The 72089-nt window shown below is 39.2% G+C and overlaps 2 protein-coding genes and 2 pseudogenes across 2 annotated transcripts; 2 read left to right on the top strand and 2 right to left on the bottom strand.

Moving 5' to 3' along the window:
- Positions 1–2438: 2438 nt before the first annotated feature.
- On the top strand, positions 2439–3090 carry LOC149176321 (ethylene-responsive transcription factor ERF017 pseudogene; annotated as a pseudogene).
- A 9112-nt stretch (positions 3091–12202) lies between these two features.
- LOC149176322 (uncharacterized) lies at positions 12203–12895 on the bottom strand. The gene has a single exon (XM_089421435.1). The coding sequence runs from the start codon at positions 12893–12895 to the stop codon at positions 12203–12205; it is 693 nt and encodes a 230-aa protein (XP_089277561.1).
- A 720-nt stretch (positions 12896–13615) lies between these two features.
- Positions 13616–14296, bottom strand: LOC149176323 (uncharacterized). The gene has a single exon (XM_089421436.1). The coding sequence runs from the start codon at positions 14294–14296 to the stop codon at positions 13616–13618; it is 681 nt and encodes a 226-aa protein (XP_089277562.1).
- Positions 14297–47478: 33182 nt separating this feature from the next.
- Positions 47479–48259, top strand: LOC149176324 (NDR1/HIN1-like protein 6; annotated as a pseudogene).
- The last annotated feature ends 23830 nt before the right edge of the window (positions 48260–72089 follow it).

Genomic DNA, 72089 nt, shown 5'->3' on the forward strand with positions numbered 1-72089 from the left:
TAATTTATTTATTTTAAACTGAAGATGATCAAATTTCTCAGTGCCATTGAAATGTTTTTCTATCACAAATTTCTGTGTTGCCCTGTGGTCCATACATTGGTGTGAGTTTAGCCGCTCATGATGGTGAAACTCCCACCAATGGGGCATATTTCAATCAAAGAAAAAAAAATTCAAACAAAAAAAAGACAACAGCCTTTTATTTACAGGGGAAATGGGGTTACATACATAATCCTGATTCTAAAGCACTTTCAGCTATCGGCAGACGTGAGTAAATGTGTCCGATTACATTGCTTTGCCCAGCTATTGGGTAAAAAAAAACACACAACAAAATCCTGCCAGTAGGCAAATATCGAAACGATGTTGCATCAGTCATGATATGCATTACAAGTCAGAAGTATTTCATACAAATATTTCATAGGTTGCATTAGAAGGCAGAGGAATGCTAACAGAACGATTATCAATCAATGGGTCCTGAGAGGTTGTAAATGTTAATAAAAGACACCCAACGTGCCACTTATTACAACACTTTATGCACAGTCTGGTGTTACAAAACATTATATAGAAGACCTGAGCGATAGGAATGAAATATATGATAGGTACCAAAGGTGATAAAATATTAACAGAGAAGTATATGGTATTTAATTTTCACTATCCTCATTATGCCAGAACAACCAATGTCAACTTTTGCCATCCAAAATAGAATAAATGCTTTCGTCTTGACTTGCGTCATTCCACAAAACGTGATCACTCTAAGTTCTAAATAAGTATTGGAATTGTCTTTTTGTTCTCTCAAATACGTTAGATAGGCAAATATCAAAATTCTGCCAGTAGGCAAATATCGAAACGATTTTGTATGTGTGGTCTCCTGGCAAGGCTATGGGCATTGAAATTGAAGTTGACTGTCGATCGTTAGACTTCAACATGGTGTATATTGCTGGCAGAGAAGCAAGAAATTGACCAGATTGATTTACTTTGGTAAAAAGAATAACAGTTAATTAACTGTTATTAATTAATGGTGATTCAAACTACATTGCAAAGTCCAAATGTGTAAAACTGTAGAGATTTCTTTTCCAGTCCTTTATAGCGCATAACCTCCAAACATCTCCTGGAATGATAGCATTAAGTATTTCTTTCTTGTAGTATCAGCTTGAAGTTTTCTATGTGATTGATCAAATCTTTAGAAGAGAAGTATAACCTGACACTTTCCTTACATTTATATTTTATAAAGTCGAGTATGGATTGAAATGGTATCGCTGTAAATGGTGACTAAATTTAACTTCCTTTTTAATGAAATTTGGAGGGAAATAGATGTTAAAATTCACCAAGAATTCGCAGGCTTCAGGAGCACTAACCTTGCCAACCGCAAATCTCGATAACCAATGGCCAGCTCCTCCAGGTATTGAACGTCTCCTCTGTTTTGTTCACCGCGGAGTGCTCAGGAATGGTTTTGCAGATAATGTTCTGTTCGCCGCGGAGTGCTCAGGAATGGTTTTGCAGATAATGTTCTGTTCGCCGCGGAGTGCTCAGGAATGGTTTTGCAGATAATGTTCTGTTCGCCGCGGAGTGCTCAGGAGTGGTTTTGCAGATGAGCTGGCCGGGACTTTGAAGGCCGGAGGAGGTTGGTCCCGTTCGTGCGTGAGGTAAATGAGCTCTCCCGTCGGGCATTAATACGATCTGAGTGGAGGCCACGCTCTCCCGTCCGGCATCAATACGATCTCCGTCCGTCATCAATACGATCTGAGGGGAGGCTGCGGGTGGCTGCGGGCAGGGTCGCCGGGGGTTTCGATGGGCAGCCGGAGAGGGATGCCGGAGACAGATAAAGTTTACGATGCATGGTCCGATGATGTATGGTCGATGATGCTCTGTGAGGCTGTCAGAGGGGTACCTCCATAGCATTAACTTTGCTATGGGGTAAGAAATAGGAGTTGCCAACAACAAACAGCCTCAACGTCATCCATTCACAGATATTCACTTGCACTACTTACTTTTTTTTGTCAGAGAGAAAATCATGATGGATTTATATTAAGAGAATATAAAGATCTGGGTATATAGGAAGATCGTCCTCGACAAGGAGCAAATACAACAGATTATACAAAAAGCTTCCACCAATAATCCGACAGCATAATTAGACAGTATATTGACCAGAGAACAACACATAATACACCTACTGAGTAGGCAGGATAAAACCATCTATCAAGATAGATCTAAAAAAAAAGGTATCAACAGAAAAGTATCAACAAAAGCCGAGAAGATAAAGACCCATGCGTCCAAATAAACAGGCCATATAAACAGAGCATAGATCTGAGATTAACCCGGAGGAAGCATGTAGGCCGATATTAAAACTAGGATAGAGGCAAGGGGCATCTTGGAATCCTAAAAAATGCGATCATTCCTCCAATTCCATAAAAACCAACAAGTGAGAATGAATAATGAGTCGCACCTGCATACGTTCCGAGTTCAAATCCTATTACCATCACAATCCCTTGTTTTAAACACATAAACTTCACAACCACGCTCTCAATTCGATTCCTGATATCTCCACAACAACCCGACATGGTAAAACCTTCTTCAAATCAGACCAGCCGCAACAGGCCCGGAAACTGCTCACTGAAGTCGCAGCTGTTCAAGGGAATTCGAATAAGAAAATGGGGGAAATGGGTGTCGGAAATTCGAGTGCCCAATTCCAAGGGAAGAATTTGGCTGGGCTCCTACGATGCCCCGGAAAAGGCTGCCTGCGCCTACGATTTTGCCGTCTACTGCCTGAGAGGACCCGAGGCCAAGTTCAATTTTCCTGACTCCTTGCCGGAAATTTCTGACGCCTCTTCTCTATCACCGTCGCAAATTCAAGCCGCCGCAGCGAAGTTCGCCGCAGAAAAATTCCATCTGCCTTCGGAAGATAAGGCGACGTTCTCTTGGTCCTGTTCGAAAGGCGAGTCGAGCATTGAAAGCGAAGAGATTTCGGTGGAGCAGGATCCGGCATTTTGGGATTCAGTTCTTGAAGATATCGACAGTTGGGACCCTATAACTTTGGAGGATTTTGCTCTTATAGATGGGTGTCTAGAGGATTATGGGTTTCTTCCAGCTGAATGATGAGTGCGGATCGAGGGGTTCTGAATTTTCTTTTAATGACCACTGGAGATTCCGCTATGAAAGTTGAGCTAACAAATAAACAACTAGCTTTTCACAAGCCAAAACCATAGCCGCCGCTTGAACATGGGTCCATCTCTCCTTTTTTCAAATTTGTATATAAGTAGCACAACCGCATTACCCTTATTCTTCGCAGAGACATCTGCCTGCTTATCTGGTCAGATATGTTGCGTAGGGTCAGATCTGTTGTAAAAATGCCCATGGGCTGACCGTTGATACGGATTTAAAGAAGTAAATTAAATTTATTTATTTATTTTCATAAAATAATTACGCGGAAGTATGCCGTTAATGTTTTGGACCTACCTATGCTTAGAACTCAATTCTCTAATCGAGGCTGTACTTATTAATATCTTATTATTAATGCTTTGCAAATATTTATCATATCAATATTATTAATTTCACACAAATACACTAAAAAATTTAAATTGAATAGAAAAATTATTATTTCAAATCAAAGTATAATTTTTCCAATTTAACAATTTCAATATAACAATTTTATGGGCTTCTCTTTGCACCTCTTGAGGCAATTGCTAGTTATTTTGATAGGTATATTTTAAATAAAAGATTCTAGAATTTTAATTTAATTATTAAGTTGGTATAGATTTAATCTCCATAAAATATTATAAATTTTTAAATTTTTAATAGTATTCACAAATTATGTCAAAAGTAATGGTATGGCTTTAATTAAATTGATTAAGTAAAAAAAATACCATATGAATTTAAGTTACTAAGATGTAGTAATAGTAAATGATAATATTAGTTCATAATATTGTAATAAAGCTACTTCCAACATAAGATTTTTCCTGATAAAATAAAGTTGAAAATCCATAATTAAAAACTTTTTTACATGTTTCTTTATAAAGTTTATAAATATTTAACTCATGTTAATTTTTTTAATTAATAATAATAATAATTTAAAATAAAATTATAATTTAATTTAGTTTTTTAATATTAACAATGAGAAAAGTATTATAAAATAAGTGTTGTGATGTGATCTATTCTAATCATTTTAATTTGAAATTGGATAATAATAAAGGTGGAAATACAATAAAAGCTTCATTTAAAAGAAATATTTTTTAAATTATCATAATTTTAATTACATAAATGTTTACAATGTTAAGAAAGTAAATATTGTAACATATTTTTTGGATTGTGATTAAATATAAATTTGTTCAAAAAAGTAGTTTAATTTAATTTAATTTTAGTATTGGAAAGGTGGTAAATTCTTTCCATCTATTATTAATAGTAAAGATTACAAATTCTTTTCACCTATTATATTTTAGAATTTGTCCAACAAACTATATAATAATTTGATATTGTTTTAAAACTTGGTATCTCTATGTAACCTTCATGTGCAATTTTAAGAGGCCTCTTGTCTTTCATTTTTTTTTTTTATCTCAATTTTGTACATTATGTACCTAATCATAGTCATGGTCTCGCTGGGAAAAGACTAGCTCCTATGAAGGGGGATATAATAGTGTGTATTACTTTTAAATTTGACATTACAAGTTCAATTTTTTTTTTGGATTTACTTTATCTTTCTCCATAATTCTCAAGAGATGTTCTAGCCCCCAACTTCACAATCATATAAGATAACAAGAGAGATGATCGTTTCAAAGATGAGTTTTTTCTTATCCCATAACAAAAGATCTTCATTTATCCTTTTTTCAATGCTATAATCTCAATTAAGCTTGTGATAAAAATCAATTCCTAAGTATTCATATAAAGTCTCTTCTTAAGAGTTATTGTTCTAGTACAAAAAAAATTAATATAGACTATCTTTTTAGATTTAATTATCGTAACCTTAGTTTTATCAATATTAATAATAAATTTCCACTAGATCTTGGATGGATGGTGATTGGGTGTTGTGTGAAAGAACTCCTTGATGTGAAGTCACTCGTTCAATTCCTTGCCCCGATCGGAATGATATATTGGACATGATGAAGATGTAGTCTTGCCAAACTTACTTTTATGTTAATCTCATAGCCCATTTCGCTGCCTTATAAACTCTTTTATGCATTGGCTTTTGATAAAGGGAATTCATATTTTTATGTTAATCTCATAGCCCGTTTTGCTGCCTTATAAACTCTATTATGCATTGGATTTTCATAAAGGGCATTCTTTGGTCGATCAAAATTGTCCTAAATTTAGTAGGAATTATGTTAAAAGGTCATAGTTCCACTTCATTGTTGGAATTTTGTTTTCACGGGTTTTCTCCCTTACACCCGCTTAAGAGTGTTTTTATAAGCTAATATAAAATAATGGAGTGAAAGTTTGACTTCTTTTTCCTTTTCAAAATATTTGTTACAATACCACCTTTCCTAACCTCCTAAACCATAAAAACTATAATAATCTTGGAAGATTTTTTATATTTTTTAACATAAAAATAATATTTCAAAATAATCTAAATAATTTCTATTTTATTTATAATTTGGTAGATCAATCATAAATATCATTATCATTTTCATCATTTTAAATTTAAAAAATATATAATAAAATAATACATTAAATTAAAATCATGATAAGTTATTATAACCTAGTTATATAATAACTTCCTCTTAGAGTGCCGCGTGTACAACCACATTAGATCTCAGTTTCAAAATTTTTGTTGCAATACTAACCTTCCTAGTCTTTTACGTTGTCAAAATTACAGTGAGCTCGGAAGGCTTCTCTCCAAGCTTTTTGAGTATAGGAATAAAATCTTAAATCAAACTAAATAATTCGTTTCTTTAGGTCCGATAGATCAAAATTTGGTCTCAAGTGGACGTTAACCACCACCACCATCATCATCATAAAATTTTTATAAATAATCATTTCTAATATTACACAATAAATTTGAGAAAATATTTATATTAATTAATATTGTATTTTCTACATTATTTTTAATTAACACTTATGTCATTTAAAGCATAGCAACCTTTTCATTTTTAATCTTTCATTATTTTCACTCTTTCAATTTGATTGGCTTAAATAATCAAATTATTAAAATATAACTCTAAATGTATTGTAAAATAAATTTTTATTTCCTAACATGGTGTCATGCTTAATTTAGTGAACATATATGCTACAATACTAATAATGAGATATGGTAAAGGCTTTTGTTTAAGAAATTTGATCATCCTATATACTAGGTTTTAGTGTTTACAAAGTGTTATTTTATAATATCGTGTAATGCTAATTTTTTATTGATACATTCTCTATTTTTTTTTTTTTTTTTTTTAAGTTTTATTAATATATTTTATATTAAAAAAATTTAAAATTTAAAATATAGAATGTATATTGAGTATTAATGTTAATGTAATTTGTAACAATGTCGTGATTTTTTCTCTTTTTTTTTGTAAGTGTAGGTAGTGTCTTTTTTTTCTATTTATAGTACCCAAAGAGACTAGATACATCGTGTTGGTGGCCTCAATCTGCCCTGAAGGGAAACTAGGTCTGTTAGCCACCTTAGTTTGCTGTATGCATTCCAAAAACAAAATTTTACAAGTCTTTCCATCCTAGCTATGTGTACTATACAACTGAAACTACTTAGTAAGCTGCTAAAATGCATGAAACAGTAAAAGAAAAAGGGTTCACTGAAACACCTAAGAAACCTGAAAGGATCATTCCTTTGTGATACCATTATTCAGGTCCATATCCATGGGAATATCCACTGGTTCAACCTACCTTGGAGTTGTATGATCCATCCGAGACAGCTGCTGATGCATTTCCTCCAGCTTGTTATTCTACTTGATCATGATAACTCGAAAATTTTTCATTTCTTTTTGCAGGTTTGGCACACAATTTCGGCCATTTCCTTCACCACCTGCACTAGGGCCTTTTCCAGAAGGCGTTTTAACACCCAGTAGATATGAAGAGTCTTCCTATACAGCATCAACCTTCCTCACGTATTTCCCGGATCACTAATCACTTCAGCCCACCCTTCTGTCTCGGATTCAGACTATTCCTCCATCACACTGGTCTCCATATCTTGAATAATTCGACGAATTTCTTCACTTGTGCCTTCCCTATAAGCTCTGGCAGCCTCCTGGACTGCTATCAAAGTAGATCTTCTCCCTCTACCCTGGTTACTTGGAGCATTTGCTAGCCGTTCCTCTTGATTCCCCTATCTCAGGCGCCCTCTACTTCCACGCCCTCTGCCATGACTCGGGTGCGCCATCCTGCTGTTTACCTTATCCTATTGACAATTTTCATTCACAAAGATCAGATTTTGAAGTTTAGCATCACTGTCTTCCTCATTTTCTTTGTGGTTATTCCTCTTCTCCTGCTACAGTTTCCACCATTTGTTTGGGTGTTACACTGCTTGTCATTTTCGCGATGCAAGAATTTAAGAAGGCATTCAGTCATTTGAATCAATTGTTGGGCTAGGGACGAAATTTTTGTATTCCTTTCCTCAGTCTCCCCCTGTACCTTTGTAGTGGGTTGGTTGATACAACCCCCCACTTTTCTTCCTGAACTATTCTCATGGCTACAATTCCCCCGTCCATCAAGAAACCTTCCCTGATTCTGACACAATGGACCCTCACAAAGCATTGCTGAGTGAAAAGCAGACTCACACCAGCCCTTTTCTTCCTCAGAGGCTTCAAAAGTAATAAATTTATCCATTTTACCAAATATGACAGAGGAAAGGATTGAAGGGCTTTCAGAGATAACATGCCTGGAATCGTTAACCTTCTTGAAAGCTCCTTCCGTTTGCGCTTTTCCCTGCTCCTCTTCCTCCCAGCTTAGTCTACCCTTCCTTCTAAACTTCACCACCTTCATAAAATACCACTCATCTATCCCACTCCCTCTTCCACTACTGCCGCCACTACTGCTTATTAGCTTCATTCCACCTCCCCCACTCTGGTTTTTTGAAAATTGCACTGACATGCAACTCATTTTTCTGGCTGGTAGGACGACGTCATACGTATGGGTTAGTCCCGCTGTCCTGCCATGATCGTAAACTTGTCTGCCACCCTCACCTACTTTTTTCCACATCCCGATCAGGGTCCATCTATCTCTATTATCTTTGAATCGTGTCTTCATGATTATCATGGTTTAGAATCATTCTTAGCTGCTCTAATTCTACGTCCTCTAAATGCATAGTCCATATGTTATACAGTTTCCTTCCTTGTTCCTGGCAGCCCCAGTTCACGAGAAAATCCGTTGCTCTATTGCACTATCTTTTAACATGCTTAATAATCATATATTCAAATCTTTTTATGATAATTTCCAACTCTTGGATTAGACTCGCCGTTCTCCAACTCTGCGTAACTTTATCCCATGAGGTTCCATTATTAAGTTTTTTAATTACGTGTATGACCATTTGGGAGTCCCCTTCCACTTCCAGGTTATTGTATCCGTTTCTGATTGCTATCTTCAGTCCTTGACGTACTGCCATCAATTCAGCTTCATTGTTGCTCATGATGCCACCATTGTCTGAGTAAATCCATTTTGTTCTGCCTTGATCATCCCAAAAGAGACCTCCAATCCCTGCTGGGCCTGGATTTCCTTTGGATGCCCCATCGAAATTTAACTTTATGAATCCAGCCATGGGGCGAGAGAAGTGCATGGTGCTGTTATATCCAATCTTGGGTTCTTTCCACATCTGAGGAGCCACCATCCCTTGATGCAGGTTCAAATTCCTTAAAATTTGATCTTCTTCCGGTGTCGTTTCCCAGTCTTCTACATTCCAAGTGTCCGCTAGTATGGTCTCATGAATATGACTCAATGTTTTTTCCTAGATTTCGTCTTTTGTCATTTCTTTGTTTTGGAAGGTTCTTCTATTTCTTTCTTTCCAGATCATCCACATATTCATCCCTATGTTAGACTCCGGGCTCTTCTTACCACTGTGCTAGTGAATTGTCCGCCTCCCCATACTTTAATTGTGTTTTTAATGCTCTGTTGATCTCTATGAGTCCTTCCAAAAAGTTTCCTAACCTCTTCCCATTGTTACTGAACTCCTTTACATGAGCTCAGGAGGTGTTCCTGTGTTTCCTGTTCTTGCTTGCAAAGATTACATCTGGGGGGGCCCTGTATGCCTCGCTTTTGGAGTTGGGCCCAGGTCAGGATGCGACCTTTGCTTACCAGCCATAAGAAGTGGGCCACTTTTGGCCACCAATTACTAGTCCATATTTGTTTGCAATTGACTGTTATATCCTCTGGTTCTCTAGTAGTTAAGAGATGATATGCCTCTTTAATTGAGAAATTTCCTTTTACTGTGTAACCCCATCTCAGTATGTCTGGTCCAAGTCTTATAGGTATTCTCATTGTCTGCATTTCCTTCTGATATAACTCCCTTTGTTCTCCATCAATTTGGTCCATCCATTCTTTTGGATTCTTCCAACTTCTCCATACTTCCTCGTGGCTCCCTTCCTTCCAAAAGTCTCTTACCAGATTCATTCCATTCTCAACTGCCTTTTGGCATATCTCCCTTAAAGCTTGAAGTCCATTCAGTATTTCTCTTTACTGCCAGGCTTCCTCCCAAAACCTGGCAAAGCTGCCATCCCTAATTTCCCAAAAAGCATGTTTAGTTATTATTTCTTTGTTTAGACTAGCTAGATTCCAAATTGTCGACCCTTTCGGGGTATCCCTTATTCTTAATATCTCCTCTGGTTTTGTTGGCATATTATATTTTTTTGTCCATATTCTTTTCCATAGGTCATTTCCTCCATTCATATAGCGCCACCAAAGTTTAGCACCCATTGCCTGATTCAGAATATAAGGATCTCTAAGGACTAATCCTCCCTCAGTCTTGCTTTTCACCAAATCCTTCCAGGATACTAAAGACCATTTTGTTTGATCCTTCAATCCTCCCCAAATAAATTTTTTAAAAATCTCAACCATCTTTGCGCATGCTCCTTTAGGCACTGCCATTGCCAATAGTTGGTATATTGGGATCGATTGGAGGATTGCTTTAACTAAAACAACTCTGCTAGCAAAATTCAAAGTTTTGAAAGACCAGTTGGCTAGTTTTCTAGAAATTTTCTTAATGGTTTGTTGCCAATTCAACAGCCTTAGAGGATTCAGGGCTAACGACGTTCCTAGATATCTTGTTGGGAGTTCTCCTGATCGAAATCCCAGAGTTCTTGTTAAATTTTTTTTAATATTTCTAACAGTGTTGAAAAAATAAGTGCAAGACTTGTCATTGTTAATTTGCGTGCCTGAAGCTGTCATAAAAAGTTCTAGAATTTCTTTAATTCTGCGGGCTTCTCTGAGGGACACAGTACAAAACAACATAATGTCATCTACGAATTGCTGGTGGGTAATAGGAAGGTTGTTACCCCATATTTGGATTCCTTTTAGCTTTCTTTCTCTTACTTCTTTTCTGATGTACCTTCCTAGGCCTTCTACAGCTATAATGAACAGGAAAGGGGATAATGGATCACCCTGTCGAAGTCCTCTAGACGCTTTAAAGGGTTGGGAAGGATTTCCATTCACAAGGATGGAGAAATTGGCTGAGGAGATCATAGTAGAGATCCATTCAATCCATCTATTGCAGAAACCAAAGGCCCTTAAAACTTCTTTCAGATAATTCCAATTCAGATGGTCATAGGCTTTGGAGAGGTCAAGTTTAATCATCATACCTGCTTCCTTTTTGACTTTCAAAGAATGCACTACTTCTTGGGAGACCACCAGTCCATCCAGGATTTGCCGGCCTTCAAGGAAACCTGTTTGTTTTGGGGAAATAATGCTAGATAAAATAGGCTTAAGTCTTTTAGCCATTAAAGTAGCTATTATATTATATATAACATTACAAAGGGAAATGGGTCTAAAGCCCTGGGGAGTTTCAGACTTAGTTTCTTTAGGAATCAGAGATAAGAGGGTAGAGTTTAAGCTTGTACTTACCTTTTGTGTTGGGTGTGGAGCCTGATTATCTTCTATATTCAAAGGTATCGCCACATAGGACCCCAGTTCGAAATGGGGGCGGCAACGCCGCCCGTAAAATATTCACTGCAGGGGGGGTCCAGGGGGGGGCAGCGCCCCCGAAGCTAAAAACAGCTGTAAAATTGCCTTGTAAAAGTATAGTAATTTCTAGTCAATCTGGGCCGTTCATTAGGCGGATGATCTGACGATAGAACTTATGTTTAGTTTAGGGTTTTTTGCCCTAGAAGGCAACCCCTCTCTATATATGAGGGCATTGTATTTGAGGCTGTGAGATAGATGTGTATTCGGTGAGCGAGAAACATAGAGGTGAGACTGTGAGAGAAAACAGAGGATATTACAGCGGTTTTGCTGTAGGTTGTATCTCTTCATTTTGTTGCATAATAGAAAGGAAGGACTGGCTGTTCGGGGTGGACGTAGCCCAAACTGGGTGAACCATGTATATTTGTGTCTCTCTTGTTTTGTGTGTTTTCTGTGTTTATATTTCTGCAATATTTTATGTGTTCCATTGCTCCGTAATATATAATTTTCTAACATTTTGGTTTCTTCTTGATTCTTCCACCACGTCCAGTATGTCTTGGCTCAAGAAATCCCATCTTGCTTGATAGAATTCCGCTGTGAATTCGTCAGGACTAGGGGCTTTATTCTTTTTCATTCCTTTTGCTACCTCTTCTACTTCTTCCAAGGTGGCTGCCCTCATCAGAGCTAGGTTTTGGTCTCTAGTAACCCTACTTGGGATCTCTTTACAGATTCTTTCAGTAGCTTCTCCATGATCTACATTGGGTTCCGTGAGGAGATCTTTGAAATGATCCAGCAAGACTTGTTCTATTTCCTCATGCTGTGTAACTCGTGTCCCTGCTTCATGTTTTATAGAAAAGATTCTATTTCTCTGCCTTCTCTAGATCATGGCTTGGTGGAAGAACTTTGTATTCCTCTCCCCTTCTCTTAACCAATTTACTCTGGATTTCTGCCTCCACAAGATCTCTTCTTGTTTCCGCCTTTCTTCCATTTGTCCTATCAAGATCCTTTCCTCTCTGGCTAGGTCATCACTTCTACCTGCCGTAATGATTTCTTGTTGGATTTGCTTCATCTTCTGTTCTAGAAGCTGCTGATCTTTGAGTATGTGTCTGAATTCCTCTTTATTCCATTTCTTGATGTTTCCTTTTAGTTCTTTTAGTTTCAGCTGAAATGTCTACATTCTGTTTCTTCCTTTCTGTCGACTTTGCTTCCACCATTCTTCTACTTTCTTCATGAAAATTTTATCCCTAAGCCAGAAGGCTTCGAACCTAAAGGGTTTTCTCTTGGGACTGGCTTTAATATCAAGTTCTGCTTTGATCGGCCAGTGGTCTGATCCCATTCCAGGAAGAATCGTTGCTTCAATGAAGATATCCCAATTTATAATATGTTCTAACATTAAGAATCTATCTAGTCTGGAAGCAATTTGGTGTCTACCTCCCCTTCTGTTATTCCATGTATAGATCTCATTTGTTGTCTGTATGTCTACTAGCCTTTGATCGGCTATCCAATCTCCGAAGGCGTCCATGTCTACCTCTGTTCTTCTGAGTCCACCTTTTTTTTCCTTTATTGATTTTATCATATTGAAATCTCCTCCCACTATCCAAGGAGAGGTTGGATGCAAGGACCGCATAACTGCCAGGTTCTGAAGGAAAACCCTGCGATCACTCTGTATATGGGGTCCATATACATTGGATAAGAGGATCCATTCTTGAGAACCTATAATTCTAAATCTTCCTGTGAGGATGCGAGGTATACTGATCCAGTCTTCAAATTGGACTTCCTCTGGGTTCCAGAGGATTGCTACTCCTCCTGCACTGCCTGCCGCATCTTGACCAATGATCTCGTAATGCGGCTTGAAATTGCTCATCACTTCTTTTAGTTTGCTTTCTCATAATTTTGTTTCTTGGCTTAGCATTATATTTGGTTTATCTCTTTTGATTCTCTCTTTCAGATATCTTTGTTTTCTCTTACTGTTCAACCCTCTGATATTCCAGGTTGTGATGATCATTTCAAGAGTTTGAGGGGTTGTTGGAAAACCTCCGACAATGGCACAACTCTTCCTGAATTCACCAACATGTCTCCCACCATTTGGATTGTCTCACTCATGGGTCTCCTTCCTCTTTTCCTTCCTCCCTTCCCTATGGTTCCTGTTTCTGTGTTTTTATTTCCTTGTGTTCCAAGTTGCTCTAGTTGCTTTGCTAACATTGTCTCTCGTTTTTCTTTGTATTTTTAGAACATATCTTTATAAAGTTGTTTCTGGTCTTCTGGTATGAACTGTTCATTCAGATGCTTACATTCCTGTAAAAGTTTCCTCATGACCTGTTCCTCTTCTCCTTCTTGTTCCTATTGAGGATCTATTCCCATTTGAATCTGTGCTTGAACCCGGTCTCCCCTCTCCTTCTCTTTTTCCAATTCCACACTATTTGGCTCTTTCTTTTCCTTTTTTATTTTCTTTCTGGGTCTCCCTTATTTCATCTTTTCCTTCTTCACTTTTTTCTTCCACTTCTAATTCACGAAGAACCTCAAATTGGTTCTGGATTTTTTGAGTGCTTTCTTGGTGAGAGGGGTTTAGTTTGGTTTTTCCTTTTTAGGGTCGTCTTCTTCTCAGTACTTCTATGAACCCTCCCTTGTTTCCTTTGTGAGTCCTCCTCTCCTGTTCCATACTTCCCTTTCCATCTCCCTGATCTGTTGGTGTATCAACTTCATTCATCGGGCAATATTTGAACAAATGGCCATACTCATGGCATCGTCTACATCTGAAAGGAATGTGTTCGTAATCAACTGGCTGTTGCCAGACCTCGTCATGATATTCTATTTCAACATGATCCGGCAGTGGTTTTGTGATATTCATGTAGACACAAATTCTGGCATATGATGTATATCTACCTCTCTTGGTGGTTTCTGCTACCTTCACAAAGGTCCCGATTGAGTTCCCAATTCCTTCTAAAATCTCTGGATCCCAGAACTCTATCGGGAGCCCAAATAGTCTGACCCAGACTGGTGTTGCTAGAATTTTTTCTTTTTTCAGATTATAGCATTCTTCCCATTGCCTCATGAAGAGCCCTGCGTTGTTGAAGAAGTATGGACCCTCTTCAAAGATCCTCTCCTTATCCTCCAAGTTTGCAAATATTACTGTGAAAAAACCTTTTGCCCCTAATTTAAGATCTATATGTCCTTTGGGCTTCCACCTCTGTTGTATCCACTTCATCAGATCTTTCTCAGACGGCCATGTTCCTACAAACTTGCAGATGAGTGCATGGTCTTTCATATACCCCCTGTACTCCTCCAATTTATTATTTGGGACAACAAACCTGGGTTTTTTTGTTGCTCGCGGTAGAAATTTGTTCCTCGTCCTTGCTTGTCATACCACTCCCATTACCAACGCGTCCTTGCTGCGATTCCCAGATTCGTCGTTTGCTCCATTTCAGCTTGATTCTCTTGCGGTAATCGCCTTGTAGGAGGGGATCTCTCCCCCCTCCCCCCGTTCGCATCACTCATTTTCCTCCCAGACTATCCTGTTCTCGGATCCTTCTTCCCTTAGTTAATCTTTCGTTGTATTGGTCTGTGATTCAGCAGGTGGATACGAGATCCCCTGCACCCTGACCAGGAGCAGGTCTGCTCGAGGTCATCTGATCCCAAACCCTAACCCTAATCTCCCATCGCCTTTTTGAGTCTTTTTCCCTTTTCCAACAATGTCGTGATTATATTTATAGGAAAAATAATTATTAATATTAAAATAATGTAATAATTTAATTAAATCAAATATTAATGGAAAGAGATCTATTTAAACAAAATTAAAATTACAAAAATATAAATATTTTATTATGAAAAGTGTAAGGAGCTGAAGAATTTCTGAGTGTGTTGTTGCAATTGCAATCTACGTAGTGTTAGGAGGGGGTTTTGGTACCCTTCTTTCAACGCGGTTGTGTTGGAAAAGGGAAGGAGTCATAGGCTTCTTTCTTCACAAAGGTCACCAATAATAATGTTTTTAAGAAGCCTACTTCTACTCGCCCATGAGAGGGAGGGCAGGAAAGGGTGTAGATCAACAACCAATTAACAACTCTGCAAATCCCAATGAGAAGATCTCAGCTCAGTCACAGACAACAAAATCATGCAAACCAAAAACCAAGAAAATACCAACCCTCGAAATTGAAGACCCTGAAATAGTAGTTTACAGAGAATATATGCAGGAGCATGCATTCATTTGAAAGTTCATGGGCTTCTAGCCCGCATAGAAGGCACTTAATTGGTAGATACAAAAGAAAATGGTCTTCTAAGGGAGGTATCAAGATCTAGCTTGGCTCTAAGGGCTTATTTACAGTGATATTTGATTTGTTAGAAGAAAGACTACATCTTTCAAGGTAGAACTTACTTCTTCAAGCCGGCTAGACTATACATGCGATATTGGAAAGAAAACTTCACCTCGGAGAAGGAGGACTTTGTAAGAGTGTCAGTTTATATTCAACTCTATTCTTTGCCAACATACTAATGGGCACCCTCTATCCTTAAAGGAATAGGAGATAGGTTGGTAGAATACATTAAAACATCGGAGGGAACTCGATCAGGGCACTATGTCTCCTACGCCTGAATCTGCATTTACATGGTTGTCTCAAGGGCTCTCCCTGTAGCAATAAAGCTTGTCTTTCGCGACGATATTTAGGTGTAGAACATAGGCTATGAGCACATTCCTTTATGGCGTCATAAATTCCATGAGCATGGATATATTTTTTTCGATTTCCCATAGAATACCCCACCACTAGCCAATCCTCAGTTTCTGCAAAAGGTAGACAACCAAGGCTTTACCAAGGTAACCTTCAGAAACAAGAAGAATAGGAAAGCTCAACGCAAGCAAGCATCATCAAGCCAATTCAACAAGAAAAATTTTGATATATTAGGAGAAGACCAAGAGGAACAAGGAAAATAAAACAATGAAAAAGACAACAACACCAGCACGCATGAATCCTCTCCATCCTCCTCCCACGATAAAGATCCAACCTTCACAGAAATCCCCGACCCAATTGGGCAATAAAAAAATGACATAGAAATGCAGCATGAAAGAAACAATGGTATAATAGAGGAAGAGGCCATTGAAGAATTCCTATGGCATATGGACCTCAATCAAATAGTTGAATTATGGGAGAAGAAAGGAATGGCAACCATACCTAGGAGTACCTTAAGAATATGGACGAAGCTTATCTCTATCAAGAAGAACTGAAGCAAGTTACGACTAAAAGGAATTATAGGGATCTCAACTATATTAGCATCAAATCCAACATCCCAGCAGATTATTACAACCCCAAGGGAGCAGGAAGGAAGCGAGGCCGAAAATCGATTAGTTAAATCCCGCAGGAGCTCGGGGAGAGATTGATAAATGAAGGCAAGGTAAGAGCTCTAGTCCTAACCCAAAAAGTTTCTCAATGAAGTTGATTTCATGGAACATATGAGGTATGAATTTACTTGTGAAAAGAAGAATCCTAAAACATAGGATCATATCAAGCAAACCGGAAATTGTTTTCCTTTAAGAAACGAAAATAGGTTTAGAAGTGATTCCCTCCCTTCATAATCAATGTTGGAAGGGCTATGATAGTATTGCCAATGCTGCCATAGGCACAACCGGAGGGAAAATAATCCTATGGAATGAAACACTGATGGATCTCAAAACATCCATCTTAGCTCCCAACATTCTAAACACTATCTTTCAACTTATAGGAACGACAAATAATTTATGTGTCACCAATGTTTATGGTTCCCACCGCGTTAATGAAAATATCAACATGATGGAAACCCTAAATAAAGTACATGAGGCCCTCCTAAGCAACCACAAAATTATTGGAGGAGACTTCAACACGATAATCAACCTGAATGAAAAAAATGGAGGCCTAAGAAGGCCATATAGAGATGCGAAAGATTTCAAAGAAGTAATCGACAGTTTGGAGATGGTGGATATGGAAACCTAGAATGAATTCTTCACATGGAATAATAAGAGAGGAGGAGAGAGGAAAATAGCCTCTTTTCTGGAACGGTTTCTCATATCAAAAAATATCCTTTTGGCTAATCATGAAATCGAAGGAAAAATTCTCCCCTATGCAGGCTCGGATCATTGGCCAATAGTTTTGGAGATTCAACTTGTAGTCACTCCCATAAATAGACCCTCCATATTTGAGTCCTTATGGCTTGATCACGTTGAATTCCAATCCACAATAAAAGAATGGTGGAATGAGAATTTCAACTGCAAAGCTCCAAAATGCATTGCTTCCAGTAAAAGCTCAAGCACATCAAAAAAAAATCAGGAAATGGAACAAGGAAATTTTTGTGGACATTTTAAAGGATAAAAATACCTTGAAAAACAGATAGAGGACCTCTAGAAAAACATCATCCTCAATGGGAACTCAGACCAACTACAATAAAAGGAAAAGGATCTGCTACAAAAATGGAAATGAGAGACAAATAAGAAGAAAAACTATGGCAACAAAATTCTTGTGTTTAATGGCTAAAATGCAGGGAACAAAATACTGGGGTATAACTTATTGTAGTGGGGTGTGATGAACATTGATCATTAAACTAAATATTCACTCATAATTAACTCATGCATGTCATATATGTTGAGGGAAATGTTCCCCTAGGGCTTTTTGGGTTGAAACCCTAGCAGACTGAAAATTGTCTATACAGAGAAACACACATTCACACAGCCATTATGCTATTATAAGAAAATTCTAGGATAAGGGAACGTACCTTAGGTCCTACGTTTGAGAAGGTCCTCAAGGGTCCAAACCCTTGTTCAAGTTCCTCTTGCTCCTTTGTCCTGCAAAACAACCAATTCCAAAGAACAGAACAATATATGGACAAAAACTTATAAAGAAACCATCTTCATGTTATAAAGAAAGGTAGTTAGTTATGAAATATAAACAACCATTCACATATGAATTCTAACATGAATATCATAAACATAAAGAAGATTCATATCAGGAACCAAGACATGTGTTTCTTTTATTATAGACAAATAAAGTACAGAAAATGAATAATTTCACCTGAGTCACCTTTAGCAGGCTCCAAGCAAAGCTTCCTTCCGGATCCGTTCCAGCCTCAAGCCTTTAACAAACTCCTTCCATGACTTACTCCATGATGTCATAAGTAGTGGATGAACATAAACACATAAGGAAACAAGGGTTTCCTATACAAATGGGGGAAGTGCAGAAGGCACAAGGGACTTCAGACCTGGTCAGGGGAAAAATCTCAGCATAATAACCTATCTCTCTCTTCTCTCCTCCTTTAGGCCTTCCCTTTGAGGTCTTTTTATACCTCTCCCAAAGTAGTTTTTTAGTTGGGAGTTGGTTGGGAACAGTTGGGCCACGGGCACTAACAGGTGATCAGCAGGTAAAACCCACGATCTCCGCCCGAAATTAAGGAGTTTTATATTTTTTTAAGTGTTTTAATATATATACGCGGGTTGGATATACACATACCCGCGTATACACACATTTAACTCAGGGCAATTTCGCGTATAAGGGATAAAACACTATTTTTTAAATTTTAGGACCAGGTCTGGAAGGATGGGTTGTCCTAGGCCATGAGTGCAGCATCACAAACCATAAGAGTGAGATCTGGGGCTATAACAGATGCCCCCTAATATATGAGGTCAGAAAGGGTACATGATGGCCGAAATATATTAAGCAAGTACATGGAAAGGAAATCTGTCAAAAACCGAGGAGGACTTCACCAGAATTCAACCTGCCAAGCCACAAAAGGAGATCAGAAAGAAACACTGTCTGAGGCGGGCATACCCATGCTCAGAAAAAGTAAAGCATGTCCGCATATCAAGTACAAGCAGATCCACTAAGTATACAAGTATAAATGACTGGAAAATACATAATGGATCATCTGATCATGATGAACAAGTACATGTATGAATATCACATATAAGACTATCAATGATGCTGAAAGATGCAACGGATCACTGATATCAAATACTGATCCCAAAAGGTACCAACTGAACATGATGGAATAGAATGGTACTACACTGCAAACTCAGGTGCCAGCATATAGAATGTCGCCATGACTGACTGCAACATATAAGGTGGAGTGGTATCAACTAGCAGCAACAAGCGCAACTGTCAAGTGAACCAATGAATGCTGATACAACCTGAGGTCTTCACCGATCGCCGTGGTACATTTCTACACCATGGGAATAAATGATCTGAAGTTGACCATGTGAGAAATCGTTTGATTACCGGTCATTGATGTATACCGTTAACAAACGCGAGACTACTCACCGATAATGATAATGAGCGTTAAGGTACCCAGTACAATCTAACAAGTGTGAATAGATGAGCTGGAGTCGAACACTTGTAAGAATCTATCGATCAGGAGACAATGGTGGTTTCCCACTGTCAATAGCGAAGGATCTGCCACTAATGACTGCAAACCCCAAGGTACTGCCAAATGGACTCTAGATCTTTGCCCCAGAGCAATGAGTCGGAGTCGATAGGGAAAGATCCGCTAGAAGGAAGGCATTACGGCATCCTTCATCAATCTAGCACGAGTGTAACCCGTAGGCCAATAATGTGGAAGGAATCAGACAAAAGAGACGTAGTAACCCAACCGAAGTACATTTCCGGCGTACAAAAGATGTGGCTAGCGCACGACAGAAACCCTCTGAACCAACCAAAAATGAAAGCTGACACAGAGGCGAGGTATCCACCAATAGGGTCAAATGGAAACCAAGGTACTGCACAAATCCCAATGTGTGATAATGTAAGCTGATGTCGAACACAAGGGAAACCACTCAGTCAAAGACCCATGATACTGATCGATGCTGAGCACAAGGTGACCTATCAATAATGAAAATAGGGCCAGGGTGCAGCTCTAGGCCTGTCCTCAGAGCAAGATGTCGTCATCGATAAGGACAAGACCCGCCAGCAAGAAGTCAATGGGGACCTTCTCGAACCGGCACGAGTAAAGGACCAATATAGCTGATGTGATGATAGACACGACACTGACAACCAGGGATGGCCGACTGAAAAATGAGTCAAGAGACACCGCAGAGAGGCCGACTCAGGCTAACTTCCCTTGAATAAAAGCACGACTCAATGTGACTATGTGGCAGCATATGATGACTCTGTACAAGTTCGTCATGCAGGAGGCACGAACGAACCCTAAATATGATTGGAAGAGATAACCAATCGGGGGAGAACTGACTCAATAACAAGGTTAAGGCTTACCTAAGTCAAACTAAATCCAGCCCAAATGGAGGAGACTTTGTTTTGAGTGCTTTGTTCAAGGGCGACACAACTGACTCTAGCTGCCAACAATAAATGGAAATACTGTCTCGTTCCCGCTCTTTTTGGAATATTTATTTTTTTTTGTCTTTTTCTGTTAAGCTGGAAAAAGAATAAAAGAATGCTATGGTATAGTGGAAAGAACGAGTGTCGGTGAAACAGATAATCTAGTTCCTAGGAATGGAACGTTCCTATGCTCAATGCAAGGAGGCGAAAACTGGTCAGTGACAATCAAAGGTGTGTTCCATCCACGAGTCAAGGTGTGTCAAGCTGCAGAAGTCAAAGTTATGCAAGGTTGATTTTGTAGTCGTCATGGTCAAAAGTTTGCTTAAACACGAGTCCAAGTGAAGTCGGCTCTAGGCCAAAAGGTGCAAGTGGTCAACATGCAATGCAGTAGTACAACTCAACACAAAGGAGCCTCTAGGGTATAAGGCCAGAACAAAGCGAAGAAGCTAAGAGGAATGAGTCTTCAACGCATAAGTCATGGCGGGACTACAAAGGACTCCCGAACCTACTCAAATCGGAGCAACATGGGCAACAAATGTCAGTGAGGTGCTAACTACGATGCCCATGTAAAGGATGGCTCCACCATCATGTCATGATTTAAAGAATCGGCGAGTGAAGATGGCTAGCAAACCATAACACGATGGGGTCGACCCTATGGCAGATGTATCGGCAAATGGAGTCTAGTATGCATAATGCAACGGAAAAATGGTTTCCCTAACCTATATGCCAGTGAGAAAACGATACTTGCCATGACAGGTCAGCAGTCATGGAACCGTCTCGAAACTGTCGAAAAACATCCAAAATGTCCTGAAAAATAAACTATTCTCGACATTCCAAGCTCCCAAGTTAAAAGTCACATGAGGCTAAACAAAATAGAATTTTGAAAAAATTTTACATTTTCAAAATCTATAAAAGAGATTTTGGACTCACCATTTTCACCATTTGAGTTTGAGAGCAAAGGATTTGGAGCAAAATGAGCAAACTTCCCATAGCCAGATTCAACCGTTCAAATTCTTCAAAAACCTTCAGGTAACTCTTATACTTAGCTTGCAATTGATTGTGACTGGTTTTAAGATTTTTAATTAATGTTTCACCGTTGAATTTTTTTCCCAAAATTTCACCGCGGCGTATACGCGGGTTGGTAATATGAAACCCACGTACACGCGGGCCCTATACGTGACTGTGTGCACAGGGACCCGCGTATACGCCGCGAACAATTTTTAAACAAAAACTAACGGTTGCAAATCATTTTTTTCTCAGAATTCCAATCACCTGGCGAGAAAGAGAGCACGCAGCGGTGGATAATGAAGTCATGAATGATCCTGAAGCTTTGGATGCCCTACAGGGATGCGGTTTGCTTAAATTCTTCAAACTGCCGAATATGAAAGCAAACACACGTCTGCTTGAGATGCTCATTGATTATTGGGACGTCGAGGAGGAAGCCTTTATGATTGATCAGATGCCACTCAGGGTAGAAGTGGAGGATATCTATTTTATCATGGGCCTTTCCCGAAGGGGAGAGGTAGTACATTCTAAGGGCAGGACACGGAGCAGTCTCACGATAGAGGACTACGTACAGATATATTTCCCGAGACATCCCAAGAAGGTTGGAAGCCAGATTTCTATCACACATGTGGCGAGTTTATCACTGAGGATAATCCTGTTCACCATAGCTCGAGTGAATGGATCGTCCTCTCTGCATCAAGCATCACGGCTAACCATGAGCGTGGCAGTTGACTGTCTCACTACTGTGTTTGACTGGTGTACTCCTCTTCTGGCCAACATGAAGAGCCAGCTCACTTCTATCAAGAGGGGACAGACCAAAAACTTTGGATATGGGACTATCCTGTGTACTTTCTTTTTCGAGAAGGTTCCCGCACTCTGCCCCAGGGTAGCAGTTTCCATCAGCACCCCATGCGATCCACGCATGGGCCGATGGGCTGATCTGATGAAACGTCTGGGGGGTGGGGAGGTCCCAAGGACTGCCTTCGACGATGACTTCTTCACCTGGTGGGATCAGCAGATCATCGTCGTAGATGACTACCCCTATGCTGGGCTGGATTTCCGAGGAGATCCTGATCTAGCATTACCACTGAACGCAGCATGGGGCGAGATTGGTAAGAATTTTTGATTTTATGATTTTTTTGGATTTTTCAAATATAATGATGAATTTTGAAAAATATTTTTGATGAGATTCAAATGACTGATATGATGACCATGTTCCAGAAATTGGGCCGGTACGACCAGATGGGTTCCCGCGGCATGGACGGCGCGGCTGAGGAGCCAAAGAGGCAGCTGCTGATACAGAGCGGACTCTACATAACGTCCAGCGACACTTGGCGAGACTGAGCTGCCGAGTACCGATGGCTGCCATAGAGGACCTTCCTGAGGATATGCAGTGTCATGTGGTTGGCATGCCACGTGACTGGGTTCGCACTTTTCGGCGTGTGGCCAATGCGATAGTTACCTACTTAGCCGCTCATCCAGAGCCAGGGCATTAGATATGTCAGACATGATTATGGGCATTTGAGTCCCAATTTTGTATATTTTTGGACAAACATATGTACACTCGAGACGCTTTATGATATATATATATATATATATATATATATATATATATATATATATATATATATATATATATGTATATGTATATATATGTATATATATAGTTCAACTTTTTGATGCTTGATTTTATTGTGATGAATGATTGATGTGCGAGTCTAATGCTTGATTAGCAATAGAATCAGCTAACCAATTATGAGATCTTGGAATGTGAAAATAATTAATATAAGTAAATGATCTTTGCAACAACCTCACCCTTAAATACTGGCGATATAAACATGGATCCCTTACCGGATAAATGTTTTTTAATTGTGACACTATCAATTGAGAATCAAGATACACTACCAACGAGTCGATCCCATGAGAGATTTCCTCGGATAATAAATTAATAATGGTAGTATACTCAACCATAATGTTTGAATCATGACCGATGCATATGCCTCTTGATACCATCAATTGACCAGTTGGATAATAGAGTACCCAAGCTGCGGAAGCGAGATTCCGAGTGTGCCGACTAGCACCATCGGCGAACCCAAAATAGACCAAATCATCCATCAACACCTGCCACAGCAGACCAAAAAGTGTTGATATCAAAAAAATCTCGATGATATATGTACAAATATACATAATATACAAAGAAGCCATTGCCTGGCCAAAACTAAGCAAAGTACTTCTTTAGGTAGAGCCCGTTTCGGGGCTCTGCCAGCTTGTTTCCCTCAAAATCGATTAACTCATACGACCCTTTTTCTAAAACTCGTTTAATAATGAAAGGACCGTACCACATAGGCTTAAACTTGCCTGCCCCCAAGGTGTCTTTATCTTGGTCATAGACCAAGACAAGGTCACCTTCAGAAAAGACTCGAGGACGGACAGATTTATGATACTGTGCTTTTACCCTTTTCTTATGAGCCTCATTCATCGTGGCGGCATCTCGACGTTGCTCATCGAGATGTTCCAAGTGAAGGAGGCGTTCTTCGAGACTCAAAGTCTCTGGAAGGAGCTCAACAGCTAATTTAAGAGATGTAATTTCACATTCAACCGGAAAGATAGATTCCATCCCATAAACCAACTGAAAAGGTGTAAAACCAGTAGTAGTCTTTACGGAGGTTTGGTATGCCCAAAGAGCCGAATACAACATAACGTGCCAATTAGACCGATTTTTATCGATTGTCCGTTGGAGGATCGTCTTAAGAGTTTTATTGACTACCTCGACCTATCCGTTGGCCTGAGGGTAATAAGGAGATGAATGCTCCTGCCGGAAACCCAATTTGAGAGCCAATTCAGACATCAGTTGATTCTAGAAATGACTGCCATGATCAGTGACAATCTCTCTCGGGATACCGAATCTTGAGATAACCTGATTAAAAAGGAACAATGTTGCCGTGTCACTATCATTCTTATAAGTAGGCATGGCCTCGGCCCACTTCGTAAAGTAGTCTACAGCCACGATAATGTACCTGTGATTCGCTGCTGAAGGCGGATTACAAGTCGTAAAATCAATACCCCACTTAGTAAAGGGACCGATGGTGACAATGGGGAAAAGAGGAGCTGGATGCGCGCGCATCTTCCGAGTAAAAATTTGACAGGGGTGGCAGCGTTTGACTGCTTCCACACAGTCTTTAAAGAGTGAAGGCCAAAAATAGCCGGCACGTAAGATGCGCTGGGCTGTAGCAAGCCCTGATAGATGACCACCACAAGCTCCACTGTGGCAGTCATTGAGCACAGACTCTGCTTCCTCTAAGGTTAAACAACGTCGAAGGATTGAATCAACCCCTCGACGGTATAATGTGTCACCGATGATAACATAATTTTTAGCCAGGTGACGTAATTTTCGACGTTCATCCTTGGAGAAAGTAGAGGGGAACTTCGAAGTCTGGAGATAGACAATGATATCTCCATACCAAGGGTCGAGTGAAGAGATGAGGAATAAATGTTCGTCGAGAAAACTTTCCTCATAAACGGTATCCTTTCCACAAGGCAGCTCATAAATTAGCTCAGCGAAAACCATGGATTTCTTAGACTTGGTAGACAAGAACTCGAGATCAAATTCTTGCAAAATGACTATCCATCGATTATATTTGCCCCCAATCACTCACCTAATGAGGACAAATTGAAATGGATTGACCGCTGCTAAGACAAAAGTTTTGCGTAGCAGGATATAATGACAGAGCCGCTGGATAGCATGGACAGCTGCCAATGCTAATTTCTCAACCGGAGAATAGCGAAGTTCAGGACCTATTAAGCCTCAGCTCAAATAATAAATCACATGCTCGGTGAGAGCATCGTCCTCCTGAACGAGAACCATACCAATGGTTGATTCTGCTGCAGTGAGATATAAAAGGAAGTCTCTACCATAATCTGGTGGACTCAAAAGCGTGGCAGAGACTAATGCTTTTTTCAAAGCATCAAACGATCGTTGCGCAAAGTCGTCCCATACAAATGGAACTCCTTGCCGTAGCAAACGCATGAACCCTTTAGTGATCTCGGCATAGTTTGCTATAAACCGTCTTAAGAAGTTAGCCTTCCCTTGAAGACTTTGAAGTTGTCGAATTGAGGACGGGGGAGGCAACTAAATTATTGCCTCAACCTTGAAGGGATCAACGCGAATCCCTTAATTTGAAACAATGAACCCTAACAAATGACCGGACGTAACCACGAAAACAAACTTGTTGGGATTCAACCGGATTTTATAAAAACGACATCGCCCAAAAACCATTCGAAGATGACTAGGGTGATCAGTTCTCTTCCGAGAGTGAGCAGCGAGATCGTCCAAGTATGCTTCGATGACATGTTGGATGTCATGGAAAGCATATGACATGGCCCACTGAAACGTGGCTCCAGCATTTTTAAGACCAAAAGGCATCTTTCTATATGCAAAGGTACCCCATGGACATATAAAGGTTGTCTTATGTTGATCTTCAGGACAGATAGAAATTTGATTATAACCTGAAAAACCATCCATGAAGGAAAAAATCTCATTACCCACACACTCGTCGATAATCTGATCAATGAATGGCGTGGGGTAATTATCTTTCAGACAAGCCTTATTTAGGTCCCTAAAATCGATGCATACTCGGATTGTTCCTTGCTTTTTATCCACAGGGACTGGATTAGAAACCCAATCAGTAAGAGGAACAGGGTATATAAAACCCGCCTTTAGCAGCTTCTCAACTTCAGCTTTGATAGCTGCTGCTTTCCTAGGGTTAACCGGCCGAAGCCTTTGACGAACCGGTTTGGTGTTATACGTCTTGATCTCGTGTTGAACTATAGAAGGATCAATGCCAGGCATTTCTTCATAAGACCAAGCAAATACATCTCGAAATTCCTTGAACAGGTCGGTGTAAATTTGAATTTCTTCAGGGGAACACTCAATTCCGATGAAGAGATTCTCAATCACATTAGGGTCCCTAGAGATGTTTATAGGTATCTTTTTTGAAATCACTGACATATTACCTTAGGCACGAACGTGTGCTGGAGCCAAAGGGTTTGACACCGTACAAACATCACTACTAAAGAGCTCGGAGAATCTAGATTCTACTTCCTGCAATGGAGGAAGAAAGTATGAACGATGGTGTAAGTCTTCCCAAGGTCGATCTATACCCATCATTACTTTGAGGATTTCTTCTTCAGAAGGTAAAACTGAATCTAAGCAGTCCAAGGTAGAGGTAGAATCAAGGCTCCAGGCCGGGGCCACATCACCATCTAACTCCTCTTCGGAAAAAGGAGTAGAGTGGTCGTCTGCAGAGTTTACGATAGACTGATATCTAAGCTTAGCTGCAGATATAGGAAATGCCATTCCATTTACTTGTCCTTCAACTAATGTGGTCGTAGGTGAAGGCAAGGTCCAAGGGTCTGAAAAATAACGAGTTCAGAAGAACTCTTCTCGAGGAGACTCCTTAGATGATGAAACGACATTGATTTTAGCGAAAGGAGAGGGAAGATCAAAGGTACCCATCAATGAGGAATACATCCCTACTCCTAAATTCTCAGTAGGCAGACGAGGGTTATCCACTAAAGGAACAGTAGAGTCAGAGCTTGCTTGAGGATCGACCAGACAATAATCCAATTGATCAACCTTAACGATTTTCCCCTCATGAGGAAAGCAAATGACACGAAACAGAGTCGAAACAATGGCGTCCATTTCGTATACCCAGTTCCTTCCTAAGAGGAGATTATAGTCTAGGTTAGCATCTATGACTTCTACTTCAATATTGACGACCTTCCCCCCAACACATATAGGAAAGGCCAGGATAATCCCATGCGGCTTATGAGAATGACCATCAAATGCAGTCAAGACGGTAGGTGAAGGAACGGCCGAAGGCGATCCAATAGCCTTCCAACATGACATCGACATGACGCACGTGGAAGCTCCTTCATCGATAACAGTACGAAAAATGTTGATTTTCCGGTATGTAGACTTTATTTGGAAAGCCATATGATGAGGGAGTCGCTTTTTGACATTTAACATGTCAAAAGTGAGCACTAAAGAGCTAGTTGGATCGACTGCCCCAATTGCGGAAAGTAAAGCACTTCGCAGAGCCGGACACGACAGGAGAACCTCTAAAGCGGACATGCCACACGGACTCTGAGCCAGATGTTAGAAAATTATATATTACGGAGCAATGGAACACATAAAATATTGCAGAAATATAAACACAGAAAACGCACAAAACAAGAGAGACACAGATATACGTGGTTCACCTAGTTTGGGCTACGTCCACCCCGAACAGCCAGTCCTTCCTTTTTATTATCCAGCAAAATGAAGAGACACAACCTACAACAAATCCGCTGTAATATCCTCTGTTTTCTCTCACAGTGTCACCTCTCTATTTCTCGCTCACACAGAATACACATCTATCACACAGCCTCAAATACAATACCCTCATACAAAGAGAGGGGTTGCCTTCTAGGGCAAAAAACCCTAAACTAAACATAAGTTCTACCGTTAGATCATCCGCCTAATGAACGGCCCAGATTGACTAGAAATTACTTACTTTTACAAGGCAATTTTACAGCTGTTTTTAGCTTCGGGGGCGCTGCCCCCGAAACCCCCCGCCAGGGGGGGGCTCCCAAAGGTCGCAGCCACCCCCCCTGGACCCTCCCTGCAGTGAATATTTTACGGGCGGCGTTGCCGCCCCCATTTCGAACTGGGGTCCTATGTGGCGATACCTTTGAATATAGAAGATAATCAGGCTCCACACCCAACAATCTCCCACTTGGAGACTGATTGTAGCAACTCCACCGCTGCTCCATTTGCTGGACAATGACTCCTCTTTGGACCTGGCTGTTTCTCATCTTCATCGTCATCCTTGAAGACCAACTGAAACTGAGCATATTCTCAGTTTCTCCCTGGTTACAACTTTTGTTAGCATATCTGCAAGATTCTGGCTAGTGTGTATCTTTTCCAGCTTCAACTCTCCATCTTCCAACACTGATCGTATGAAATGGTACTTGAGTTGTATGTGTTTAGTCCTGGAATGAAATGCTGAGTTCTTTGCAAGATGAATGGCACTTTGGCTATCACTGTATAACGTGCCCATATCATGCTCCTTACCCAATTCACCCATAAACCTTTGCAACCAAATCATTTCTTTACTAGCCTCTGTAGCAGCAACATACTCTGCTTTTGTTGTTGAAAGTGCAACAACACTTTGGATTTTTGAAACCCAACTGACAGCTGTTCCTCCAACAGTAAATACATATCCTGTAGTGCTCCTCTTGTTATCTCTGTCACCTGCCATATCTGCATCAACATATCCTTGTAGGGAGATGTTTGAACCACCAAAGCATAATGCTTGATTTGTGGTACCTTTCAAATATCTGAGAATCCATTTCACTGCCATCCAATGTTCCTTTCCTGGATTGTTCATGTACCTGCTTACAACTCCCACTGCATGTGCAATATCAGGCCTTGTGCAGACCATTGCATACATTAAGCTTCCAACTGCTGATGCATATGGAACTTTAGACATATAATCCATGTCTTCTTGGGTCTTTGGGCACATTTCCTTGCTAAGTTTGAAATGGCTAGCAAAAGGTGTACTAACTGGTTTTGCATTGTGCATGTTAAATCTTTTCAACACCTTTTGTATGTACTCATTCTGAGACAATGTTAATTTACGATTTTTCCTGTCTCTAGTTATTCTCATACCAAGGATTTGTTTCGCAGCTCCCAAATCCTTTATTGCAAATGAATTTGCCAATTTTCTTTTGAGCACATTTATTTCCTGCATGTTAGATCCTGCAACAAGCATGTCATCTACATACAGTAACAATATAATATAGCTGCCATCATTTTTCTTTTTCAAATAAACACAATGATCAGAGTGACATCTAGTATAACCTTGTTCAGACATAAACTTGTCAAATTTTAGATACCACTGCCTTGGAGCCTGTTTTAAGCCATACAAGCTCTTCTTCAACCTACACACTAGTTTCTCCTTCCCTTTCACCTCATATCCTTGTGGCTGCTGCATATATATCTCTTCCTCCAAATCCCCATGGAGAAAGGCTGTCTTTACATCTAACTGCTCAAGATGCAAATCTTCAGCTGCTACAAGACTTAAAATAGTTCTGATTGAAGTCATTTTAACAACAGGAGAAAATATTTCATCAAAATCAATACCTTTCTTCTGTGCAAACCCCTTCACCACAAGTCTAGCTTTATACCTCTGTTTTCCTCCATCTTCTTCCTTCAGCCTGTAAACCCATTTATTCTTCAACGTAGTTTTTCCTACAGGCAACCTGACTAAATCCCAAGTCTGGTTATGCATTAAGGAGTCCATCTCTTCTTCCATGGCTACCTCCCACTTCTTCCTGCTTTCAACTTGCATTGCTTCTTCATAACATTCGGGTTCACCGGAATCAGTCAACAATAAATAATATAATGAAGGAGAGTATCGTTCAGGGGGTCTACCTATCCTGGTAGATCTTCTAACACCACTTTCAGGTGTTTGGGGTGCCTGTTGTTGTTGTGGTGGTTGCTGTTGTTGTGGTTGTTGATTATTATTATTTTCAGGCACCTTTACTTTTTCAGTGATTTCATCAAGAACTGCGTATTCCTTGTTTTCCTTTTCCTGTTTCTTTTCCTGCAACTGATTCTTATACAAGACCTTTTCATTGAATATTACATCTCTGCTCCTAATGATTTTGTGATTTTCGTAATCATATAAGCGATAACCAAAATCATTAACACCATATCCAATAAAGGTACATTTCTTTGACTTTGCCTCAAGCTTTGTTCTATTTTCTTTATCAATATGGACAAAGGCCTCACAACCAAAAGGCTTTAAAATAGAGTAGTTTACCTTTTTACCTGTCCATGCTTCCTCTGGAACACCACCATCCAAGGAACTTGAAGGCCCTTTGTTTATTAGATAAACAGCAGTATCTACAGCATCTGCCCAAAACTGTAAAGGCAATCCTGCATGCAATCTCATGCACCTTGCACGCTCCATGATTGTTCTGTTCATCCTTTCTGACACACCATTTTCTTGTGGTGTTCTTGGAACTGTCTTCTCTCTGCGAATTCCATGCTCTGAACAGTACCTATCAAACTCTTTGCTGCAATATTCACCTCCATTGTCTGATCTAAGACACTTCAATTTCTTTCCTGTCTCAATCTCAACCAAAGCTTTCCATTTCTTGAAAGTATCAAATACATCAGATTTATTCTTAATACAATAAATCCAAGTTTTTCTAGTTGCATCATCAATAAAAGTAACATAATAACGAGAGCCACCGAGAGATGATACCTGAGCAGGTCCCCATACGTCTGTATGCACAAGCTCTAATTTTTCGTTCTTCTTTTCTTTCCCAACTCTGAGAAATCTGACTCTCTTCTGTTTTCCATAAATACAGTTCTCACAGAAGTCCAAATCAACATTCTTCAAACCCGGCAACAAATTCCTTGAGTGAAGAATCTTCATCCCCTTTTCACTCATGTGTCCGAGCCTATGATGCCATAATGCTGCATCTACTCCTCTGGAAGTTAAAGCATTAACAGAGTTAGAAATACCATTGCATAAATACAATGTACCAACCTTTTCGCCTTTTGCTATTACCAGGGCTCCTTTAGTGACCTTCCAAGCTTTATCTGTGAAAGTTGTCACACAACCTTCACCGCCTAACTGCCCTGTTGAAATCAGATTTTTCTTTAGATCTGGAACATGCCTTACCTCCTTTAATAGCCATTGGTTTCCATTCTGCTGTTTTATAAGAACCTTACCCATTCCAACGATTTTACAGGGTTTATCATCACCTAGACGAACTTGTTCAAAATCTCCTTGAACATAGTCATGAAAGTATTTCTTATCAGGTGTGGCATGGAATGAAGCCCCTGAATCTACCACCCAGGAATCGGTAATATTTTCGAAAGAAAGAATCAAAGCATCTTGTAACACCTCACCTGTCACATTTGCTTCATGATTGTTTTCTTGCTGTGCATCTCCTTCTTTTCCCTTCCGAGATCTACAGTCTTTCTTTAGGTGTCTTTTCTTTCCACATTTCCAGCACACTATCCCCGATCTGGACTTGGATCTGCCTTTCCTTGATTTACTGCGATATCCTGAGCTCTTTCCTCTTTCCATTTTTCTTCCTCTAGACTCTGCACTCAAAGCATTTCTCGATGTCTCACCGGAGCTTTTCCGTCGCATTTCCTCGCCAAGGATAGCACCGACGACATCATCAAACTTTAAAGTACTAGATCCAGAAACGGAGTTACTAATGGCCATTACCAAACCATTCCAACTTTCTGGTAATGAGCACAAGAATAACAGAGCTCTAACTTCATCATCAAAGTTTACCCCTACAGAACTTAACTGACTTGTAACTGTATTAAAATCATTTAAATGATTTGCAACAGATCCACCTTCCGACATATTCATATTAAATAACCGTTTCATAAGAAATACCTTGTTTGAGGCCGAGGGTTTTTCATATAGTTTCGACAACGTCTGCATCAAACCCTCTGTCGTGGTTTCCTTAGAAATGTTGAAGGCGACTGACACAGCAAGGCACAACCGTATTGTTCCGAGTGCCTTTCTATCGAGAAGGTTCCATTCTTCATCTTTCATACCCGTCGGCATCTTTGTTTTTCCGCCCAATGGTAGGTATAGATCTTTCTGATACAGATAATCTTCCATCTGCATCTTCCACAGCGAGAAGTTTTGGCCGTTAAATTTCTCGACCCTAAACTTACCATCTTCCGCCATTGCTCCCACTCGAACCAGGAACCCTTCTTTCCTGCGAGTTTATCAGCCAAATAGACCTTCGGCTCTGATACCAGTTGTTAGAAAAATATATATTACGGAGCAATGGAACACATAAAATATTGCAGAAATATAAACACAGAAAACGCACAAAACAAGAGAGACACAGATATACGTGGTTCACCTAGTTTGGGCTACGTCCACCCCGAACAGCCAGTCCTTCCTTTTTATTATCCAGCAAAATGAAGAGACACAACCTACAGCAAATCCGCTGTAATATCCTCTGTTTTCTCTCACAGTCTCACCTCTCTATTTCTCGCTCACACAGAATATACATCTATCACACAGCCTCAAATACAATACCCTCATACAAAGAGAGGGGTTGCCTTCTAGGGCAAAAAACCCTAAACTAAACATAAGTTCTACCGTCAGATCATCCGCCTAATGAACGGCCCAGATTGACTAGAGACCCCCCCTGCAGCGAATATTTTACGGGCGGCGTTGCCGCCCCCATTTCGAACTGGGGTCCTATGTGGCGATACCTTTGAATATAGAAGATAATCAGGCTCCACACCCAACACCAGATCCTCAACAAAGGAGTAATTCTCGATGGCCCTAGCATTAGGATTAATAGTCGCGCGTTTAGCGAAACCTTTCGGTATCCGTGGTATAGTCTCGACAGGGGGTCGCTCAATATGAAGATCAGTATTTTCGAGAACAGTCTTGTCCTTGTAAGTTTCGGCTTCACCATAATCATGTGACCGAGTAGCCACATGGACATTAGAACCCATCATGAAAACATTTGATGATTTCTCCCCTTCCTGGTTGCCCCCTGCGGAGGTTCCAGGGTTTGAACTCGTGCCAGCAAGAAGTTGCTACCCTTGGGGAAAAGGGTTGGTTAACACAGCCTGAGAACTAGAAGTTCCTTGCTGCCCTAACAAGTGCTGAGTGTCTTCAATCTTAGGGCAGAGATGACTTAAATGGTCTCCACTGCACAACTTGCATGGAAACTTGACTTTCTTTCTAGACTCATTTCTACCACCACCAGCATTATTGCCGGATTTATTTGCGTCAACCTTCCCATCCTGATTCTTTTTCTTACCTCGTCCTTTCTTTTTCCCATTGGAATTTTGACTTCCTTTGGGGTTATCAGATTGGACGGCGTTAATCGAAGAAGTTTGAGAAGCCGGAGGGTTGGACGATGTGACCTGGTTGTTAGAAGCAGTTTGTAAAGACAACTGCTGCAATTGGTTCAAAAAGTTCATGGTAGTTGTGTCTACCGACCCAACGATACCATCCGCGTGGGGACCTGGCTTCGACTTAGCTATGTCAACCTTAGACCCAAGAGCATCTGGCAAGTATTTTTGTAGGATCCCAGACTGAGAGTAGATCAATTCTAATTGTTGGGCCCTAAAAATGGCTTGCTCCTCAGAATAAACTCCAGACATGGAGACATCTTTAGAGATCTCGGGTTGTAAAGATTTCAAAAACCATTCGAGACGGTACTCTGGAGGGATTTCGGCTTTAATGAGCCTCTTTCTCCGTCTCCATTCCTGAATATGGTCGGAAATGTGAGTTGCCTTATCCTGAAGAAAAGTGGCTAGAAGTTCAGTTCCGGCATCATAACGAACAGGCAACTGGAAATGATTTAAGAAAATATTGGCTAAGTGGGCGAAAGATGTAAAGCTGCCCCCTGGCAACTCTATATACCATTTGGCCGCATTACCAGTCAAGGTGCGTTGAAAAAGTCTCAACCTAATTGAATCATCGATCAGGGAGTTAGATGAGCACCACAAATGGAATGTGGTTACACGGTTGCCTGGGTCCTCACCGCTCTTCCCTACGAATTTTGGAATGTCCGAAGGGAGTTTGGTTGGGACCGGAGGCCAGGCCGGATTGTACTTGATTGGATCGTTTGTTAACTTAGTGAGATCTGGCAAGTTCAACGTTGCCAGGAACGGAAGCCTAGGAGGACCTTGGGGATTCCACCCAGAATGGGCGGAACTCCCAAAGTTCTGAAAAGATTGGCCTGGGTTTTGGAAGGCACCAGGCTGCCCGAAGTAACCAGTAGAACTGGCTGAACCAAAAGGCAAGCCTTGTGATCCAGCAAAATTCGGAGTTTGACCAACTTCAGCCGCAAAGCCTCCATAACTAACAAAGTTTCCTCCTAAAGGATTATAAGGAGTTGATAACCCCTGATACGGATTCCAAGCCGAAGCTAAGGGAGGAATACTTTGAAACGAACTAACTGTGGAGTACGGCCTATTCCCTTGTTGGCCGAAAGACGGATTCCCAGTTCCCGCGCCACTAACCCCAGGGTTAGTCCAACCTTGGAAAGGATTGCTGCTTTGTCCTATAGAAGAAAAAGGCATGGATCCTATTGTCGGGTTGGAATGTGGTATATGACCACTTCCGAAAGGAAAACCCTAGAATGAAGCCGATTCGCCCATCATGGACGTATCGCCACTAAACGGAACTGATGGAATACCTTGTGAGTGGGTGCCAAATGGGAAAAATCCAGAACCAAAGGAATTGGTTTGGGAATTTCCACTCGTGGACGGAATGGAGGTAGACCCAACTAAAGATGTGCTAGCAAAAAATCCAAACAAAGAAGCAGAGGAGATGGAAATCGTTCCCCCCCCGTACCGATGTTGGAGTGTGCATAGTTGTAGCACTTGTAGTAGAATCCATGCTTCCAGTAGTGGTCATCGATGGTAAGCGCGTAGCGTAACCTGGACTTGACGGTCTATGCGACGGAGTCCCAATGTATTGTAATACGTCTGGATGACTGGATGGTAGGGGAGAATTCGGAGCCGCTAACGACTCTGAGAGTTCTTCTACCTCTATGTTATTCTCCCCTTGAAAGATAACTCGAGAAAGAACTGGTGTGTCCCTCTCTTGTTCTGTGGAAGTGCCAGGCCTTGCTTGAACACTAATTCCCCCAGGTGGAGGATCAATCCCCAATGCGTCAACTGCTGTGGGACGAAACCCACCAGCAGTATTACCTCTTCGCCTTCTAGGAGAAGGCTCTAAACATGGTGGTGAAAGACCACGAAGTCTTCGATACCGTCTAGGAGATCAGTCAAACACTTTGAATTTTTTATTATGATCTAACTAAAGACTCAAAAAATTGAAATCTAGGCCAACTAAGAGCACAGAGCACACACTATAAAGTCCCTAAAGATAACAGTGAGTCAAACAACTTCCAAGTATTTCTGCTCCGGGTGATTAGGACCGGACACCAAAATACATGAAAGTGAATTAAGGGGCCTTCCAAAGATAGTCTGGGATGATGAGGGCCCAGTCCTATCAGCAAAGGTATGAGAGGAAGTTACACTGACCTCCTAAGAACAGCCTGCCGGTGCAAGCCCCCAAGCTTCGCAAGGGTGACCTCCAGTAGTACTGTCGAGAGTGATGCAACGTCGACCTCAGGTGCTACGAGATTCCCCTCCACAGCCACCTGTGTAGATCCCTAGGAGTAGCAACTATGGATACCAACTCGTCGTAGAAGCCAGGCGGAACAGTCGTGAGGTAAGTTCGGACAAGTAGGAGAGGGGGTATCTCTCTTCCCTGTCTTCACAGACCCTCGTGCTTAACTCCCATATCCGGAGCTTTCCTGGTCTTCCTAACACTATTGGATTTTCACTCGTTATTCAGACTCCTACGTTTGACATTTAAATGGACTTGGAGAGTTAACTCTCCACTCGCCTAATCCAAGGCCCTAAAATCCTAAACTTGCTAGTGTAACTGACTTAAACAAAAAGTTTTAGTGAATTTTAGTTAGCGCTTAATTTTAAAATAGGCTGTTCTTTAAGTCACAGGGTAACGGAAGTGAAACTAGTGGTGTTTTTTGATGCAAAAGAAATTAATAAAAACCTAACTACATGCACATGAACTTGTTTTCGTTTTTCGATGAAAAGCAATTTCTATAGGGTTCAGAGGAACTTCAAATAAAACAAAATTTTCTTTTCTTTTCGTTAATTCATGCTTCACACTCACAAAAGTTAACAAAGCTATATATGCCTAAAAAGATATGCAAATCTATCCTAATGCACAAATATATGCTGATGCAAGATTCAAAACTACTCTAAAGACAAGAAATGAAAGTTGCTTGCTTATCAATTTCTATTTTGCCACTTAAAATGTCTAGATGGAATATGAGATGTTACCATTCATTTCGTCTAAACACTAAAAACAAGTTTCAAGACAAACATAAAGCACTTTCATTCACTAAAAGGAAACCAAATGAAAACCAAGTTCAAGAAAGCAAAACGAAGTTTTTCAAAAAGTTTTCTTCAAAGCAACAACAAAAAAGTCTTTTCAAAAATGCTCTCAACAAAACTGAAACTTTGTGATTGAAGAATAGGCAACAAACACTTTTGCAAGTTTACACCACACAATGGACGAAAACTCAACAAAAAGAAATGTGTTTAAGGATGCTCTTATCAATCAAAAGCAGCGATGAAAGCTTTGGCAACAAAAACCAAAAAGATCAAAAAGACAAATTTCAAGAAAGTATCAATCAACAACTTTCATGAAACAAAGAAGTGGATGGTCACAAAAAGTGGTTTTGTCAAGCAAACAAAAAGTCACCGAAAGAAAGATTAACACAAAGACTGAGACCAATCTTTCTGCCCTGATGAATCAGAGCAGCCAAGATTCCAACAAGAAATCTTGCGTGCTTAAACAAGAAAGGATGACGCATGCAACAACAAAAACAAGACCAATGCCCCTTACAACCAGAGAGAATTTGGAACAAGATGATTGCTGTAAAATAAACAAATGATACTGGAAAGTGTCTGTTTCAGACTGAATCAAACCACTAGACAGACCTTTAGAGATAAAAAGATTTAAAAATCTTGAAAATTGCAAGATATACGCGACTGTACTGGTGTACATATTGCGTGTATACGTGACTGTAACTAAGGAAACCTGCGTATACGCGGGTTCACTTAAAGAAACATGCGTATATACGCTTCTGTAACTAAGAAAAACAACGTATATAAAAGGTTTCAAGAAAAATAAAAAACAAATTGAAGAAACTGGCAAAACTTAAAGTTCAAAAACAGACCAGACAACAACAGCAAGCAAACAGGCAGCTGAGCCCTGATTGGCTTGAAAACACCCAAACTAGGAACAACAAGAGTGTTGTCCCCAGTGGAGTCGCCAATTCTGTTGAGGGAAATGTTCCCCTAGGGCTTTTTGGGTTGAAACCCTAGCAGACTGAAAATTGTCTATACAGAGAAACACACATTCACACAGCCATTATGCTATTATAAGCAAATTCTAGGATAAGGGAACGTACCTTAGGTCCTACGTTTGAGAAGGTCCTCAAGGGTCCAAACCCTTCTTCAAGTTCCTCTTGCTCCTTTGTCCGGCAAAACAACAAATTCCAAAGAACACAACAGTATATGGACAAAAACTTATAAAGAAACCATCTTCATGTTATAAAGAAAGGTAGTTATTTATGAAATATAAACAACCATTCACATATGAATTCTAACATGAATACCATAAACATAAAGAAGATTCATATCAGGAACCAAGACATGTGTTTCTTTTATTATAGACAAATAAAGTACAGAAAAGGAATAATTTCACCTGAGTCACCTTTAGCAGGCTCCAAGCAAAGCTTCCTTCCGGATCCGTTCCAGCCTCAAGCCTTTAACAAACTCCTTCCATGACTTACTCCATGATTGTCATAAGTAGTGGATGAACATCAACACAGAAGGAAACAAGGGTTTCCTGTACAAATGGGGGAAGTACAGAAGGTGTAAGGGACTTCAGACCTGGTCAGGGGAAAAATCTCAGCATAATAACCTTTCTCTCTCTTCTCTCCTCCTTTAGGCATTCCCTTTGAGGTCTTTTTATACCTCTCCCAAAGTAGTTTTTTAGTTGGGAGTTGGTTGGGAACAGTTGGGCCACGGGCACTAACAGGTGATCAGCAGGTAAAACCCGCGATCTCCACCAGAAATTAAGGAGTTTTATATTTTTTAAAGTGTTTTAATACATATACGCGGGTTGGGTATACACATACCCGTGTATACACGTGTTTAACTCAGGGCAATGTCGCGTATAAGGGATAAAACACTTTTTTTTAAATTTTAGGGCCAGGTCTGGAAGGAGGGGTTGTCCTAGGCCATGAGTGCAGCATCACAAACCATAAGAGTGAGATCTGGAGCTATAACAATATCAGAGAAAGACCCAATTGAGATTGGAGTTTAGGGACAGTGTACTATCAGTGGTATAATCATCCAAATTATACAGGTAGTGCTTGCAATCGGAGGAAGGCCTATGAGGATTGCGCAATTCATAATTGTGGGATTCCCAATTACATATGGGCTAATTCCCAAGGGAACAACGCAAAGAAATATGAGCTTGGCAAGTAGCAGAATTGGCTAAGTATTAGCTTGAGCTTGTTCGAGAAGTAGTGAAATAGATAGAGATAGTGCAAAGGTTGCTCGAGCTTGAGAAAAGCATTGTAATATTCTCATATTTTATGATTAATGTAATATACATATAACAAGGACTTTTGGTTGTGGTTTTTCCCATAAAATCATTGTGTTATGTGATTGAATTCTTTTTCTTATATTCTTAGTGGTTTCATTGATCGTTTCTTGTTTCTGATGATGAGTAGAGCATATTCAAGTCAATTGTTTTAGCATATTACAATTTGTAGTTTGAATCTACAAGGAATTTTTAAACAATAGATTGCTAAAATCGTCGACTTGTACAATGACTTGACCGGTCCATAAATTTCAAATTCAATATTTAAAATTTGATTCAGCACATGTGCAAATTTGAAATGCAACCATTGAAGACCCAAGTAGAGGAGTTGTCCCTTCGAGTTTGACACTGGATGGTGGAAAACAAAACTCTTCGCGGATGATGATGACGAAAATGATGGGGATGGAGACATCGATAGAGAGTTGAGACAAAGAAAAATTCATTTTGGAGATGGGCCCTGTTAGGACCTGCGGTTTCACCCGATGTGCGACCGCGTTTGGTACCGAACGAGCGGTTGGAGAAATGCGAAGAACAGCTCTACGACGGATGTGTGATGGAGACATGTACATATGCGAGCACAAGAAGGTTGAGCGATGGTTTTATATGCATGGGAGCATGGTTGATTACCCACAGGGCCGACCTACCACTTGGAGCAAATCTGACTTGCATTTGCGATGGAGTAGGGGCATGTTATAGCGTGGAGGACGAGTCGGCCGGGTAGACAAACTCCTTCCATGACTTACTCCATGATTGTCATAAGTAGTGGATGAACATCAACACAGAAGGAAACAAGGGTTTCCTGTACAAATGGGGGAAGTGCAGAAGGCGCAAGGGACTTCAGACCTGGTCAGGGGAAAAATCTCAGCATAATAACCTTTCTCTCTCTTCTCTCCTCCTTTAGGCATTCCCTTTGAGGTTTTTTTATACCTCTCCCAAAGTAGTTTTTTAGTTGGGAGTTGGTTGGGAACAGTTGGGCCACGAGCACTAACAGGTGATCAGCAGGTAAAACCCGCGATCTCCGCTAGAAATTAAGGAGTTTTATATTTTTTTTAAGTGTTTTAATACATATACGCGGGTTGGGTATACACATACCCGTGTATACACGCGTTTAACTCAGGGCAATGTCGCGTATAAGGGATAAAACACTATTTTTTAAATTTTAGGGCCAGGTCTGGAAGGAGGGGTTGTCCTAGGCCATGAGTGCAGCATCATAAACCATAAGAGTGAGATATGGAGCTATAACAATATCAAAGAAAGACCCAGTTGAGATTGGAGTTTAGGGACAGTGTACTATCAGTGGTATAATCATCCAAATTATACAGGTAGTGCTTACAATCGGAGGAAGGCCTATGAGGATTGCGCAATTCATAATTGTGGGATTCCCAATTACATATGGGCTAATTCCCAAGGGAACAACGCAAAGAAATATGAGCTTGGAAGGTAGCAGAATTGGCTAAGTATTAGCTTGAGCTTGTTCGAGAAGTAGTGAAATAGATAGAGATAGTGCAAAGGTTGCTCGAGCTTGAGAAAAGCATTGTAATATTCTCATATTTTATGATTAATGTAATATACATATAACAAGGACTTTTGGTTGTGGTTTTTCCCATAAAATCATTGTGTTATGTGATTGAATTCTTTTTCTTATATTCTTAGTGGTTTCATTGATCGTTTCTTGTTTCTGATGATGAGTAGAGCATATTCAAGTCAATTATTTTAGCATATTACAATTTGTAGTTTGAATCTACAAGGAATTTTTAAACAATAGATTGCTAAAATCGTCGATTTGTACAATGACTTGACCGGTCCATAAATTTCAAATTCAATATTTAAAATTTGATTCAGCACATGTGCAAATTTGAAATGCAACCATTGAAGACCCAGGTAGAGGAGTTGTCCCTTCGAGTTTGACACCGGATGGTGGAAAACAAAACTCTTCGCGGATGATGATGACGAAAATGATGGGGATGGAGACATCGATAGAGAGTTGAGACAAAGAAAAATTCATTTTGGAGATGGGCCCTGTTAGGACCTGCGGTTTCACCCGATGTGCGACCGCGTTTTGTAGCGAACGAGCGGTTGGAGAAATGCGAAGAATAGCTCTACGACGGATGTGTGATGGAGACATGTACATATGTGAGCACAAGAAGGTTGAGCGACGGTTTTATAGGCATGGGAGCATGGTTGATTACCCACGGGGCCGACCTACCACTTGGAGCAAATCTGACTTGCATTTGCGATGGAGTAGGGGCGTGTTATAGCGTGGAGGACGAGTCGGCTGGGTAGATTAACTCGCCTTGCCACCCATATAAGTTAGTGATGCGTGGATGGCATACGATCATCACATCTTCGACTTCGAACAAGGAGTAAAGGTGCAGTTCAAGAGATACGAGGTGCAGGTTTAGTGTAGCCGGATGCGCCCAAGTCTTGGGCGAGGTTACATGGGTTGAATGCACGGTGTATCGGGTGAATGAAGGCGTAGGGCCAGGAGCGCCCGCTGGTCGAAGAGTAGGGCATGCATGGGTGTGGGCGCCCGGTTGTGCAAAGGAGCGCCCGGCGGTTGAATAAAGGCGTGGGCGCCCAGTTTGTGCGACGACTTGGCATGGGTTCTTGGGTAGCTCGGGTGAGCGCCCGCCCATTGTGTGAAGGCAAACACGGAGGTGGAGAAGGGGACTTGGGTGAGGTCACCCGCCCACCGTGCGGAAGTAAACGAAGGGTGTCTTGGTGGAGTCACCCGCCCATCGTGCACGAAGACAAGGTTCAATTGTGAAGTGCGGAAGGCAGCGCATGTGAGGGCGCACCCGCCAGTCTTCGGCAAAGAATCTTGGTTATCACATATAGGTGTGAGAAGTTGTAATTTTGGTTAAGTATGAAACTTGGTGTTTCCCAAGTATACTTGTAAGCTTTGTAACATTGAAATATTGTATAATATATTATTCGGGCAGACTCATTGTTCAGGGAGTTACCCCTCCCTTTATATTGTGCAATTGTGTTCTTTGTTTATAATTGCTGATGATAATGAATGTGTATGGGTGTTCATTGGTATAAAGGAAACATTAATAATACTTGGTTGCGAAACACAAACTAAGTAGGATAAGTGGTTAGGCGTAGTCCACGAACATAAGTATTGGTGAAAAGACAGTGTTCAATGGTGCCGCACCTCGCCAAGCGCGGTTGAAAGACTACCGCCAGCCTGGGGGTGTGATAGTTGGTATCAGAGCTAGTCTGAAGACTTGGAGGAGTCTTGCAGGAAGCTAGGTGAAGTAGGTGTGTAAACACTTGATAGTTGATGACAGTGGAAGCAGGTACTTGCAGGTGAAGGAAGTTGTTTCACAAACAAGTGAAACAAGGGCTGGTTCATGGTTGCAGGCAACTTGGTGAAGCTGTTGGATGGTGGAAACTAGATCGCAAAGAAGAAGGAAGCTGTTAGCAATGGCAGCTGAATCTAAGGTTGGGTCTAGTCACAATGCGAAGGATGCTACTATGGCATTCATGGAAAAAGTGTTGGAAAAGATGGAGGACTTAGAGGCTTTCTAGACTAAGAAGAAGGACTTGGTCGAGAGAGATCAAGAGGCCAATTCAAAGATGAGGGAAGAGCTCGAGGAACTCCGAACTCAACACAAGTACATTGATCTTATGTGCACACAACTTGAAGTAAGGGTCAAGGAGATTGAAGAGGAAAGAGACCAAGGCTTGGTAGAGATCGTGAACTTGCAGAAATCTCTTGACGAAGCCAGAGATGAGATCGCGGTGTTGAAGAAGGCCGTGAGGCGTAACTCAGGTGGAGGAGTGCCTCATGTGAAAGTCAAGGAACCAGAATCTTATGATGGTACAAGGAGTGCAAAGACTCTTTGCAACTTTCTATGGGACATGGAGCAATACTTGGAACGCTTGGGTCTAACTGATGATGAGACGAAGGTGAAGGTAGCTGCTCAGTTCTTGACAAAGGATGCTAAGATGTGGTGGCGAAGGAGGAAGGATCAAATTGCCAATGGCAGTGCTAGTGACATTACTTCGTGGGATGAGATGAAGAAAGCTTTGCAGACCCATTTCAGTCCTCAAGATGAAACATGGGAAGGAAGGATGAAGATTAAGTTCATGAAGCAGATGGAGAACCTACAGACATATTAGCGGGAGTTTGCAAGTGTGGTTCTGGAACTTCCTAACATGGCGGAGAGGGACAAGGTGTTCAACTTCATTATTGGATTGAAACCTTGGGCATGCAATGAAGTGAAGAGGTAGAAGATAAAAACACTTGAGGAAGCTTTTGTTGCTGTGGACAGGTTGGTGGAGCAGTATGATGAGACTTCTGATGATAAGAAGAAGAAGTCCAATAAGTCGAAAGAAAAGAAGAAGGATGATGCTTCGAAATTGCATGATAAGTCGAAGACGAAGAAAACCTTGAAGTGTTGGATCTGTGTTGAACCGCATACAGTGAAGAATTGTCCTTCTAGACCGAAAGTGGCTGCGATTGCACAATCTAATGTGAAGAATGAAGAAGCTTTTGTGGGGATGATGCAGATACTTGGTGTTGCTACTGCTACAAAGGTGATGTCTCAGAGTGATCTTGAGAGGAACAGTTTGGAGTATGATCGGATGAAGATTGGGGGTGCTGATATACTCACTATGGTGGATAGTGGGGCTACTCACAAATTCATGAGTGAAGATACTGCGAGAAGGATTGGGCTGAAATTTGTACCGGTAAAGGCACAGATGAAGGCAGTGAATTCTCCTCCTGATTTTGTTCTTGGTGTAGCTGAAAAGGTGAATACAACACTAGGTGAGTGGACAGGGAAGGTCAACTTCACTATAGTGCGGATAGATGACTATGAAGCTGTTCTGGGAATGGAATTCTTGAAACAATTTGATGTTATGATTGTTCCACATTTGAAGAAGCTGTACATTTATGATGGAAGGGAAGATGTACCCATTGGTGTACCAACCATTGGAGTGACAAAGCTTGATTGTAAGATGGCAGTAATGCAAATGGAGGATGAGAAGCGAATGGAAGACATGAGTAAGCGGTTGTCTATGGTTGAGACAAAGCTTACCGAACATTCATTGATCATCAGGACACTTTTTGATAGTATCTTGGATTTGTCAAGAAGGCTAGAAGTGGTTGAGGATGATGATAATGATGGTGAGGCATATGTGAGGCCGAATGTCCATGAGGAGGATCGAGTCACTTATCTACAAAGGATGGAGATAGAGAATCCTAATAGATGGATTGAGATGATTAGTGAGGGTGAGCCTTCAGGCTCTACTCCCTCCAAATCTTCTTAGATGACAAAGAAGATGGGGATCATTGTTAGCTGCTCATGGCAGTGAGTCCTTAAAACAGGTTGAGGAGGTATGGTAGATGGTGCAGGGATGGCTTGGCATCAAGAATCATGACATGTTGTAGATGGGATGGAGTTTCCATGGACCTGAGCATGGGTGAGATTCTTGGTGAGTCTAGGATGTAGCAGAATCCGAGATAGACTGGTGAAGGCATAAGGATGTTCACTCTCATGGCTTGAGCGTGACACTTGGATTAGCCACCCAACTAGTTCAAACATGGGGTCTGGAAGTGCATGGAGAGATGCTGGCATCAGGCAGACAAGGAGGACAGTTCACAGGATGGGACGACACATGATGGAGATGGGAGTTCTACATATGTTGCAGGGATGTTTGCAGTATGTGGAGGAGTTGATATCATGGACTGAGGATGAGACGGATATTGTTGATATTGGTGGATGGCTACCAGGATGGTATGTTGTCTAGGATGACAACGACTTCAGGTGGAGGAGGATGTTAGGACCTGCGGTTCCGCCAGAGGTGCGACCGCGTTCGGCAGTGAACGAGCGGTTGGAGAAATGCGAAGAACGGCTCTACGACAGATGTGCGATGGAGACATGTACATATGCGAGCACAAGAAGGTTGAGCGATGGTTTTATATGCGTGGGAGCATGGTTGATTACCCACGGGGCCGACCTACCCCTTGGAGCAAAGCTGACTTGCATTTGTGATGAAGTAGGGGCGTGTTATAGCATGGAGGACGAGTCGGCCAGGTAGACTAACTGGTCCTGCCACCCGTATAAGTTAGTGATGCGTGGATGGCATTCGATCATCACATCTTCGACTTCGAACAAGGAGTAAAGGCACAGTTCAAAAGATACGAGGTGCAGGTTTAGTGTAGCCGGATGTGCCCAAGTCTTGGGCGAGGTTACACGGGTTGAATGTACGGTGTATCAGGTGAACGAAGGCGTAAGGCGAGGAGCGCCCGCTGGTCGAAGAGTAGGGCGTGCATGGGTGTGGGTGCCCGGTTGTGCGAAGGAGCGCCCGACGGTTGAACAAAGGCATGGGCACCTGGTTTGTGTGACGACTTGGCATGGGTTCTTCGGCAGCTCAGGTGAGCGCCTGCCCATTGTGTGAAGGCACACACGGAGGTGGAGAAGGGGACTTGGATGAGGTCGCCCGCCCACCGTGCGGAAGTAAACGAAGGGTGTCTTGGTGACTTGGTGGAGTCACCCACCCGTCGTGCACGAAGACAGGGTTCGGTTGTGAAGTGCGAAAGGCAGCTCGTGTGAGGGCGCGCCCGTCCGACTTGGGCAAAGAATCTTGGTTATCACACAGAGGTGCGAGAAGTTGTAACTTTGGCTAAGTATGAAACGTGGTGTTTCCCAAGTATACTTGTAAGCTTTGTAACAATGAAATATTGTATAACATTATTCGTCCAGACTCATTGTTCAGGCTGTTGCCCCTCCCTTTATATGGTGCAATTGTGTTCTTCGTTTATAATTGCTGATGATAATGAATGTGTATGGGTGTTCATTGGTATAAAGGAAACATTAATAATACTTGGTTGCGAAACACAAACTAAGTAGGATAAGTGGTTCGGCGTAGTCGACGAACATAAGTATTGGTGAAAAGAAAGTGTTCGGTGGTGCCGCAAACTCGCCAAGTGCGGTTGAAAGACTACCGCCAGCCTGGGGGAATGACAGGCCCACTCCTGTTGACAGCGTGGACGAAACACGAAAAATGAAAAACGAAGGGTATAAAACTAAAATCTCTCCAATTTACATGTTGTTGATGTCGAGGTAAGCAGTATAAAACAAAAACCTCACACATTCCTATATATATATATATATATATATATATATATATATCTACTTGCAACGACAAACAGAGTCAAATCATCCATTCATGGATATTCAGTGGCACCTTCATACGTTCCGAGTTCAAATCCTATTACCGTCACAATCCCTTGTTTTAAACACATAGCTTCACAACCATGCTCTGAATTCAATTCCTGATATCTTCTCAAAACCAGGCATGGCTAGACACTCTTCAAATCAAACCAGCCACAACATGCCCGTAAACCGCTCGCTGAAGTCGTAAGATCTAAATGGAATTTGAATTAGAAAATGGGGAAATGGGTGTCAAAAGTTCACATGCCCAATTCCAAGGGCAGAATTTGGTTGGTCTCCTACGATACACTGGAAAAGGTTGCCCGCACCCACGACTTTGTCGTTTACTGCCTGAGAGGATCCAAGGTCAAGTTAAATTTTCCGGACTCCATGCCAAAAATTTCTGATGCCTCTTCTATATATTCGTCGCAAGTTCAAGCTGTCGCGACCAAGTTCACCGCAAAAGAATCCTGTTTGCCTTTAGAAGATAATGTGACGTTCTATACATCCCGTTCGAAAGGCGAGTCGAGCATTGAAGACCAAGATATTTCGGTGGAGCAGGATCTAGAATTTTGGGATTCAGTTCTTGAAGATATTGACAGTTGGGACCCTATAACTTTAGAGGATTTTGCTCACATAGATGGGTGTCTAGAGGATTAAGGGTTTCTTCCAACTGAATGAAGAGTGCGGATTGAGGGGTTCTAAAATTTTTTTAATGGCCACAAGCGATTCCACCATGAAAGTTCATTTAACAGATATACTCGACAAGCGAAAACCAGATCCTCCGCTTGAACATGGAGCCATAGCAAGGCCTATTTCCACCTCTATAGCCTCATTAATACACTTCAAGTATAGTACAGGGTGACAGTATGCCATGGCTGTCAACCCGTGTGCATCCTTTCCCCGATGAACAGATTCCGATTAATAAGAGAATGTGTAGATGTCTCTGTATGTATTCGCATTCATCCACCATGACTTATGCATCCATGATGGATCCCAGAAATTGCGTTGACAGTACGCCATGCTTTTGGAGGTTATGGCATGGAGCATACATGATTGTATATGCTCAAGTTTTTAAATTATGCGCGGGCTAATGAAATTCAAATTTGAAATCGTTCTGGAAAATCAACCCCGCCCTCATTTTCTTCAAAAACCCAAACCTCTATGCGAACCATGCCCATTATCGTCGATAGAAGAACTCTGGAATTGGTAAGACTTCGTCTAGACGTCAGTTGATCGGGGAGAGCTCCGACATGATGCCCTGTACAGATAACAGGGTCTCCTCAGCCCGCTTGTTGCCGAAGCACATACACAGAACAATGCATAAGAACGTGGTTCGAAACTGGTACACGATACTAACCGCTCCAACTGCTGCGGGTAACTTCCTTACTCAGTTTTCCACCAGGCAACCTATGCTACATTCCCTCACCTTCCAAAAGGCAGATTGGAAATATTGGTTGCCGTGAACTAACATCTCTTTTGTGGATGCTTCGCGCCTGCATAATTCATTCCCATCATTGCGTGAAGGTCTTTAAGTTTTCGGGAGCCCCAAGATCGAATCTCGTCAGCGTAAGTCGGTTCATTTTAAGTTTCGGGAGCCCCAGGATCGAGTCTCGTCGGCTTAATTCGGTCCATTTTAAGTTTCACGAACTCCCAGGATCAAATCTGGTCGGCCTAAGTCGGTTCATATCGCTTTTTCGCAGCTCGGGGCCGGGTGCCATGATGGCAGATCAACAGAGAATCTACTCGATGACTGTAGATGTCGAGAAGGATGTAGGCGAATATGTAAACAAGAAGCTGAGCGCTCCATTGGCGCCCAATTCCAGCAATCTTTCGTTTGAGAAGGGCGGAGTCGATCCTGCTGAGAGTTAAAGATTCCAAAGGACCAAGTTATCTCCAGAAGAGAGCATCCCAGATACTTGTCACCACCTCCCAAGCACCAGTGCTCCTGTTGCCGCTGCTTGTGTTGCACCATTTGGCTTTTAATCGCGCTCGCCTATGGCACGCTGTACTTGGTCTTCCAGCCCAAGATCCCCAAATAATCTGTCGACAACATCCATATTACTAATTTCACCATCAACCCCGTCGATTTCAGTACAAATTTCCAATTCGATGTGAAAATAAAGGCCCGAAATCTCGACAATAGGATCGGTATATATTATCTCCACAACAGCCCCCTCGCAGTTTTGTATTCAGGCTCGGAGCCTTGCACAGGCTTCCTGCTGGTATTCTACCAGGGCCACAAGAACACCACTTTGTTGGATGTGGAACTCAGTGGGACCGGTGCTAAGCTCACCAATGCCATGAAGTCTACGCTCAATGCGCAGATAAATCAGGCGGGCATTCCCCTGAAATTGAAGGCGATGTTCCCGTGAAGATAAAGGTTGGGAAGTTGAAGTTATGGAAGATAACAGTTCGCGCGCGATGGGACCTTATCGTCGACCAGCTCGATGCCAAGGCCACAGTGACTGTTAAGAATTCCAAGGTGCGGGTGAAGCTGTGAGGATTGCGCGCGACTTAGGATGCATTGAATTCATGGTTATGGCACGGTTAGGGTTAAGTGTTTTTGTGATAGGACCATATAGATGCTACGACTGCAGATATATTTTTTTGATATACAATTTGTTTTGTTCAGACTCCATATAAAATATTAACTGCAAACTTTCAGTTGGTAGACATATTATTTTTAATAGTGTGGCCCTGTTTTTATGTAGACATGTTTTAGTATTTCCAAAATATAATTGGATTCTTTACTCTCTATCGTTCTTTCCTTGCTCTCACGGATGAGTTAGTATTTTGTGGGTATGTTGGTGAAATTTACAACTAAAGATGGTATATTTTAGGAATATTTTAGAATGAGATTGGATGTAGAGTAATTGTTTGAGCCATTACTGTCAGTCTAAATATTTAAATTTTCCCATGGAAAGTTTGAGGGTTTGACTTTAGGATTTTGGGCTTCGTCGCACACAGTTTTTTCAAACCATGGTAGCTGCTAGCATGAATGTATAGTATAAAGGAATTCCTCTGAATGAAGGCATCCTCCAACTAATAGTGAAGCACCCACCAAACCCTGCTTAATGCAGTTATAAGCTACAATAACCAAACTGTACATAAACGAAAACTATGGAAGGAATTCTATTAATATGTACACAAATCACATAGCCTCAAACTCATAGGTTGCATACAAGAAGAAAAGAGGGTGCCCTCAAACTCATAGGCTGCGCACATTTAAAAACCAAAAAAAAAAAAATCAATAATATATGCTAAAGTCTATTTTGAAGAGGATCAAACACCTTGAAATGCAAACAATTTTCATCTTAATATTGTAAACTTTAAAGAAGGATCAGATACTTTGAAATGTAAACTATTTTTATTTTAATATTGTAAAATTCGAAGAAAATAATTGCATTGGGAGGAATTGGATTCCTTAATAGTTTTGAATTTTGTTTTGTTATTAAAATGTTGTTAATTTCTAAGAGAAAAGTTATTGTTTTAATAGGGGATTGGATCTATGGATCACAGAATACATGCACATCTTTGACATTAAAAAGTTGGAAAAGAAAAATTTAAAGCAGTGAAAACTGAGCAAAAAAAAAAATTAAATTTACACACTATGGATCACAGAATACATGCGCATCCTCAGTAAGGCAACATTTCAAGATTTCCGTTCCCTTTTTGCAAGTAAACTAAACTGCCTGAGTAAAGCAACAATTACAGATTTCTATTCCCATTTTGCAAGAAAAGACACTGAAAAATACTACACCTTCAATAGGATCCGGATTCCCTTGAACTAAGCCTCAAAATCTCCAGTTCCGCAACGGTTCTACAGGTTGCTGGCGTGTTCTGGTCCTCACCTGATTTTGACATAACCGCAAAGTTTTTATTGTTTTAATAGTGGATTGGATCTACGGATAACCTCAAGTTTTTATAGTTATTTTAAAATGGGTTAAATTTTTCAAAAGTAATATATATAGAGATATATTTTCTTAAATCAAATGAATAGATTAAAATATAAAGTTTTGTTTATTAAATAAAATTATAATTTTAAACAAATTTTTTATTTATTTAGAAAATAAGGCTAATTCACTCACTTGAGTGACTTAATAAATGGCCAAGTACAAAGTTTTATTCTATTAAATGAAATTATAATTTTAAACAAGTTTTTTACTTATTTAGAAAAGAATTTCCACTTCTCATTAAAGTCATTCATCGAGTTAGATAATAAATTGTCAAATTACTAAAATACAAAGTTTTTATCTTTTAAAAGAAATTATAACTTTAAACAAAATTCTTATCCATTTAGAAAAGAATTTCCACTTCTCACTAGTTAATTCACTCTTTGGAGTGAGTTAATAAGTAGTCAAAATAGTTAAGTACAAAGTTTACATCTATTAAATGAAATTATGACTTTAAACAAAAATATTATTTAAACAAAATTCTTATTCATTTAGAAAAAAAATTCCACTTCTCACTAGTTAATTCACTCTTTGGAGTGAGTTAATAAGTAGTCAAAATAGTTAAGTACAAAGTTTACATCTATTAAATGAAATTATGACTTTAAACAAAAATATTATCCATTTAGAAAAGCATTTCCACTTCTCACTAGTTAGCTAAGTGGACAAACTCATCCTTTAAGTGGATCTATTTTTTTTGGTGGAGGCAATGTTCCCCCTTTATCTACTCATTTTTTCAAAATTATGAGTGAGTATTTGGATTGTATTAAAATAAGATAAACTCTTGGGAGAAAATTTCTAACTTTAAAATTCCATCATTCAATATGCATGAGAAACTTTACTTTTAACTTATCAAAGAAGAAGTGCAAATATTTTTATTTTTATTTTTCTTAATGCATGTGAGCATTACATAGGAGATGGATGTTACAATCTCTTCTATACTAGGTTGATAAGATTTTATTGTTATTTTTTAAATTATCAATGATGAGAGGAAATATTTTTATTTTTATTTTTCTTCATGCAAGTGAACATTACATAGCAGATAGATATTACAATATCTTTTGTAATGGGTTATAAAATGAGTCTCTCTTTGCATCATAGAGAGTCAGATTCATTTTAGGACACATAAAACGCATCCAAGTTAGAGATAAGCCCATTTGAATAGATTCATCTTAACTATGGATTTACTAAGCAAGAAACAAAATCAAATATCTTAGCCTCTAGAGTAGAGTCAGAGCCACTTTTCATAAGTCAACATGAGGGAGATTTGTAATCCTGTTGGGCTCTAAGTATAAATGACAAACAACATTTAAATTGCTTAAATAAAATATTACAATGTCAACCTTAATTTACAATTAAAAACAAATATATATATTTGTATGCCTATTCAATATTAACTTGGGTGGTTTGGAAGAAATATTAACTTGAGTGGTTGGGAAGAATGATGGTTATCTTTAAGGAGGAATCAAATTTGATATGTATATAATATAAAAAGACATGAGATAAATTAATAACCAACTAACTATAGTTGTTTATTACTTCAAAGATTTTTTCATTCTTTACGTAGAGTTATTTAGAGGGCCCTCCAATTCATAGGTTGAATACATGAATAAAGAAGGGTGAAGTTAAACATATAAGCTACACACAAATAAAAGGAGGAGAAATTTGGATAACATCTCCCTAGATCCATCTTAACAAGAGGATCGAATCCTTTGAGATGCAAGCCTTTTTAACAATGTAATAATTTGAGGAAATGAATACATTTATGGATTAACTTCATTATAGGTTAAGATGGATCTATGTTGGTGGATGTGTGTGTGTATTTATAGAATGGAACCCTCTAAATCCAATTGGGGGATTCAACTTTTTTGAAAGAATGATGTGAGCGTGGACTTTGATCTATTTATGTGTGGATGATCAACTAGATCATTACTATATCTCCTTGAGTGCAACCACACATGTTTCCAATTATTATTTCATTTATCAAAGACAATTGAGAATATTATTTATTTACTTGTAATTTTTTTATTGATATAAGTAAGCATTAAGAAGGAGACGATGACAATGTTACAAATTATTCTATAGTGGGATGTAGAATGAGTTCTCTAATTATAAGAGCATTTGGGAAATATGAAACTCTAAGTTTCAAGTTGAGTTTATGTATGGCACATGAAACTCCTAATATAAATCCATATTAAATATAATTTTATTAAGCATGAAGAGAGATTGAATGTTTTGAATTATTCATTTTTTTATAATTAAAAATGGATTTAGATTGGTTGTAATCTCACTTAATTTGAGAGAACTCAAAAATCACAATTATGTAAATATTACTATGTAAACATGTAATTTTGATTACTGTTATAAAATTATATTTATTTTTTTATAATATTTCTAAGTAAATATTAAATCTATAATATTTGTTTTATATGTAAATTTGATCATTTTGAACATAATCATTTTTTTGTAAGCTTGGCAGGACTACGTCTTCATCATGTACAATATACCCCATTCGGGGCAGGGAATTGAACCGGTGACTTCACATTGAGGAGTTCCTTAATAGAGCACCTGATCACCGTCTATCCAAGGCCCTGTGGACTTCAACATAATCATTTTTTTAATGTGTGTACATATTAAATTTATCTCTCTCCATTCTAAGATTTTTTTATTGCCATTCATATTTATATTTGGTTAACATTATTATTGGTTATAAATATTATATATAGATGTCCATGGTTACTCACTATGAAATTTTATTATTATTATTATAGTTCACATTTAATACATATATTTATTGTATTATTATCTCTTAAATGATTGATGGCATGTATTTTGAGTAAATGATGGCACGTATTTTGAGTAAATGTATTAGTATGTGTATATTTTAACTTTGTATTATTGTTGATATCGTAATTATTTATAGTTTTATAAGTACTATGTATCATCTCCATGTTGAGCACGAAATGAATTATATGCCTCCTTCATATTGCTTAAATTTAATTTTCAATTTAAATGTTTTTACTTATTTTGAAAGTTTTATTTCTATGGTACTCAAGAGGAAACCATTAATTTTGAAATTGCTAATTCATAAATTTTAGGGTAAGAAAATGACCTCCAATCATTTTCTCCTTATAGGGGTTCCCTTCATATTTTATGGTTTATCCAATAATCTAAATGCATATATATATATATATATATATATATATATATATATATATATATATATATATATATATATATATATATATATATATATAGATATAGATATATATATATATATATGCCATAATAGAAGGAGAAAGCATTAAACTAGGAAGAAAGAGAAGTTGAAAACTTAAAACATTGATATCTATACTAGGAATGACAAGGATTGTGTAAAATACCATTCCAATGGAATTCATGTAATGCCACACGTAAAAACCAAATGGAGAAAAGACTTCCCTAAAAAAAAAATAGATAATGTTTGTGTGATCATTGGTCTTCCATGGGATGAAATGCACCATCTTTGAAAATCAAATAACAACCATAAATATAAAGTCAATATCTCTTTTCATTCTTGGAAATACAAAATTATAATACATACTAAATTCCTCCCATAGTCTATTTAGTAATGAAAATGGCATATACAATTCATTGTTTTGGCTTCCTCCTTTGCATGTTCACGAATTCAACAACCATCCACCCATTTCTTCACATTAATGGAAACTTTGGGGCAATAGTAAAATTTCCATATCAAATACTTTCTCTCTACAAATTGATCTCCTATGATGTTGTTATGCAATTCTTTGATGAGTTTTTCCTTCATTGATCCTCCTAGAGTAATTATTGATAAGAAAAAGACCCTCTTGGAATGCATTTTCATTTCTTCATTACATGGTTGTTTACAAGCCTTCAATGATTTACTAAAATCCACATCCCCTTCATACAATTATTACAAATTTTAAACCTAATTTCCTCTCAACATTTTGGTCATCAACGTTGTGCTTTGACTCAATGCATTGTCAAATCTAGTGGTTTTTCCCTCTATGATCAATACAAATTCATAGATTTCAAAACTCAACCCACTTCATGTAGTTTTGATTCAATTTCTCCTGGGTGTTAATAAAATTCAAACATTAGCAGTTAGAGTACAAAACAAATCCTTTGGAAATACATAATTTGTCCACTTCTCCAACACTTGAACTATTGCGTAAAATATAAGCTTTATGGATATAGATATGGGGATGGTATTTGAAAAGATACATGGTTCTTTTAATAAAATGATTATATAATGTGATATAATATGCATAGTGTTAGAAAATTATATATTACGGAGCAATGGAACACATAAAATATTGCAGAAATATAAACACAGAAAACGCACATAACAAGAGAGACACAGATATACGTGGTTCACCCAGTTTGGGCTACGTCCACCCCGAACAGCCAGTCCTTCCTTTTTATTATCCAGCAAAATGAAGAGACACAACCTACAGCAAATCCGCTGTAATATCCTCTGTTTTCTCTCACAGTCTCACCTCTCTGTTTCTCGCTCACAGAATACACATCTATCTCACAGCCTCAAATACAAAACCCTCATACAAAGAGAGGGGTTGCCTTCTAGGGAAAAAAACCCTAAACTAAACATAAGTTATACCGTCAGATCATCCGCCTAATGAACGGCCCAGATTGACTAGAAATTACTATACTTTTACAAGGCAATTTTACAGCTGTTTTTAGCTTCGGGGGCGCTGCCCCCGAAAGCCCCCGCCAAGGGGGGGCTCCCAAAGGTCGCAGCCGCCCCCCCCCTGCAGCGAATATTTTACGGGCGGCGTTGCCGCCCCCATTTCGAACTGGGGTCCTATGTGGCGATACCTTTGAATATAGAAGATAATCAAGCTCCACACCCAACAATCTCCCACTTGGAGACTGATTGTAGCAACTTCACCGCTGCTCCATTTGCTAGACAATGACTCCTCTTTGGAGCTGGCTGTTTCTCATCTTCATCGTCATCCTTGAAGACCAACTGAAACTGAGCATATTCTCAGTTTCTCCCTGGTTACAACTTTTGTTAGCATATCTGCAGGATTCTGGCTAGTGTGTATCTTTTCCAGCTTCAACTCTCCATCTTCCAACACTGATCGTATGAAATGGTACTTGAGCTGTATGTGTTTAGTCCTGGAATGAAATGCTGAGTTCTTTGCAAGATGAATGGCACTTTGGCTATCACTGTATAACGTGCCCATATCATGCTCCTTACCCAATTCACCCATAAACCTTTGTAACCAAATCATTTCTTTACTAGCCTCTGTAGCAGCAACATACTCTGCTTCTGTTGTTGAAAGTGCAACAACACTTTGGATTTTTGAAACCCAACTGACAGCTGTTCCTCCAACAGTAAATACATATCCTGTAGTGCTCCTCCTGTTATCTCTGTCACCTGCCATATCTGCATCAACATATCCTTGTAGGGAGATGTTTGAACCACCAAAGCATAATGCTTGATTTGTGGTACCTTTCAAATATCTGAGAATCCATTTCACTGCCATCCAATGTTCCTTTCCTGGATTGTTCATGTACCTGCTTACAACTCCCACTGCATGTGCAATATCAGGCCTTGTGCAGACCATTGCATACATTAAGCTTCCAACTGCTGATGCATATGGAACTTTAGACATATAATCCATGTCTTCTTGGGTCTTTGGGCACATTTCCTTGCTAAGTTTGAAATGGCTAGCAAAAGGTGTACTAACTGGTTTTGCATTGTGCATGTTAAATCTTTTCAACACCTTTTGTATGTACTCATTCTGAGACAATGTTAATTTACGATTTTTCCTGTCTCTAGTTATTCTCATACCAAGGATTTGTTTCGCAGCTCCCAAATCCTTCATTGCAAATGAATTTGCCAATTTTCTTTTGAGCACATTTATTTCCTGCATGTTAGATCCTGCAACAAGCATGTCATCTACATACAGTAACAATATAATATAGCTGCCATCATTTTGCTTTTTCAAATAAACACAATGATCAGAGTGACATCTAGTATAACCTTGTTCAGACATAAACTTGTCAAATTTTAGATACCACTGCCTTGGAGCCTGTTTTAAGCCATACAAGCTCTTCTTCAACCTGCACACTAGTTTCTCCTTCCCTTTCACCTCATATCCTTGTGGCTGCTGCATATATATCTCTTCCTCCAAATCCCCATGGAGAAAGGCTGTCTTTACATCTAACTGCTCAAGATGCAAATCTTCAGCTGCTACAAGACTTAAAATAGTTCTGATTGAAGTCATTTTAACAACAGGAGAAAATATTTCATCAAAATCAATACCTTTCTTTTGTGCAAACCCCTTCACCACAAGTCAAGCTTTATACCTCTGTTTTCCTCCATCTTCTTCCTTCAGCCTGTAAACCCATTTATTCTTCAATGTAGTTTTTCCTACAGGCAACCTGACTAAATCCCAAGTCTGGTTATGCATTAAGGAGTCCATCTCTTCTTCCATGGCTACCTCCCACTTCTTCCTGCTTTCAACCTGCATTGCTTCTTCATAACATTCGGGTTCACCGGAATCAGTCAGCAATAAATAATATAATGAAGGAGAGTATCGTTCAGGGGGTCTACCTATCCTGGTAGATCTTCTAACACCACTTTCAGGTGTTTGGGGTGCCTGTTGCTGTTGTGGTGGTTGCTGTTGTTGTGGTTGTTGATTATTATTATTTTCAGGCACCTTTAATTTTTCAGTGATTTCATCAAGGACTGCGTATTCCTTGTTTTCCTTTTCCTGTTTCTTTTCCTGCAACTGATTCTTATACAAGACCTTTTCATTGAATATTACATCTCTGCTCCTAATGATTTTGTGATTTTCGTAATCATATAAGCGATAACCAAAATCATTAACACCATATCCAATAAAGGTACATTTCTTTGACTTTGCCTCAAGCTTTGTTCTATTTTCTTTATCAATATGGACAAAGGCCTCACAACCAAAAGGCTTTAAAATAGAGTAGTTTACCTTTTTACCTGTCCATGCTTCCTCTGGAACACCACCATCCAAGGAACTTGAAGGCCCTCTGTTTATTAGATAAATAGTAGTATCTACAGCATCTGCCCAAAACTGTAAAGGCAATCCTGCATGCAATCTCATGCACCTTGCACGCTCCATGATTGTTCTATTCATCCTTTCTGACACACCATTTTCTTGTGGTGTTCTTGGAACTGTCTTCTCTCTGCGAATTCCATGCTCTGAATAGTACCTATCAAACTCTTTGCTGCAATATTCACCTCCATTGTCTGATCTAAGACACTTTAATTTCTTTCCTGTCTCAATCTCAACCAAAGCTTTCCATTTCTTGAAAGTATCAAATACATCAGATTTATTCTTAATACAATAAATCCAAGTTTTTCTAGTTGCATCATCAATAAAAGTAACATAATAACGAGAGCCACCAAGAGATGATACCTGAGCAGGTCCCCATACATCTGTATGAACAAGCTCTAATTTTTCATTCTTCGTTTCTTTCCCAACTCTGAGAAATCTGACTCTCTTCTGTTTTCCATAAATGCAATTCTCACAGAAGTCCAAATCAACATTCTTCAAACCCGGCAACAAATTCCTTGAGTGAAGAATCTTCATCCCCTTTTCACTCATGTGTCTGAGCCTATGATGCCATAATGCTGCATCTGCTCCTTTGGAAGTTAAAGCATTAACAGAGTTAGAAATACCATTGCATAAATACAATGTACCAACCTTTTCGCCTTTTGCTATTACCAGGGCTCCTTTGGTGACCTTCCAAGCTTTATCTGTGAAAGTTGTCACACAACCTTCACTGCCTAACTGCCTTGTTGAAATCAGATTTTTCTTTAGATCTGGAACATGCCTTACCTCCTTTAATAGCCATTGGTTTCCATTCTGCTGTTTTACAAGAACCTTACCCATTCCAACGATTTTACAGGGTTTATCATCACCCAGACGAACTTGTCCAAAATCTCCTTGAACATAGTCATGAAAGTATTTCTTATCAGGTGTGGCATGGAATGAAGCCCCTGAATCTACCACCCAGGAATCAGTAATATTTTCAAAAGAAAGAATCAAAGCATCTTGTAACACCTCACCTGTCACATTTGCTTCATGATTGTTTTCTTTCTGTGCATCTCCTTCTTTTCCCTTCCGAGATCTACAGTCTTTCTTTAGGTGTCCTTTCTTTCCACATTTCCAGCACACTATCCCCGATCTGGACTTGGATCTGCCTTTCCTTGATTTACTGCGATATCCTGAGCTCTTTCCTCTTTCCATTTTTCTTCCTCTAGACTCTGCACTCAAAGCATTTCCCGATGTCTCACCGGAGCTTTTCCGTCGCATTTCCTCGCTAAGGATAGCACCGACAACATCATCAAACTTTAAAGTACTAGATCCAGAAACGGAGTTACTAATGGCCATTACCAAACCATTCCAACTTTCTGGTAATGAGCACAAGAATAACAGAGCTCTAACTTCATCATCAAAGTTTACCCCTACAGAACTTAATTGACTTGTAATTGTATTAAAATCATTTAAATGATTTGCAACAGATCCACCTTCCGACATATTCATATTAAATAACCGTTTCATAAGAAATACCTTGTTTGAGGCCGAGGGTTTTTCATATAGTTTCGACAACGTCTGCATCAAACCCTCTGTCGTGGTTTCCTTCGAAATGTTGAAGGCGACTGACGCAGCAAGGCACAACCGTATTGTTCCGAGTGCCTTTCTATCGAGAAGGTTTCATTCTTCGTTTTTCATACCCGTCGGCATCTTTGTTTTTCCGCCCAATGGTAGGTATAGATCTTTTTGATACAGATAATCTTCCATCTGCATCTTCCACAGCGAGAAGTTTTGGCCGTTAAATTTCTCGACCCTAAACTTACCATCTTCCGTCATTGCTCCCACTCGAACCAGGAACCCTTCTTTCCTGCGAGTTTATCAGCCAAATAGACCTTCGGCTCTGATACCAATTGTTAGAAAATTATATATTACGGAGCAATGGAACACATAAAATATTGCAGAAATATAAACACAGAAAACGCACATAACAAGAGAGACACAGATATACGTGGTTCACCCAGTTTGGGCTACGTCCACCCCGAACAGCCAGTCCTTCCTTTTTATTATCCAGCAAAATGAAGAGACACAACCTACAGCGAATCCGTTGTAATATCCTCTGTTTTCTCTCACAGTCTCACCTCTCTGTTTCTCGCTCACAGAATACACATCTATCTCACAGCCTCAAATACAAAACCCTCATACAAAGAGAGGGGTTGCCTTCTAGGGCAAAAAACCCTAAACTAAACATAAGTTCTACCGTCAGATCATCCGCCTAATGAACGGCCCAGATTGACTAGAAATTACTATACTTTTACAAGGCAATTTTACAGCTGTTTTTAGCTTCGGGGGCACTGCCCCCGAAAGCCCCCGCCATGGGGGGGCTCCCAAAGGTCGCAGCCGCCCCCCCCCCCCTGGACCCCCCTGCAGCGAATATTTTACGGGCGACGTTGCCGCCCCCATTTCGAACTGGGGTCCTATGTGGCGATACCTTTGAATATAGAAGATAATCAGGCTCCACACCCAACACATAGGATACACACATAAAGACATACACAAACACACACAAGTGGTTGGATATTGACTAGTAAAATCTAGCACCAAGGCTTGAGATGGTATTGTGTTTGATACAAATGGGTGAGCTCTTTTCCTAATATGGGATGAATTTTACAATGGTAATAGCACAACACTACTTATACATATATGTAGGAGTTATCACAAATGAAAAAAGGTAGAAATATCATAAGTGATATTGACAGGAAATTTAATTGTTTAAATTGTTGTACATTAAATTGTCAACCAGGGAATCATAAACTTATGAGGCACTAGAAAAATATATGTAGAAATAGAATTAATTGGTTAATACTATATCAAAGGTAACAACATTATAACAATAATATATTGTAACAAAGAATGGATTCATCCCTCATATGTCACATGAAAGAATAAAATATCTAAATTCAATATTCATTTAATTCATGAGCACCAAAGGGACGTGCGATCAATCCAGTAACTGAAACAACAAGCTCATTCGTACAAAAAACTACACAATGTTAGTTATAACAACAATCCAATCAACTGAAGAATCTCAATCTAAGTCCTGAGGTTGTGTTCACAACCTCCGTTGGATCCTTGAGTCATGATTCTTCCACACATGGGGTCCTTATTCCATTCAATAACATGATTCAATTCGTAGTAGTAAAATTACTCATAAATAATGCAAGTCCTCACTTCTACAGAAAATAATTCACTCAAGATATTCTGCACAACTTTTATATATGCAGATATTATGCTTCATGTGCAACTTTTCTCAGGTGTTTTGTCAATTTCAGCATGTGAACTAGCCATCTCCATTTTCTATAGAAACCCAAATCACCGACCCTACACAAATGCACATATCTTCTGTATATGCGCATATCTTATATATGCATGCAGCTTTCGTATATGTGCATATACAGATGTTGCACATATATGGAAGATATGCGCATATATGGAAGTCACATATACAAAGGTTAAAGTAGTGCACAACTTTTGTATATGTGTAGCTTTCGTATATGCACATATATGGAAGTTGGGCATATATGGTAGATTCACATATACAAAAGCTACACATATATGTAAGACGCAAATATACATAAATTAGCACAACTCTAGCCACTGTATATGCGCAGCCACCGTATATGTGAAATTTTTGTATATGCACAATTTTTGTATATGCGCAACTTCCATATATATGAATATATGTTTATGCATATATGGAAGATATGCGTCTATACAGAATTTGTGCCTATATAGAGACTGAAGTTATAAACAACTTCCGTATATGCACATATATTCTGTATATGCGCATATCTTCCGTATATGTGCAACTTCTGTATATGTGCATCTCTTCTACATATGTGCAACTTCTATATATGCACATATCTTTTGTATATGCACAAATTATGTATAACTTGTGCATATACGAAATTTGTGTACAACATCCGTAATATACATATACGACAACATCCATATATGCACAATTTCTGTATACGCGCACATCTTCTGTATTTACACAACTTCCGTATATGCACATATCTTCTGTATATGCACAAGTTATGCAGAATATACATAATTTAGTGCAACTCCAGCCACTGTATATGTGCAACCACCATATATGTGCAATTTCTGTATATGCACAATTTTTGTATATGCACAACTTCCGTATATACGAATATCTGTTTATGCATATACAGAAGATATGCATCTATACAGAATTTGTGCCTATATAGAGACTGAAGTTCTAAACAACTTCCATATATGCACATATATTCCGTATATGCACATATCTTCCTTATATGTGCAACTTTTGTATATGTGCATATCTTCTACATATGTGAAACTTCTATATATGCACATATCCTTTGTATATGTGCAACTTCTGTATAACTTGTGCATATACGAAATTTGTGTGCAACTTTCGTAATATACATATATGACAACATCCATATATGCACAACTTCTGTATATGCGCACATCTTCTGTATATGCACAACTTCCGTATATGCGCGTATCTTCTGTATATTCACAAGTTATGTAGAATATACATAATTTAGTGCTACTCCAGCCACTATATATGTGCAGCCACCGTATATGTGCAATTTTTGTATATGCACAACTTCCATATATCCGATAACTGTTTATGCATATACGAAAGATATGCGTCTATAAAGAATTTGTGCCTATATAGAGACTGAAGTTCTAAACAACTTTCGTATATGCACATATATTCTGTATATGCGCAGATCTTCCATATATGTGCAACTTTTGTATATGTGCATATCTTCTACATATGTGCAACTTCTATATATGCACATATCTTTTGTATATGTGCAACTTCTATATAACTTGTGCATATATGAAATTTGTGTGCAACTTTCGTAATATATATATACGACAACATCCATCTATGCACAATTTCTGTATATGTGTACATCTTCTATATATGCACAACTTCCGTATATGCGGATATCTTCTGAATATGCACAAGTTATGCGGAATATACATAATTTAGCGCAACTCCAGCCACTGTATATGCGCAACCACCGTATATGTGCAATATCTGTATATGCACAATTTTTGTATATGCGCAACTTCCGTATATATGAATATCTATTTATGTATATTTGGAAGATATACGTCTATACAGAAATTGTGCCTATATAGAGACTGAAGTTCTAAGAAACTTCTGTATATGCACATTTATTTCATATATGCGCACATATTCCGTATATGTGCAACTTCTGTATATGTGCATATCTTCTACATATGTGAAACTTCTATATATGCACATATCTTTTGTATATGTGCAACTTTTGTATAACTTGTGCATATACGAAATTTGTGTGCAACTTCTGTAATATACATATACGACACCATCCATATATCCACAACTTCTGTATATGCGCACGTCTTCTGTATATGCACTACTTCTGTATATGCGCATATCTTATGTATATGCACAAGTTATGTGGAATATATATAATTTAGCACAACTCCAGCCACTATATATGCGCAACCACCGTATATGTGCAATTTCTGTATATGCACAATTTTTGTATATGCGCAACTTCCGTATATACGAATATTTGTTTATGCATATACAGAAGATATGCGTCTATACAGAATTTGTGCCTATATAGAGACTGAAGTTCTAAACAACTTCTGTATATGCACATATATTATGTATATGCGCATATCTTCTGTATATGTGCATATCTTCTACATATGTGCAACTTCTATATATGCACATATCTTTTGTATATGTGCAACTTCTGTATAAATTGTGCATATACAAAATTTGTGTGAAACTTTTGTAATATACATATACGACAACATCCATATATGAACAACTTTTGTATATGCACACATCTTCTGTATATGCACAACTTCTGTAGATGTGTATAACTTGTAATAGAGGAAGTTTAAAGAGATGGATGAGTCAGAAGTTGCACGATTGAATGCGGTAATAGAGAGGTTGGTCTCAGAAGTAATGGTGATGATAAAAAATCGTTGGGTTAAGGCAGCAAGGACCATGATCTGCATGAAGGAGTGTTGGGTCTGCCTTGAGGTAATACAAGCCATCTTTGTGCTCCAACACACGTCTTTAGTGAGTAAATGGAGGTATGGGACTCAGGAAGAAGTGTGCAGGTCACCTAAGAATTAATTTCTCAGCATGGAACTCTGCACAGTCAAACAATGAAGGGCTACTAGGTCAATCTCCACTTCTGCTCTGTGACAAGCAACCACTGTTGATCACTCACAACTCCAGAGAGTGGGGAAGTCAGGCAGTTAAGGTAAAATCAATAGGTGAACCGGTCGAACAACAAGAGAGGCACATTGTGGCAGAGACATGGCTTGATCAGAGGCCATAACAGGAATATCGTGGAGTTATTTTCCTCAAATCATAATTCAATTTTCCTTTTTCTTTTATTCTGTAATTTCTGCATTTTAAAGAACATAATCAAATCTGATTGCAATGATTTGGGAAGCAAAACCATCGCACGCTGAGACAGCTAGTCGATTAGACAACTGGAGCTCGGCTGAGATATTTTGTAACTGTTGTTCAAAGCTTCCTCTCTCCTTATAAATAGGGGGAAGAAACACTTAACGTGTTCCCGAATTCTACACCCAAGAGACCCAAATTTTGTGGTTTCCCTTTGGTTTAATTTGCCTATTCATGAGGGGATTGAGCTATACAATTGCTAAATGTAATGGACCAGTGATAGGGAATCCATCTTGAAGGTTAATGAAATTATTTTATTGATTCCTATCATAGAAATGCACAATATGTTTTCTCCTCTGTATATCACTTCATGTATGTTTTTCTTCCTATGAAATAGTGTAATGATGCTACCGGTTTCACTCTGATACATTATCCTTTCCTAACAAGAAAGGATTATCCTTTAATCTTTATTACATTATGCCTACTTGAGGCTATGGTGAGATTGGATCCTACGATCTATGGTCCTCCCGCATCTTCTGCTTTAGTTCTATAGACTCGACTGAACATGAGACGGATCATAATCCTAGCCCCACTACTTAGATGCCTCTCGAAGCCCTATCTGAATTCAAATGTGAATTCTCATTTTCGCTACTAAAAAATCTCTACGAAGGAATGGAGCGGGAGGGGGATCGAACCTTGGCATTGAGTGATGATACCGAACACCAAATCTTAGTGATGGTGTTGCATCCACTCACAAATGAACTAAAAAGGGAAAAATAAAATGAAGAAACTAGAAGCCCATACCCAACTATAGCCAACATGATACAAGGTATCACTAAGGTAGTCATACTTTAGGATCAAGCGCGGCAGGGAATGAACCCATATTTCTATCTACGCCTATTTCTTTTCATTTCTAATAGGTTTGGAACAAGCGTTAGGTAAGGCAAACCGGTGGGTGAATGCAACAACCAGGAAAGAGAACTTAGGCAAGTAAGCATAGTGACAAGTTCGGATCCCTGTGTGATTCGATAGGAGACTACAATGATGCATATAGTTCAAGGTGAATTCTTCGACAGTCAGTCAGCATTCATGAAAGGTCAATACTTTGATAATCAGGTTACCCAACTATCATAGTCAACATACGTACAATATATCCATGGGGTCATTATACAGTTGGCATTTCATTTTGGATAGTAATAATAGTATGAACTTATTGTTCAATAGAATTATTAATGGGCATTATTCAATAGAGTTTTTACATTTTTCTGTGTTTAAAAAAAAATTCAATAGTTTTGCTCTGAATGCATGGATCAGAGAACTTCCTTCCAAATTTCGTATATGTACATTTATCGTATATGTGCAACTTCCAAATATGTAAAGATATGGAAGATATGCACATATACAAAAGTTGTGCATATACAGAAGATATGCGCATATACGGAAGTTGTGCATATCTGAAGACTGACATAATATGCATATACGATAGTCTCTAGATATGCATAGGTTTCGGTTATGTGCAACTTCTGTATATACACATATCTTTTGTATATGAAAAATTTCTGTATATGTGCAACTTCTGTATGTTTTTCTTTCGTAGATAGATGTGAAGAGGCGACAACGCAATAGGAGAATAGTGAAAAGAAAAAGGGAGAAGCAAAGACTTGAAGAAGTAGAGAGGAAATTGCAGGAAGTCCAGCAGAAGCTCAAAGAAGAACAAGAGCTGCACAGAAGAGAGAAGGAAGCGAAACATGAACATGAATAGGAAGAAGTGCAAGGCGCACAGACAACGCAAACCGCGTTGATACAGGTTGAAGACTCTAAACCAGCAGCAGATGAGGAACAGGGTGAGTAGCCACAGGAACATGAACTTGCTCTACAGGATGAGCCGATAGTAGAACAAATGGACATGGAGATGGAGCAGCCGGAACAGGATCAAGACACCAAATTGATGCTAAAAGCAACTTAGGTCACCCCACAGGCTTCACCAACTCCAACGATAGAGAATGTCCCGAGTGAACAAGGGGATACCATTCTCCTTGAGGATAATCCAGGAACAGATGTGTACAACATATCCTTTGATGAGTCACAATAATGAGTTGTACAAGTACGTAGAGCGCACACATCGGATGAGCATGCATCACCTACTTACTTTGAAGAACAGGTGATTGTGTCAGATGTACGAAGACATCCAGCTGCCTTGGCATATGCTACAAAGGCTTATGTCACTCTCAACTGAAGGATGAACTTGAGTCATCTCTTTCCTATAGTAGAGGCATGCACAACTTTTGTAACTGAGTTAAGTTGTACAAAACTTCTTTATATGCACATATATAGAAGTTGTGCATATATGGAAGCTACGCATATCCACTATATAGGCACAACTTCCATATATGTGCATATCTTGTATATATGCACAACTTCCGTATATTTACATATGCAAAATATGAGCATATATAGAAGTTGTATGCAACATCCGTGATATGTATACATAATAGTCTCTATATATGTACAACTTCCCTATATGTGCATATCTTTCGATATGTGCATATACGAAAACGTCTGTAATATGTCTACACAACAGTCTTTATATATGTACAACTTCTATATATATGAATATCTTTTATATATGTGCATAGATTTTGCATATGCACAACTTCCATATATGTGCATATCCTCTGTATATGCACATTTCTTTTGTATATGCGCATATACATAAGATATGCACATGTATGAAAGAAGCACATATACAGAAGATATGAACATATAAGGAAGTTGCGCATATATGAAATGTTGTACATATATGGACATGTGCATATCTCATATGCATGTGCAACTTTTGTATATACACATATCTTCCATATATGCATATATGACAATCTCCATATGCACCTATCTTCTATGTCTATATTGAAGAAATGCATATATGGAAGAAGCACATATACATAAGACATGCACATATACGAAATTTATGCATATATGGAAGGCATGCACATATACAAACTATGTGCATATATAGAGGGTGAAGTTCTACACAACTTTCGTATATGCACAACTTTCATAAATGTGCATATCATTCGTAAATTCACATATCTTCTGTATATGCACACATTTTTCGTATATGCACAAATTCTGTATATGTGCATGTCTTCTGTATATGAACATACCTTCTCTATATGTGCAACTCCTGTATATGTGTATACACAGAAGTTGCACACATATGAAAGATATGTGCATATATGGAAGTTGTGTATATACAGAGGTTGAATTTGTGCATGGGTATGTGCATATACGTAAGTTGCAGATATGCAAAAGACATGCATAAATAGAAATTGCGCAAATATGGAAGATATGCACATATAAAAAATATATGTGTATTTACGAAAGATATGAACATATACAAAAGATATGCATGTATGAAAGTCACACAACTTTTATATATGTGCATTTTCTGTATCACATATATTCCATATATGCACAACTTTGTATATGCGCATATCTTATGTATATGCACTTATACAAAAGAAGCGCATATATGGAAGTTATGTGCATATACAAGAGAAGCACATATATAGACAACATGCTCATATATAAAAGACATGCACATATATGAAATATGTGCATATGAAACCCATATCTTCCATATATGCATAACTTCTGTATATGCACAGCTTCTGTATATGCACATATAAGGAAGCTGCGCATATATGGAGGTTGAAGTTGTGCATAGCTTTTGTATATGCATAGCTTCCGTATATGCACATATATAGAAGTTACTCAGATACATAAGACTATACAGAACCCACAAATATAGAGAGGATGAAGTTCTGTACAACTTATGTATATGCGCTTATCTTCCATATATGCACAACTTATATATATGCACATATCTTTTATATATGTGCAACTTTCGTATATGTGCATATATTTCGTATATACGCATATCTTTCATATATGTGCAACTTCAGCATATGCACATATACAGAAGTTGCGCATATACAAACGTAGTATGCAACTTCCATAATATGCATATATGGAAACCTCCATATATGCGCAACTTCAATATATGCACATATCTTCCGTATATGCACAACTTTCATATATGCACATATACATAAGCTGAGCATATCTAGAAATTGTGAACAAGTAAAGATGGAGACCAAGGTTTGCAAGAAGAAAATAAGGAGACAAAAACTTTATATGCCATAATATAATCTTATTTGTCTTCAAGGGAGGTTGACTTGATGGATGGACAAAAATTTGTGTCAAGGTCAAAATAGGTCTTGATATGACTCAACTTGATCTAATTCTACTAAAGGAAGAGTTTGACTAGGTTATCCCCTTCTTAGGGGTTTTTCCCTGGCTATGTGCCTACATCTTGTATTTTGTGTTGTGATATTCCTTGTTTGGCATTTGTTTTGATGATAGTAATCTAATAAATTGAAAAGAAGAATTAATAATCATCACAAGAAAGTGTCAAAGGAAGAGAAATCAAATTAATGATAAACCTAACTAAGATGCCCTAGATTTCTCAACAAGTCTAACTCTAGACTTTATACGGAAGATATGTGCATATACAGAAGTTGTGCATATATAAAAGATGCATATATACAAAAGTTATATATACTAAAGTTTCACATACATGGAGGTTATGTGTATATATGGAAGTTGCACAAATACCTGGAAGATATGTGCATATAGAAAAATTTCGCATATACAAAAAATATGCACATATCTTCCGTATATGCACAATTTCCGTATATGAAAAATTCTCATTTATGGAAACTGCACATATAAGGTAGATGCACACACATAAAAGATTTACATATATAGAAGATATGCATATATAAGAAAGTTACGCATATAAGGAAGAAATGCACATATCTTCCGTATATGCACAATTTTTGTATATGGAAGTTCCGCATATATGGTAGATGCACATATATAAAAGATGTGCATATATGGAAGATATGCACATATACAAAATTTACGCATATACGGAAGATAGACGAATATACGAAGTTGCGCATATACGGAAGATATGTGTATATACGAAAGTTGCGCATATACAAAAGATACATATATACAAAAGTTATATATACTAAAGTTTCACATACATGAAGGTTTTGTGTATATACGGAAGTTGCACATATACTTGGAAGATATGTACATATAGAAAAATTTCGCATATACAAAAGAGATGCACATATCTTCTGTATATGCAGAATTTCTGTATATGAAAAATTTCCATATATGGAAGTTGCACATATACGGTAGATGCACATACATAAAAGATGTACATATATGGAAGATATGCATATATAAGAAAGTTACGCATATATGGAAGATATGCACATATCTTCCATATATGCATAATTTCCATATATGTGCAATTTTTGTATATGGAAGTTGCGCATATACGGTAGATGCACATATATAAAATACGTGCATACACGGAAGTTGCGCATATAAAATACATATGAGAAATTTACGCATATACAGAAGTTACGCATATATGGAAGATATGTGCATATACAGAAGTTGCACATATACGGTAGATGCACATATACAATATACGGAAGTTGCACATATACGAATGATATGCACATATATTGCGTATATGCACAATTTCCGTATATGCGTAATTTCTGTATATGGAATTTGCGCATATACGAAAATTATGTATATACGGAAGATATGCGTAAATATCTTCCGTATATCCCTAACTTTCTTATATGTGCATATCTTCTGTATATGCACGTCGTTTATGTATCTGCATTGTATATGCGCAAATTCCATATACAGAAATTGCGCATATACAGAAATTATGTATATACGAAAGATATGCGCATATCTTCCGTATATGCACAATTTCTGTATATGCGCAATTTCTGTATATGGAATTTGTGCATATACGATGCAGATACATAAATGACGTGCATATACAGAAGATATGCACATATAAGAAAGTTAGGGATATACCGAAGATATGCGCATATCTTCCGTATATACATAACTTTCTTATATGTGCACATTTCCGTATACGTTCTATGGAAAATTTCCTTAGGTTAGAACCAATTAAGAGGGCTTAGTACGCTTATCTCATTTGATGATGTCCTTGCTTGCTCGCTCTAGCTATCTCTCGCTTCCTTCTTCAAACACCTGAAACAAGTAAACAATAATAAACAACAACTTTCATAATAGACAAATTATAATTCAAACTACTTTAAAAGTCAAGAAACATTAAGCCATGAATGTGTAAGATGAAAAATCATGTAGGAAATCAGTTGATAGTTGCATATATATTGAATCAAGAAGATATTACAACCATTGTCTTAATGTTGCCGTTCTCCTCTGACAAGACCAAGTTCCCACACACTTCTGCTAGCATTCCATGATGGCCTCAACAATAATAGTTTTAAGGCTCTTCCCTTTAGGCTTCACTCCAAACCAAATCACACTTCTCCCTCACACAAGTAGAGAGCTACAAATATGAATAGCTCGTTGTTTACTCCAAACCAAAATAGCACTAGCACACCAACATTAACACTAGCTTGTGCTTGGGAAGAAGGGAGGTTTATATAAGATGAATGGATGGGAGATGGATCCTCTTCTCATGGGAGAAGTTCTTATCCCTTGAGTTAGTTCCATCATTATAGGGGAAAGGATCCCAAACTGACATCCTCGACCCCATCCGACCAAACCATTTACCATACTTCTGTTACGAAGTTTCTAGAGTTGGAAGCTTTAGCTCTTAATTTAAAAAACTTTCCATAATAGGACTGGACTGACTGGAACACAGCTCAATCGCTCCGGTCAGAGCTAGGGACAGTGCTAATTCCTGCATATTGGCGCGAGGAAGACAAGGGCCATTAGTGTTGGTCTTGTAAATAGGGAAAAACAGAAGTTTTAGGGGAAATGGTGAAAAAGGGAATTGATCTGCTCATGAAGAGGGACATAATGGGGGTTTCTTCATGAAGGGAAAGCATGTGGAGATTCACTGTACAGGTCCTCCAGGATCAAGGAACGGGGAGTACAGGGATAGTGACAAAATGTTGTGTAACATGAAGTAAACACCAACAACCAGCATATGTTCGAGGAAAAAGCGTAGGCACTTAAGGAATGGGAAGAAGTCATTGCACGTAGTTAGTAGTTCGAAGCAGCAATAGAGCAGGTCTATACTGAGTTTCGCGAGCTCCAAATCCCAGTAGACGTGGCCTCCGCAGAAAATATCCAGAAGTTAGCTATCATGGTAAAAGAATCAAAGAAGGAAATTGGTAAGGTTCGCTTTGAGCTGCAGCTATAGATATCAGAGCTCCAACTTAAGTTGCAGCCAAACACTCCTCTGGAAGTCAGAGAGCGGTGCAAGGTTTCTATTAAAGAAGATATGACTACACTAGAAGCTGCAGTCAAGGATTACACAGAATTGTTTGAACATACCATGGAATTGTGGAACTCGTTGCAAGAAGATCCAACCTTGTAGAAAATCAAATCATATATCTGAGAAAAGCAATGGCAGTTTGATGATATCAAAGCTATAGCATGGACCTTATCACCAGTGCAAAGTTTCACCTGATTACAGGAAGGGAAGTTCATCTAGACCGGAATTGATGAGCTGTGTTGGAAGGCATCCATCATATCTTCAAGGACGCAGCCCGACTGTAGTGTGCTTCCCAAATTAGCTTGGCACGCTCGGTTGAAGGAACACAAAGGTGGACCAGGTAGCATAATAATGTGCCCTGGTATATGGAGGTGAACTCTGGATCATTTTTGTATTGTTGCGCCCATCCAGAGGTCTCGTGGCCACAAGAGTTGAGAACAATAGTCAGTTTTGCAACTGGGGGCCTGTTGAGGCAGAGTCCACAACATGATTGGTGCTACCCTTTTTGTATTTAATGTTCAAATGGAATTGTTGCACGTATCTAGAACACTTCTGATAGCGATCGTTTTGCAACTTCCCTTGTGTCTGTATAAACTAAATAGGTCAGTGATTGGTGTGGATGACCGTGTCCTTCCCCAAAATGTAATGCTTCCATTGTCGGCAAGCATGCACATGGAATACATCTCTTTACCATAGGTAGGGTACTTCTGAATTATATCAGAAAGTTTCTGACGATGATAGTCCATTAGATTCCCATATTGGGTGAGGACTACACCAATAGCATAGTCATAGGTGTTTGTCTCAAGTTCAAATGGTTGTTACAGATCTCGTAATGTGAGCACCGATGTCAAGTAGAGGCAGTGCTTCAACTCAACGAACACCTTATGTTGGGACTCAGACCAAAAAAAAATTGCTTTCACCCCACCCTTAGTAATCTGAATCAAAGGACAAGTGATATGGGAGAATCCTAATATGAACCTCTGATAAAAAATTTCAAGGCCCAAAAAGGTGCAAATATTTGTTAAGGTGGTCAGGGTTGGCCAATCCCGAATAACTTGGATTAGTCATATCCACGTGCACACCAGTTCATCTATCATGTAACACAAATCTTGGACCTGACTCATGCCAAAGGTGCATTTCTCCAAGTTGGCATACAGTTTTTGTTGCCGAAGGGTTCGAAGGACTTGTCGAATGTGTTTCAAGTGTTCTTCCCAACTCTTGTTGAAGATGAGGATGTTGTCCAGATAAACAAGCATGAATGAGTTGGTGAAGGGCTGCAAGATGTCATCCAATAGCCTCATAAAAGTAGCAAGGGAATTGGTTAACCTGAAGGGCATAAATAACCATTCAAAAAGGCCTTCCTTGGATTTGAAGGCAATCTTCCATACATCTGTGGGCTCTATTGGAACCTAGTGATGTCCAAAATTCATATCAATCTTGCTGAAATACTTGGTCCCATT

Source organism: Pinus tabuliformis, chromosome 4_1 (genome assembly GCF_031772625.1).
Source record: "Pinus tabuliformis cultivar Carrire ecotype Pingquan chromosome 4_1, CPIR1, whole genome shotgun sequence".
Taxonomy (NCBI): domain Eukaryota; kingdom Viridiplantae; phylum Streptophyta; class Pinopsida; order Pinales; family Pinaceae; genus Pinus; species Pinus tabuliformis.

Coding starts and splice junctions, on each gene's coding strand:
- LOC149176322 (XM_089421435.1), bottom strand. CDS start 12,895: ATGAGCAATTTCAAGCCGCATTACGAGATCATTGGTCAAGATGCGGCA.
- LOC149176323 (XM_089421436.1), bottom strand. CDS start 14,296: ATGAAAGACCATGCACTCATCTGCAAGTTTGTAGGAACATGGCCGTCT.